The 72,089-nt window shown below is 40.8% G+C and overlaps 1 protein-coding gene across 1 annotated transcript; it reads right to left on the bottom strand.

Moving 5' to 3' along the window:
* Positions 1-17,937: 17,937 nt before the first annotated feature.
* On the bottom strand, positions 17,938-56,114 carry TGFB1 (transforming growth factor beta 1). Its single transcript, XM_053721640.1, has 7 exons — positions 55,346-56,114; positions 30,567-30,724; positions 28,758-28,872; positions 28,428-28,505; positions 22,700-22,844; positions 21,014-21,167; positions 17,938-19,800 (listed from the first exon to the last, which is right to left on the bottom strand). Exons 1-7 carry the CDS (start codon positions 55,698-55,700, stop codon positions 19,642-19,644), a joined length of 1,164 nt encoding a protein of 387 aa, XP_053577615.1. The 5' UTR covers positions 55,701-56,114; the 3' UTR covers positions 17,938-19,641.
* Between the last annotated feature and the right edge of the window lie 15,975 nt (positions 56,115-72,089).

Raw genomic sequence — 72,089 nt, 5'->3', positions numbered from 1 at the left:
GAGGTTCAGAAATATGCGCAACTACACATGAAATATTTTTGGGGGGGTTTAATGTCCCTTTAATTAAACACTATTTTTATTGTAAATGTTAACTGAGAGAGAAGGGGAGGGGCCAAGACATTGAGCACATGACCATTGAGCTCTTTTTTTCTGCATTACGTGACTGCCACACTTCTGTGACATCCAGTGATTGCCTTGTGAGCGTGATACCAGCATGCATTGCAGCGTGTTAGTATCTAGGCTCCATTTTCAGAATACGATCGCTGTGACTCGCTGTCGCAGGGTTTTTATACACAGTAACAGTCATATTTGACAAGTTCTGTACTGCTGCTGGATGCCTGCATTTTTTAAAAGCATACCTAGGTAGGCTCAGAAGCAATTCACTAGTGGGAACTAGCTGGCGATTGGTGGCTACATAAATATGCCTTTTCTGATTGGCTCACCAGTTGTGCTCAGCTAGCTCCCAGTAGTGCATTGCTGGTTTATATTCTGATGTATTTGATTTCTTTGCAGGGGTAAAACACTGTTATAGTCAATCAATTGGGCAATGACACAATTTGTTACATTATAGCATTTTCTTTTTACAATTTTACGTCCCTTTAAAGTAATATCTGAGAGTTCAAACACACTACAGCTTTCCTGTGTTTGCAATTGCATTAAAGGGATATATATATATATATTTTATTATTCATACAGAACATATCATTTAAAAAAAAAGTTTCCAATTGACTTCTATTATCATATTTGCTTTGTTCTAATGCTATTCTTTGTTGAAGAGATATGTTCGGGAAATAGTGCTGCCATATAGTGTTCCTACAAATGAATAACATTCTTGCAAAACTGCTGCACTGCCATATAGGGCTCCAGAAATGGGCCGTCTCCTAAGCTTTTATCCCTGATACCAAGAGAACAAAAGAAAATGTTATTAAAAAAATTAGAACGTTGTTTAAAATTGCATGCTCTAACTGAATCATGAAATCATTTTTTTTTTGTTTATATCCCTTTAAGTAGAATTATCCTTTCCCCCCCCTCCCACGGAAGCCTCGTTTGCTGACTCTCTATGGCAGGTGATAGAACTTGGATACGAATCTCTGGTATCCCCAGATTGCTACATACTTAGCCTACACCAATTTGTCACACTCCCTGCATCGGCCGGTGACAGATCATAGTTTTCAAAGGGCTCAGGGCAGCAGCTGCAAATCCTATAAATAAATGCGGATGTGATATGAATAGGGTGACCGGCCTGTGCATTAAACATTGTTTGCCGCTCCCCTATCAGTGCAAATGCACACTGAGGATTATTCTGTAGCTAGACCAGCGGGGAGACTGTCACAACAACCATAAAATGTATGCTGCATCAGTCGGTGTAGGGGGATGAATGCCATCCTGGCACTGTGCTGTGTATAGTGGCATGTTGTAGTAGTGTGTGTGAGGAGGAGGCTGGCACTGCTGCTATCTGTGCTATACCTGTGCTGTGTATATGTGTCATGGTGTAGTAGTGTGTGTGAGGGGGAGGCTGACACTGCTGCTGTCTGTGCTGTGTATAGTGTCATGGTGTAGTAGTGTGTGTGAGGGGGAGGCTGACACTGCTGCTGTCTGTGTTGTGTATAGTGTCATGGTGTAGTAGTTTGTGTGAGGGGGAGGCTGACACTGCTGCTGTCTGTGCTGTGTATAGTGTCATGGTGTAGTAGTGTGTATGAGGGTGAGGCTGGCACTGCTGCTGTCTGTGCTGTGTATAGTATTATGGTGTAGTAGTGTGTGTGAGGGGGAGACTGGCACTGCTGCTGTATGTGCTATGCATATGTGTCATGGTGTAGTAGTGTGTGTGAGGGGGAGGCTGGCACTGCTGCTGTAGTGTCATGGTGTAGTAGTGTGTATGAGGGTGAGGCTGGCACTGCTGCTGTCTGTGCTGTGTATAGTGTCATGGTGTAGTAGTTTGTGTGAGGGGGAGGCTGACACTGCTGCTGTCTGTGCTGTGTATAGTGTCATAGTGTAGTAGTGTGTATGAGGGTGAGGCTGGCACTGCTGCTGTCTGTGCTGTGTATAGTGTCATGGTGTAGTAGTTTGTGTGAGGGGGAGGCTGACACTGCTGCTGTCTGTGCTGTGTATAGTGTCATGGTGTAGTAGTGTGTATGAGGGTGAGGCTGGCACTGCTGCTGTCTGTGCTGTGTATAGTATTATGGTGTAGTAGTGTGTGTGAGGGGGAGACTGGCACTGCTGCTGTATGTGCTATGCATATGTGTCATGGTGTAGTAGTGTGTGTGAGGGGGAGGCTGGCACTGCTGCTGTAGTGTCATGGTGTAGTAGTGTGTATGAGGGTGAGGCTGGCACTGCTGCTGTCTGTGCTGTGTATAGTGTCATGGTGTAGTAGTTTGTGTGAGGGGGAGGCTGACACTGCTGCTGTCTGTGCTGTGTATAGTGTCATAGTGTAGTAGTGTGTATGAGGGTGAGGCTGGCACTGCTGCTGTCTGTGCTGTGTATAGTGTCATGGTGTAGTAGTTTGTGTGAGGGGGAGGCTGACACTGCTGCTGTCTGTGCTGTGTATAGTGTCATGGTGTAGTAGTGTGTATGAGGGTGAGGCTGGCACTGCTGCTGTCTGTGCTGTGTATAGTATTATGGTGTAGTAGTGTGTGTGAGGGGGAGACTGGCACTGCTGCTGTATGTGCTATGCATATGTGTCATGGTGTAGTAGTGTGTGTGAGGGGGAGGCTGGCACTGCTGCTGTAGTGTCATGGTGTAGTAGTGTGTATGAGGGTGAGGCTGGCACTGCTGCTGTCTGTGCTGTGTATAGTGTCATGGTGTAGTAGTTTGTGTGAGGGGGAGGCTGACACTGCTGCTGTCTGTGCTGTGTATAGTGTCATGGTGTAGTAGTGTGTGTGAGGGGGGAGGCTGGCACTGCTGCTGTCTGTGCTGTGTATAGTGTCATGGTGTAGTAGTGTGTGTGAGGGGGAGGCTGGCATTTCTGATGTCGGTGTTGTGTATATGTGTCATGGTGTTGTAGTGTGTGAGAGGGAGGCTGGCACTGCTGCTGTCTGTATATGTGTCATGGTGTAGTAGTGTGTGTGAGGGGGTGGCAGTCTCTGCTGCTGTCTGTGCTGTACCTGTGCTATGTATATGTCTCATGGTATAGTAGTGTGTGTGTGTGAGGGGGAGGCTGGCACTGCTGCTGTCTGTATATGTGACATGGTGTAGTAGTGTGTGTGTGAAGGGAGGCTGGCACCGCTGCTGTCTGTATATGTGTCATGGTGTAGTAGTGTGTGCGAGGGAGTGGCGGTCTCTGCTGCTGTCTGTGCTGTACCTGTGCTTTGTATGTGTGTCATGGTGAATTAGTGTGTGTGAGGGGGAGGCTGATACCGCTGCTTTCTGTATATGTGACATTGTGTAGTAGTGTGTGTGTGAAGGGAGGCTGGCACAGCTGCTGTCGGTATTTGTGACATGGTGTAGTAGTGTGTGTGAGGGGGAGGCAGGCACTGCTGCTGTCTGTATATGTGACATGGTGTAGTAGTGTGTGTGTGAACTGTGAAGGGAGGCTGGCACTGCTGCTGTCGGTATATGTGTCATGGTGTAGTAGTGTGTGTGAGGGGGAGGCTGGTACCGCTGCTTTCTGTATATGTAACATGGTATAGTAGTGTGTGTGAGGGGAGGCTGGCACTGCTGCTGTATGTATATGTGTCATGGTGTAGTAGTGTGTGTGAGGGGGAGGCTGGCACTGCTGCTGTATGTATATGTGTCATGGTGTAGTAGTGTGCGTGTGAAGGGAGGCTGGCCCCTCTGCTGTCGGTATATATGTCATGGTGTAGTAGTGTGTGTGATGGGAGACTGGCACCGATGCTGTATGTATATGTGTCATGGTGTAGTAGTTTGTGAGAGGAGAGGCTGGCACTGCTGCTGTCTGTGCTGTACCTGTGCTATGTATATGTGTCATGGTGTAGTAGTGTGTGTGAAGGGGAAGCCAGCTCTGCTGCTGTTGTCTGTGCTATACCTGTGCTGTGTATATGTGTCATGGTGTAGTAATGTGTGTGAAGGGGAAGCCAGCTCTGCTGCTGTTGTCTGTGCTATACCTGTGCTGTGTATATGTGTCATGGTGTAGTAGTGTGTGTGAGGGGGAGGCTGACACTGCTGCTGTCTGTGTTGTGTATAGTGTCATGGTGTAGTAGTGTGTGTGAGGGGGAGGCTGACACTGCTGCTGTCTGTGCTGTGTATAGTGTCATGGTGTAGTAGTGTGTGAGGGGGAGGCTGGCACTGCTGCTGTCTGTGCTATACCTGTACTGTGTATACTGTCATGGTGTAGTAGTGTGTGTGAGGGGGAGGCTGACACTGCTGCTGCTGTCTGTGCTGTGTATAGTGTCATGGTGTAGTAGTTTGTGTGAGGGGGTGGCTGGCACCGCTGCTGTCTATGCTATACCTGTGCTGTGTATACTGTCATGGTGTAGTAGTGTGTGTGAGGGGGAGGCTGACACTGCTGCTGCCTGTGCTGTGTATAGTGTCATGGTGTAGTAGTTTGTGTGAGGGGGTGGCTGGCACCGCTGCTGTCTGTGCTATACCTGTGTTGTGTATATGTGTCATGGTGTAGTAGTGTGTGTGAGGGGGAGGCTGGCACTGCTGCTGTCTAGGGTTGCCACCTCAGCCATGTTTTCCTGGAAACTTATGAGTTACACATGCTTCAGGGTGTGCAGGGAGGAACATGTATTGTGTTTCTGGACAGCAGCACTATTCATATTCCTCCCTGCAGCATGTGTAACTTATAAGTGTTCTGTATTTTAAGGGACAGGTGGCAACCCTACTGCTGTCTGTGCTGTGTATAGTGTCATATTGTAGTAGTGTGTGAGGGGGAGGCTGGCACTGCTGCTGTCTGTTCTGTATCTGTGCTGTGTATAGTGTTATGGTGTAGTAGTGTGTGAGGGGGAGGCTGGCACTGCTGCTGTCTGTGCTGTGTATATGTGTCATGGTGTAGTAGTGTGTGAGGGGGAGGCTGTCACTACTGCTTGCTGTCTGTGCTGTGTATAGTGTCATGGTGTAGTAGTGTGTGAGGGGGAGGCTGTCACTACTGCTTGCTGTCTGTGCTGTGTATAGTGTCATGGTGTAGTAGTGTGTGAGGGGGAGGCTGTCACTGCTGCTGTCCGTGCTATTCCTGTGCTGTGTATATGTGTCATGGTGTAGTAGTGTGTGAGGGGGAGGCTGGCACTGCTGCTGTCTGTGCTGTGTATAGTGTCATGGTGTAGTAGTGTGTGAGGGGGAGGCTGGCACTGCTGCTGTCTGTGCTGTGTATTGTGTCATGGTGTAGTAGTGTGTGAGGGGGAGGCTGTCACTGCTGCTGTCTGTGCTGTGTATAGTGTCATGGTGTAGTAGTGTGTGTGAGGGGGGGGCTGGCACTGCTGCTGTCTGTGCTATTCCTGTGCTGTGTAAATGTGACAAGGTGTAGTAGTGTGTGATGGAGACACTGGCACTGTTGCTGTGTGCATGTGCTATGGTGTAGTAGTGTGTGTGATGGGGAGGCTGGAACTGTTGCTGTCTGGACGGTACCTGTGCTGTGTATAGTGTCATGTTGTAGTAGTGTGTGAGGGGGAGGCTGGCACTGCTGCATTCTATAGTGTCATGGTGTAGTAGTGTGTGAGGGGGAGGCTGTCACTGCTGCTGTCTGTGCTGTACCTGTGCTGTGTATAGTGTCATGGTGTAGTAGTGTGTGTGAGGGGGAGGCTGGCACTGCTGCTGTCTGTGCTGTGTATAGTGTCATGGTGTAGTAGTGTGTGTGAGGGGGAGGCTTGCACTACTGCTGTCTATAGTGTCATGGTGTAGTAGTGTGTGAGGGGGAGGCTGTCACTGCTGCTGTCTGTGCTGTACCTGTGCTGTACCTGTGCTGTGTATAGTGTCATGGTGTAGTAGTGTGTGTGAGGGGGAGGCTGGCACTGCTGCTGTCTGTGCTGTGTATAGTGTCATGGTGTAGTAGTGTGTGTGAGGGGGAGGCTGGCACTACTGCTGTCTATATGTGTCATGGTGTAGTAGTGTGTGAGGGGGAGGCTGGCACTACTGCGGTCTGTGCTGTGTTTATGTGTCATGGTGTAGTAGTGTGTGTGTGGGGGAGACTGGCACTACTACTGCTGTCTGTGCTGTGTATAGTGTTATGGTGTAGTAGTGTGTGAGGGGGAGGCTGGCACTGCTGCTGTGTATAGTGTTATGGTGTAGTAGTGTGTGAGGGGGAGGCTGGCACTGCTGCTTTCTGTATATGTAACATGGTATAGTAGTGTGTGTGAGGGGAGGCTGGCACTGCTGCTGTATGTATATGTGTCATGGTGTAGTAGTGTGTGTGAGGGGGAGGCTGGCCCCTCTGCTGTCGGTATATATGTCATGGTGTAGTAGTGTGCGTGTGAAGGGAGGCTGGCCCCTCTGCTGTCGGTATATATGTCATGGTGTAGTAGTGTGTGTGATGGGAGACTGGCACCGATGCTGTCTGTGCTGTACCTGTGTTATGTATATGTGTCATGGTGTAGTAGTGTGTGTGAAGGGGAAGCCAGCTCTTCTGCTGTTGTCTGTGCTATACCTGTGCTGTGTATATGTGTCATGGTGTAGTAGTGTGTGTGAGGGGGAGGCTGACACTGCTGCTTTCTGTGTTGTGTATAGTGTCATGGTGTAGTAGTATGTGTGAGGGGGAGGCTGGCACTGCTGCTATCTGTGCTATACCTGTGCTATGTATACTGTCATGGTGTAGTAGTGTGTGTGAGGGGGAGGCTGACACTGCTGCTGTCTGTGCTGTGTATAGTGTCATGGTGTAGTAGTGTGTGTGAGGGGGAGGCTGACACTGCTGCTGTCTGTGCTGTACCTGTGCTATGTATATGTGTCATGGTGTAGTAGTGTGTGTGAAGGGGAAGCCAGTGCTGCTGCTGTTGTCTGTGCTGTGTATAGTGTCATGGTGTAGAAGTGTGTGTGAGGGGGAGGCTGACACTGCTGCTGTCTGTGCTGTGTATAGTGTCATGGTGTAGTAGTGTGTGTGAGGGGGAGGCTGACACTGCTGCTGTCTGTGTTGTGTATAGTGTCATGGTGTAGTAGTATTAGTGTGTGTGAGGGGGAGGCTGGCACTGCTGCTGTCTGTGCTATACCTGTGCTGTGTATACTGTCATGGTGTAGTAGTGTGTGTGAGGGGGAGGATGACACTGCTGCTGTCTGTGCTGTACCTGTGCTATGTATATGTGTCATGGTGTAGTAGTGTGTGTGAAGGGGAAGCCAGTGCTGCTGCTGTTGTCTGTGCTGTGTATAGTGTCATGGTGTAGAAGTGTGTGTGAGGGGAAGGCTGACACTGCTGCTGTCTGTGTTGTGTATAGTGTCATGGTGTAGTAGTGTGTGTGAGGGGGAGGCTGACACTGCTGCTGTCTGTGTTGTGTATAGTGTCATGGTGTAGTAGTAGTAGTGTGTGTGAGGGGGAGGCTGGCACTGCTGCTGTCTGTGCTATGTATACTGTCATGGTGTAGTAGTGTGTGTGAGGGGGAGGCTGACACTGCTGCTGTCTGTGCTGTACCTGTGCTATGTATATGTGTCATGGTGTAGTAGTGTGTGTGAAGGGGAAGCCAGTGCTGCTGCTGTTGTCTGTGCTGTGTATAGTGTCATGGTGTAGAAGTGTGTGTGAGGGGGAGGCTGACACTGCTGCTGTCTGTGTTGTGTATAGTGTCATGGTGTAGTAGTGTGTGTGAGGGGGAGGCTGACACTGCTGCTGTCTGTGTTGTGTATAGTGTCATGGTGTAGTAGTAGTAGTGTGTGTGAGGGGGAGGCTGGCACTGCTGCTGTCTGTGCTATACCTGTGCTGTGTATACTGTCATGGTGTAGTAGTGTGTGTGAGGGGGAGGCTGACACTGCTGCTGTCTGTGCTGTGTATAGTGTCATGGTGTAGTAGTGTGTGTGAGGGGGAGGCTGACACTGCTGCTGTCTGTGCTGTGTATAGTGTCATGGTGTAGTAGTATGTGTGAGGGGGAGGCTGGCACTGCTGCTGTCTGGACTGTGTATATGTGTCATGGTGTAGTAGTGTGTGAGGGGGAGTCTGGCACTGCTGCTGTCTGTGCTGTGTATATCTGTCATGGTGTAGTAGTGTGTGTGAGGGGGAGGCTGATACTGCTGCTGTCTGTGCTGTGTATAGTGTCATGGTGTAGTAGTGTGTGTAAGGGGGAGGCTGGCACTGCTTCTGTCTGGACTGTGTATATGTGTCATGGTGTAGTAGTGTATGTGTGAGGAGGAGGCTGGCACTGCTGCTATCTGTGCTATACCTGTGCTGTGTATAGTGTCATGGTGTAGTAGTATGTGAGGGGGAGTCCGACACTTCTGCTATGTGTACTGTGCCTGTGCTGTGTATATGTGTCATGGTGTAGTAGTGTGTGTGTGTGTGTGTGAGGGGGAGGCTGGCACTGCTGCTGTCTGTGCTGTGTATAGTGTCATGGTGTAGTAGTGTGTGAGGGGGAGGCTGTCACTGCTGCTGTCTGTGCTGTACCTGTGCTGTGTATATGTGTCACGGTATAGTAGTGTGTGTGAGGGGGAGGCTGTCACTGCTGCTGTCTGTGCTGTGTATAGTGTCATGGTGTAGTAGAGTGTGTGAGGGGGAGGCTGGCACTGCAGCTGTCTGTTCTGTATCTGTGCTGTGTATAGTGTCATGGTGTAGTAGTGTGTGAGGGGGAGGCTGTCACTGCTGCTGTCTGTGCTGTGTATATGTGTCATGGTATAGTAGTGTGTGAGGGGGAGGCTGGCTCTGCTGCTGTCTGTGCTGTGTATAGTGTCATGGTGTAGTAGTGTGTGTGAGGGGGAGGCTGTCACTGCTGCTGTCCGTACTATTCCTGTGCTGTGTATATGTGTCATGGTGTACTAGTGTGTGAGGGGGAGGCTGGCACTGCTGCTGTATGTGCTGTACCTGTGCTATGTATATGTGTCATGGTGTAGTAGTGTGTGTGAAGGGGAAGCCAGTGCTGCTGCTGTTGTCTGTGGTGTGTATAGTGTCATGGTGTAGAAGTGTGTGTGAGGGGGAGGCAGACACTGCTGCTGTCTGTGTTGTGTATAGTGTCATGGTGTAGTAGTGTGTGTGAGGGGGAGGCTGACACTGCTGCTGTCTGTGTTGTGTATAGTGTCATGGTGTAGTAGTAGTGTGTGTGAGGGGGAGGCTGGCACTGCTGCTGTCTGTGCTATACCTGTGCTGTGTATAGTGTCATGGTGTAGTAGTGTTTGTGAGGGGGAGGCTGACACTACTGCTGTCTGTGCTGTGTATAGTGTCATGGTGTAGTAGTATGTGTGAGGGGGAGGCTGACACTGCTGCTGTCTGGACTGTGTATATGTGTCATGGTGTAGTAGTGTGTGAGGGGGAGTCTGGCACTGCTGCTGTCTGTGCTGTGTATATGTGTCATGGTGTAGTAGTGTGTGTGAGGGGGAGGCTGATACTGCTGCTGTCTGTGCTGTGTATAGTGTCATGGTGTAGTAGTGTGTGTAAGGGGGAGGCTGACACTGCTGCTCTCTGTGCTGTGTATAGTGTCATGGTGTAGTAGTGTGTGTGAGGGGGAGGCTGTCACTGCTTCTGTCTGGACTGTGTATATGTGTCATGGTGTAGTAGTGTGTGTGTGAGGAGGAGGCTGGCACTGCTGCTATCTGTGCTATACCTGTGCTGTGTATAGTGTCATGGTGTAGTAGTATGTGAGGGGGAGTCCGACACTTCTGCTATGTGTACTGTGCCTGTGCTGTGTATATGTGTCATGGTGTAGTAGTGTGTGTGTGAGGGGGAGGCTGGCACTGCTGCTGTCTGTGCTGTGTACAGGTGACCCTCGTTTTACAACGGTTCAATTTACACGTTTCAGAATAACAACCTTTCTTTCATGTAATTAACAAGAGTCCATGAGCTAGTGACGTATGGGATATACATTCCTACCAGGAGGGGCAAAGTTTCCCAAACCTTAAAATGCCTATAAATACACCCCTCACCACACCCACAAATCAGTTTTACAAACTTTGCCTCCAAGGGAGGTGGTGAAGTAAGTTTGTGCTAGATTCTATGTTGATATGCGCTCCGCAGCAAGTTGGAGCCCGGTTTTCCTCTCAGCGTGCAGTGAATGTCAGAGGGATGTGAGGAGAGTATTGCCTATTGAATGCAGTGATCTCCTTCTACGGGGTCTATTTCATAGGTTCTCTGTTATCGGTCGTAGAGATTCATCTCTTACCTCCCTTTTCAGATCGACGATATACTCTCATATATACCATTACCTCTACTGATTCTCGTTTCAGTACTGGTTTGGCTTTCTACAAACATGTAGATGAGTGTCCTGGGGTAAGTAAGTCTTATTTTCTGTGACACTCTAAGCTATGGTTGGGCACTTTATTTATAAAGTTCTAAATATATGTATTCAAACATTTATTTGCCTTGACTCAGAATGTTCAACTTTCCTTATTTCCAGACAGTCAGTTTCATATTTGGGATTATGCTTTAAATTATCATATTTTGTCTTACCTCAAAAATTTGACTTTTTTCCCTGTGGGCTGTTAGGCTCGCGGGGGCTGAAAATGCTTCATTTTATTGCGTCATTTTTGGCGCGGATTTTTTTGGCGCAAAAATTCATTTCCGTTTCCGGCGTCATACGTGTCGCCGGAAGTTGCGTCATTTTTTGACGTTATTTTGCGCCAAAAATGTCGGCGTTCCGGATGTGGCGTCATTTTTGGCGCCAAAAGCATTTAGGCGCCAAATAATGTGGGCGTCTTATTTGGCGCCAAAAAATATGGGCGTCGCTTTTGTCTCCACATTATTTCAGTCTCATTTTCATTTGCTTCTGGTTGCTAGAAGCTTGATGTTTGGCATTTTTTTCCCATTCCTGAAACTGTCTTATAAGGAATTTGATTTATTTTGCTTTATATGTTGTTTTTTCTCTTACATATTGCAAGATGTCTCACGTTGCATCTGAGCCAGAAGATACTACAGGAAAACCACTGCCTGCTGGATCTACCAAAGCTAAGTGTATCTGCTGTAAACTTTTGGTAGCTATTTCTCCAGCTGTTGTTTGTAATAATTGTCATGACAAACTTGTTAAAGCAGATAATATTTCCTTTAGTGATGTACCATTGCCTGTTGCAGTTCCCTCAACATCTAAGGTGCAGAATGTTCCTGATAACATAAGAGATTTTGTTTCTGAATCCATAAAGAAGGCTTTGTCTGTTATTTCTCCTTCTAGTAAACGTAAAAAGTCTTTTAAATCTTCTCTCTCTACAGATGAATTTTTAAATGAACACCATCATTCTGATTCTTTGGACTCTTCTAGTTCAGAGGATTCTGTCTCAGAGATTGATGCTGATAAATCTTCATATTTATTTAAGATGGAATTTATTCGCTCTTTACTTAAAGAAGTACTAATTGCTTTAGAAATAGAGGATTCTAGTCCTCTTGATACTAATTCTATACGTTTGGATAAGGTTTTTAAAGCTCCTGCGGTTATTCCAGAAGTCTTTCCTGTTCCTAATGCTATTTCTGCAGTAATTGCTAAGGAATGGGATAAATTGGGTAATTCATTTACTCCTTCTAAACGTTTTAAGCAATTATATCCTGTTCCGCCTGACAGGTTAGAATTTTGGGACAAAATCCCTAAAGTTGATGGGGCTATTTCTACCCTTGCTAAACGTACTACCATTCCTACGTCAGATGGTACCTCGTTTAAGGATCCTTTAGATAGAAAAATTGAATCTTTTCTAAGAAAAGCTTATCTATGTTCAGGTAATCTTCTTAGACCTGCTATATCATTGGCTGATGTTGCTGCAGCTTCAACTTTTTGGTTGGAAACTCTAGCGCAACAAGTAACAAATCGTGATTCTCATGATATTATTATTCTTCTCCAGCATGCTAATAATTTAATCTGTGATGCCATTTTTGATATTATTAGAGTTGATGTTAGATTTATGTCTCTGGCTATCTTAGCCAGAAGAGCTTTATGGCTTAAGAATTGGAATGCTGATATGGCTTCTAAATCAACTCTACTTTCCATTTCTTTCCAGGGAAACAAATTATTTGGTTCTCAGTTGGATTCTATTATTTCAACTGTTACTGGTGGGAAAGGAACTTTTTTACCACAGGATAAAAAGTCTAAAGGTAAAAACAGGGCTAACAATCGTTTTCGTTCCTTTCGTTTCAACAAAGAACAAAAGCCTGATCCTTCGTCCTCAGGAGCAGTTTCAGTTTGGAAACCATCTCCAGTCTGGAATAAATCCAAGCCTGCTAGAAAGGCAAAGCCTGCTTCTAAGTTCACATGAAGGTACGGCCCTCATTCCAGTTCAGCTGGTAGGGGGCAGGTTACGTTTTTTCAAAGAAATTTGGATCAATTCTGTTCACAATCTTTGGATTCAGAACATTGTTTCAGAAGGGTACAGAATTGGTTTCAAGATGAGACCTCCTGCAAAGAGATTTTTTCTTTCCCATGTCCCAGTAAATCCAGTGAAAGCTCAAGCATTTCTGAATTGTGTTTCAGATCTAGAGTTGGCTGGAGTAATTATGTCAGTTCCAGTTCCGGAACAGGGGATGGGGTTTTATTCAAATCTCTTCATTGTACCAAAGAAGGAGAATTCCTTCAGACCAGTTCTGGATCTAAAATTATTGAATCGTTATGTAAGGATACCAACGTTCAAGATGGTAACTGTAAGGACTATATTGCCTTTTGTTCAGCAAGGGAATTATATGTCCACAATAGATTTACAGGATGCATATCTGCATATTCCGATTCATCCAGATCATTATCAGTTCCTGAGATTCTCTTTTCTAGACAAGCATTACCAATTTGTGGCTCTACCGTTTGGCCTTGCTACAGCTCCAAGAATTTTCACAAAGATTCTCGGTGCCCTTCTGTCTGTAATCAGAGAACAGGGTATTGTGGTATTTCCTTATTTGGACGATATCTTGGTACTTGCTCCGTCTTTACATTTAGCAGAGTCTCATACGAATCGACTTGTGTTGTTTCTTCAAGATCATGGTTGGAGGATCAATTTACCAAAAAGTTCTTTGATTCCTCAAACAAGGGTAACCTTTCTGGGTTTCCAGATAGATTCAGTGTCCATGACTCTGTCTTTAACAGACAAGAGACGTCTAAAATTGATTACAGCTTGTCGAAACCTTCAGTCACAATCATTCCCTTCGGTAGCCTTATGCATGGAAATTCTAGGTCTTATGACTGCTGCATCGGACGCGATCCCCTTTGCTCGTTTTCACATGCGACCTCTTCAGCTCTGTATGCTGAACCAATGGTGCAGGGATTACACGAAGATATCTCAATTAATATCTTTAAAACCGATTGTTCGACACTCTCTAACGTGGTGGACAAATCACCATCGTTTAATTCAGGGGGCTTCTTTTGTTCTTCCGACCTGGACTGTAATTTCAACAGATGCAAGTCTCACAGGTTGGGGAGCTGTGTGGGGATCTCTGACGGCACAAGGAGTTTGGGAATCTCAGGAGGTGAGATTACCGATCAATATTTTGGAACTCCGTGCAATTTTCAGAGCTCTTCAGTTTTGGCCTCTTCTGAAGAGAGAATCGTTCATTTGTTTTCAGACAGACAATGTCACAACTGTGGCATACATCAATCATCAAGGAGGGACTCACAGTCCTCTGGCTATGAAAGAAGTATCTCGAATTTTGGTTTGGGCGGAATCCAGCTCCTGTCTAATCTCTGCGGTTCATATCCCAGGTGTAGACAATTGGGAAGCGGATTATCTCAGTCGCCAAACGTTGCATCCGGGCGAATGGTCTCTTCACCCAGAGGTATTTCTTCAGATTGTTCAATTGTGGGGGCTCCCAGAGATAGATCTGATGGCCTCTCATCTAAACAAGAAACTTCCCAGGTATCTGTCCAGATCCCGGGATCCTCAGGCGGAGGCAGTGGATGCATTATCACTTCCTTGGAAGTATCATCCTGCCTATATCTTTCCGCCTCTAGTTCTTCTTCCAAGAGTAATCTCCAAGATTCTGAGGGAATGCTCGTTTGTTCTGCTAATAGCTCCGGCATGGCCTCACAGGTTTTGGTATGCGGATCTTGTCCGGATGGCATCTTGCCAGCCATGGACTCTTCCGTTAAGACCAGACCTTCTGTCACAAGGTCCTTTTTTCCATCCGGATCTGAAATCCTTAAATTTAAAGGTATGGAGATTGAACGCTTGATTCTTGGTCATAGAGGTTTCTCTGACTCCGTGATTAATACTATGTTACAGGCTCGTAAATCTGTATCTCGAGAGATATATTATAGAGTCTGGAAGACTTATATTTCATGGTGTCTTTCTCATCATTTTTCTTGGCATTCTTTTAGAATACCGAGAATTTTACAATTTCTTCAGGATGGTTTGGATAAGGGTTTGTCCGCAAGTTCTTTGAAAGGACAAATCTCTGCTCTTTCTGTTCTTTTTCACAGAAAGATTGCTATTCTTCCTGATATTCATTGTTTTGTACAAGCTTTGGTTCGTATAAAACCTGTCATTAAGTCAATTTCTCCTCCTTGGAGTTTGAATTTGGTTCTGGGAGCTCTTCAAGCTCCTCCGTTTGAACCTATGCATTCATTGGACATTAAATTACTTTCTTGGAAAGTTTTGTTCCTTTTGGCCATCTCTTCTGCTAGAAGAGTTTCTGAATTATCTGCTCTTTCGTGTGAGTCTCCTTTTCTGATTTTTCATCAGGATAAGGCGGTGTTGCGAACTTCTTTTGAATTTTTACCTAAAGTTGTGAATTCCAACAACATTAGTAGAGAAATTGTGGTTCCTTCATTATGTCCTAATCCTAAGAATTCTAAGGAGAAATCATTGCATTCTTTGGATGTTGTTAGAGCTTTGAAATATTATGTTGAAGCTACGAAATCTTTCCGTAAGACTTCTAGTCTATTTGTTATCTTTTCCGGTTCTAGGAAAGGCCAGAAAGCTTCTGCCATTTCTTTGGCATCTTGGTTGAAATCTTTAATTCATCTTGCCTATGTTGAGTCGGGTAAAATTCCGCCTCAAAGAATTACAGCTCATTCTACTAGGTCAGTATCTACTTCCTGGGCGTTTAGGAATGAAGCTTCGGTTGACCAGATCTGCAAAGCAGCAACTTGGTCTTCTTTGCATACTTTTACTAAATTCTACCATTTTGATGTATTTTCTTCTTCTGAAGCAGTTTTTGGTAGAAAAGTTCTTCAGGCAGCGGTTTCAGTTTGAATCTTCTGCTTATGTTTTTTGTTAAACTTTATTTTGGGTGTGGATTATTTTCAGCAGGAATTGGCTGTCTTTATTTTATCCCTCCCTCTCTAGTGACTCTTGTGTGGAAAGATCCACATCTTGGGTAGTCATTATCCCATACGTCACTAGCTCATGGACTCTTGTTAATTACATGAAAGAAAACATAATTTATGTAAGAACTTACCTGATAAATTCATTTCTTTCATATTAACAAGAGTCCATGAGGCCCACCCTTTTTTGTGGTGGTTATGATTTTTTTGTATAAAGCACAATTATTCCAATTCCTTATTTTATATGCTTCGCACTTTTTCTTATCACCCCACTTCTTGGCTATTCGTTAAACTGATTTGTGGGTGTGGTGAGGGGTGTATTTATAGGCATTTTAAGGTTTGGGAAACTTTGCCCCTCCTGGTAGGAATGTATATCCCATACGTCACTAGCTCATGGACTCTTGTTAATATGAAAGAAATGAATTTATCAGGTAAGTTCTTACATAAATTATGTTTTTTTCCAGTCACGTGACTGCTATTGAAAAGCATTGAGAAGCAGCACATTTATTAAAATAGCCAATAGGTGGAGCTGTCCGCTTGTGTTGCAGCAAAGCCAAGCAAGCTGAAATTAATCAGTTTAACCAGACCTGAGCTATCAAGCAGATTTCAAAGGAACAAGATCTTCCTGTCTATAAATCAGTCCAGATTGGAATGCATAGAAAGAACTGTTTGCAGAAAAATGCAAGTGAAGTCTGTGTTGTGTGATTATTTTGTTAGGTTTATAATGCTGTTTAGCAAATGTTTTTGTTCATTTAACTTAGTTTAATTATATAATCTGTGTTGTGTGATTATTTTATTAGGTTTATAATGCTGTTTAGCATTTAAAGTCTTCATTTCAAAGCTTTAAAAATAATGTATTAGGTGTTACTTATGACAATTTTGAGAGGGGCCTGGAACCTATCTCCCTCACTTCCCATTGACTTACATTATAAACTGGGTTTCAATTTATGACGGTTTCAATTTACAACCATTCCTTCTGGAACCTAACCCCGGCGTAAACTGAGGGTTACCTGTATAGTGTCATGGTGTAGTAGTGTGTGAGGGGGAGGCTGTCACTGCTGCTGTCTGTGCTGTGTATATGTGTCACGGTATAGTAGTGTGTGTGAGGGGGAGGCTGTCACTGCTGCTGTCAATGCTGTGTATAGTGTCATGGTGTAGTAGAGTGTGTGAGGGGGAGGCTAGCACTGCAGCTGTCTGTTCTGTATCTGTGCTGTGTATAGTGTCATGGTGTAGTAGTGTGTGAGGGGGAGGCTGTCACTGCTGCTGTCTGTGCTGTGTATATGTGTAATGGTGTAGTAGTGTGTGAGGGGGAGGCTGGCACTGCTGCTGTCTGTTCTGTATCTGTGCTGTGTATAGTGTTATGGTGTAGTAGTGTGTGAGGGGGAGGCTGGCTCTGCTGCTGTCTGTGCTGTGTATAGTGTCATGGTGTAGTAGTGTGTGTGAGGGGGAGGCTGGCACTGCTGCTGTCCGTACTATTCCTGTGCTGTGTATATGTGTCATGGTGTAGTAGTGTGTGTGAGGGGGAGGCTGTCACAGCTGCTGTCTGTGCTGTACCTGTGCTGTGTATATGTGTCATGGTGTAGTAGTGTGTAAGGGTGAGGCTGGCACTACTTCTGTCTGTGCTGTGTATATGTGTCATGGTGTAGTAGTGTGTGAGGGGGAGGCTGGCACTGCTGCTGTCTGTTCTGTGTATAGTGTTATGGTGTAGTAGTGTGTGAGGGGGAGGCTGGCACTGCTGCTGTGGTGCTGTGTATTGTGTCATGGTGTAGTAGTGTGTGAGGGGGAGGCTGTCACTGCTGCTGTGTATAGTGTCATGGTGTAGTAGTGTGTGTTAGGGGGAGGCTGGCACTGCTGCTGTCTGTGCTGTGTAAATGTGACAAAGTGTAGTAGTGTGTGAGGGAGACACTGGCACTGTTGCTGTGTGCATGTGCTATGGTGTAGTAGTGTGTGTGATGGGGAGGCTGGAACTGTTGCTGTCTGTGCGGTACCTGTTCTGTGTATAGTGTCATGTTGTAGTAGTGTGTGAGGGGGAGGCTGTCACTGCTGCTGTCTATAGTGTCATGGTGTAGTAGTGTGTCAGGGGGAGGCTGTCACTGCTGCTGTCTGTGCTGTACCTGTGCTGTGTATAGTGTCATGGTGTAGTGGTGTGTGTGAGGGGGAGGCTGGCACTGCTGCCATGTATATGTGTCATGGTGTAGTAGTGTGTGAGGGGGAGGCTGGCACTGCTGCTGTGTCTGTTCTGTACCTGTGCTGTGTATAGTGTTATGGTGTAGTAGTGTGTGAGGGGGAGGCTGGCACTGCTGCTGTGTCTGTTCTGTACCTGTGCTGTGTATAGTGTTATGGTGTAGAAGTGTGTGAGGGGGAGGCTGGCACTGCTGCTGTCTGTGCTGTGTATAGTGTTATGGTGTAGTAGTGTGTGAGGGGGAGGCTGGCACTGCTGATGTCTGTGCTATACCTGTGCTGTGCATATGTGTCATGGTGTAATAGTGTGTGTGATGGGAGGCTGACACTGCTGCTGTCTATATGTGTCATGGTGTAGTAGTGTGTTAGGGGGAGGCTGACACTGCTGCTGTCTGTGCTGTACATATGTGTCATGGTGTAGTAGTGTGTGTAAGGGAGACACTGGCACTGTTGCTGTGTTGTTAATTTGTTTTTTTGTATATTTGGCCTGATGTAGTAGTGTGGGGGACACAGAAACATGTTTTTTTATAGTACCAATTTTTATTTTGCAGATTGACATTTATTAAATTAATATATTTATATAAAAATCTCCATAAAAAAGAAACGACAAATGAAAAATGTAACAAATCCAGCAAAAGTATTATCATCCCCTTCTCTGTCAGTGTCCCACATGATAATGTATAAAAAAAACACAGGCGAGTAATGAGTTTAAGAATTATGGAGGCAGCCCTTCTGGTTGGGTCTTTAATGATTGAGATATGGGTTTTGTTTATTGGTGGTTGATGTGGTGGAAGAATCTAAGATATTTATCATTTACTAATGCTTATTAAATATCTTACATTTTTGAGAGTTATCTTTTTTTTTAATTGTATTTTAAAAGTAAAAAATAAAACATTTGCTACCAGAGATGTGTGATTGATCCTTGAATATATTGTAATGTGATTAACTCTTAGTTATAGGTACATAAAACCCACCACAAATTATAACAGAATGAACCTCTGAGTTTTTGTTTAAGTTCATGATTGCCTGTGTTATAGAAATAGGAAGCGTCTCTATGGTAGGCAAACGCTTTGACTCCATCCATGTGTTAAAGTTGTCAAAATAGAGAACTTTCTCTGTTTGACTTTAGAATGTTACATAGGATATTGTCTTGACAGCCCTTGACCCTTTCACAGGACATAAGTAGATGACCTTTATGTGTGTAAAGTCTATGAATGTGTCTATGACCTTTGCCATTTTTTTGACAACGTGGCATATGTCCAGATGTACATTAGTACAATGTCTGTCCTGAACTTTGACCTCCAAGGAATTTAGAGTTTGTGAAGGATTACCATTACCAACTGTCCAACAGAGTGATCATAGCTGTTTGTACAGTGAAGTTACCTTTATTGAATTATGAATCACCAGTTGGATGTTAGGATTAACTTTCAAGCACTAGAGAACCATTGTCAAATGGACCTCTTTGTTAGCCTCTTCAGGAAGCTTTTGTCCCATTTCTTAAAGCTTTTTTGAGTTGCGGGAAACCTCTCTCTGGTCAACAATTCTGGAAAAGCATTTTCTATATTATTTGACAGTCATTGGTGGTAAGACAGCTTTTTCAGATCTCAGAAATTTATAGAAACATTTTCCATTGTCTGAAGATCAAATGATAGTTGGACATCTCTTTTTTGATACCCAAACAAAGGAGAAGCATTCTCCTCATTTCTTAATGTTGTTGGGTTTGGGGGAACCTTTCCTTAGATAACCAACAAATGGAGATGCATAGTCCCCATTATTTTAATGCTATAGTATAGTCGTGTGACTGTCCTCTCCAAATGCTAGATAAACACTTTCTATTGTGTGAAGTCCACTGGCTGGTAGGACACCTCTGTTCTAATAACCAACACTGGAAAAGTATTGTTCTTGTTGATTAAAGATCATAGGGTGATAGGGATTCTCCTCTCTCTAATCACTGAACCCTGGAAAAGTATTGTTCATTCCCTGATTGCCTAATCCCAGAGTAGCGTTGTTTGAAGGCATTTGGTTGGTAGGATATATCTCCTCTGATCTCCAACGCAGGGAGAAACACCATCTCATTGTTTTGAAGACCATATGATAGTCGAGAGTCTCTCTCTTGATCACCAAACCATGGAAAAATGCTGTCCTCAAGGTTGGTGGACATTGAGGGGCTGGGGCCATCACGGTTCTGTACCATATCATTCTGTTGATCATTGATGATCCTATATCAGCTACACTGACAGGATTTGACCATCATATTGGATAACTGCTCCACCTTGGCAGTCCGACCAACATAGTAAATTATGGGAAGTGGTTCAAGGACATCAGGAACACAGCAGGGTGACACAGAGGCTTCAGGATTGTTCTGGTTATACAAAGCCATAGCCTGTGGAGCAGAAGAAAGTCTTAGCCAAACCTCAAGTAACAGTGTATAGATCTAACTAGCATCATTTCACAAAGTGTAATGTTCTTTACTAGTGTATAAGTACTCAGTATTACTATACTTTCATATATACACCAAAAAATATCAGCGCTAAAACAGCCAACAACTTTCCTATTTAATTAATGACCCCACATATAAGAAAATTATCACTTATAACTTAGAACCCAATAAATTAAGAGCAATGCAAAAGTTCACATAGAAAAAGACAACAATAAAAAATAATAATAAATAAGGTGAAATAAATAAATTACCCAAACGTCCATATGAATTAGCACAGATAAAAGCCGTTATTCAAGTCCTTTTTGAAGGTAATGTAGCACAATTACCCAAGTTGATGCAGCTCCTCTTTGGATGATCTTTCTTCTGATCACCCGGATAAGATACAACTAGAGCAGGGGAGTACAAAGAAGCGCAAAAAGAAAACAAGCTTGAGTAATTTATTGTGGCAAATAATATAAATAAACATAGAAACTTACACTCAGGTAAGCAGAAATGATCGTCTTAAAAACAAAGTCATCCGGTGTAAACCTGCAGCGGTCTGAATCCTGCTCTGCAACAAGCTGAAACGTCTATGATGGAGAAACAAGCCGGCAAAAACTTGGTTCGGCGTCTGACGTCAGTATGGAGCTGGAATCGGAGCGTCCCCCTCAGATGGATCCCTTCTCTGACCGCACAGTAACAGCTGATGATAGAAAATAGTCCCCTAAACAATATCCCTACGCGTTTCGTTTGGATCTCGGCCAAACTTTGTCAAGGGTAGCACAAAAGTTCAGAAGTTAAAACAGACCGCTGCAGGTTTACACCGGATGACTTTGTTTTTAAGACGATCATTTCTGCTTACCTGAGTGTAAGTTTCTATGTTTATTTATATTATTTGCCACAATAAATTACTCAAGCTTGTTTTCTTTTTGCGCTTCTTTGTACTCCCCTGCTCTAGTTATTACTATACTTTCCTTAGTGCGCAAAAGTTAGAAGAAAGTGCTCATGCATTAGAGGAGTAAACCTATTTAGATTCTTATTATTACTAGACCTTTGCTCCAACTATAGGTGCAGATATTATAGTACTTAGAGAGTAGATACTCATCATTCTTTATTGTGGTGTTATGTTATCTGTAGTGGAGGGGATAGGTGATGGAATACTTAAGAATCACCATACCGTGCTGTAATAATTTTCTGAGCTCCAAATATAGGGGCATGGTCCCATACAGTAGTTTGCATCGTATCCTTTGGGTTCATGAATCCATTTCCAGCCCAAGTCTCTACGGAAGTTGATGTGAAGGGGTCGTACACAGCATTTCTTCACCTCCGATCTGGAAAACATGGACACCTCGCATTATTGTTTTTTATTAGAATTTAAACTAGGTTAAATTAAATAATAATAAATGCATTATATATATATATATATATATATATATATATATATATATATATATATATATATATATATATATATAAACTTAACATTTAAAAAAACAAAAATTTTGTATTTGTTTTTAATAGTTATTCCTAAATAACATAGTAGATGAGGTTGAAAGAAGACAGAAGTCTATCGAGTTCAACCTTTACAAATCTTAATATACTTACAATAAAAGCTCCAGTTTAAATTAATCCCATTAAAAAAGTGACCAATTTAACACCAGTATTAAATATCTCTGAAATCTGTTTCTAGCCAGAAATGTATCTAAATAATTTTTAAATGTATCTAAGGTATTGGCTTTTACTACCTCCTTAGATAATGAGTTCAAAAATGTGAGTGCTCTTTCATTGAAAAAACGTTTATGATGCTGGATATTACATTTTCTTTTGCTCCAACTTTAAATTGTAACCTCTTGTCACAAACAACTTTCTTGGAATAAAAAGAGTTTCCGCCACCTCTGTATATGGGCCCTGAATATGTTTATATAAACTAATCATGTCACCTCTTAAGCGCCTTTTTTTCTAGAGAAAACAGTTTGGCTAACCTCTTCTCATAGCTTAAATTCTCCATTTCCCTTATTAGTTTTGTGGCACTTCTCTGAACTCCATACTCAAGGTGAGGTCTTACCATGGATTTATATAGTGACAGAATTATGCTTTCCTCCCTGGCATTAATGCCACTTTTAATACATGCTAGTAACTTATAAACCTTAGAAGCTTGTTATCTATAAGTACCCCAAAATCCCTTTCCTCCTCAGTTTTGCTAAGTCTAGCCCAATTTAAATAATAGGTTGCCTGCTTATATTTACTTCCAAAATGTAGAACCTTGCATTTTCAAGTATTAAATCTCATTTTCCATTTACCTGCCCATACTTCTAATTTTTCTAGATCCTCTTGTAAATCAAGTTCATTCTGCCCTGACCTAATGACCTTACTCAACTTTGTATCACCAGCAACAAGAGATGTTGCTATTTAATCCTTGCCCCAAGTCATTAATAAAAATATTAAAAAGAACAGGGCCCAGTACTGATCCCTTGGGGACTCCACTGATTACCTTTGTATAATGAAATATATTCATACGATATGATTAGAACATAGGAGAAAGGGTTAATAGTTGTTGAATTACAGGTGTATAGAGATCGGTTCCACCTAGTGCCCTTACCCTTTTAAATCTCATTGTCTAAACTCAAACAGGATCTCTGAGGAAGTGCATCTAGGGTGCAGGAAATGTCAAATTTCTACAACTTTAGGAATGTTTTTTTTATACTAAATCTGTTACGACACTTTTAAATAACCTTTTTTTTATGGTAAGTGCACTTTTCTTTTGTTGATAAATAAACAGGGTTTACTATCTGATATTTTAGTTTTCCCCTTTTGTACACAAGAATGTATAAGTTGTTTAATTCACAATTAAGAATATACTCACTTGAAGCAGAACTCTTTCTCCACCGACCTTTTCCTACGGGAGCTATGACTATTTTCTAGTCGGTCCACAGGGGTGGATGTGATAAGGAGGTAGGGCAAATTTGGAGGCTTTAAATTTGACAAGTCACCCCGTTTTCCGTCAAATCCTTTATAGATAAATAGAAGGTATTTATAGCCAAATAAAGCACCATTGTTTTTTTTTTTTACAATGTCGATAATTTGTTATATATATGAAAAAATATATGCAATAAAACGACACAAAAGTGAAAATTTTAACTTTCATAATTCAGACAGCACATAATTTTAAGTCTTTCCAACTGACTTCCATTATCAAATTATGCACAGTTATTTTATATTCACACTTTCTGAGGACCAAGCTACTACTGAGTATGTGCATGAGATCACAGTGTATACTTATAAGTCTGTGATTGGCAGCTGATGGCTATCACATGATACAGGTGGAGGAAGCAAATTGAAGTCAACTACAGTGCTAGAAAATAATAGTAAAAAATAAATAAACCTAAACTGCATACTGGCTAAGATGGTGGTGACCAGTGTGGCATGAGGGAGTGAGAGGTATCAGGTACTATACCAACATAACCCAGTTGGCATTCTGTAATTAACATGAAGGTTTTGCCACTAAATTGAAACATTGACACATATAATACTGATAGTGCTATATCAACACCAACCAGTTGGTGTCCTCATACCATTGAAATGGACCTTAAAGGGACAGTATACACCAATTGTCATATATCTGCATCTAATAGACACCACTGTAAAGAATTTGCACAAATACTGATATAAAAATCCAGTATAAAACCTTTTAAAAATTTACTTAGAAGCTCCCAGTTTAGCACTGTTGATGAGGTTAGGCTGTGACACCCAGTGAAAGGGGCTGAGAACAGATTCCCACCCCTGCTAAAGACCCATTACACAAACAGAAGCAATCTGAAGTCTGTAGACATCAGTATACATTTAAAAATTTGGGGCTTGGTTAGGAATCCGAAAATCAGCAGAATGTTATTTAAAAATAAGCAAAACTATACATTTTTACAAAAACACCCCAAATGGGATATCTACAAAACATTTATGCCAAGAAAAATCTACTGTACAATGTCTCTTTAAGATGGTCTTCCTTTACTGTTAGATTGAACCATCAGCTATCATGTATATCTGGCTATTCTTGATGAAAACATTGACCAATATATTCCGATGTTGCTATATCACCATCACCTAGTTGACCAACTAACCTGAAAGCTTAACCTCTGAACTTCCACAAATTTACTTCTGATGGTCCTATATTATGATCAACCAGTCAGTGGACTTATTGCTAAATCAAACTCCTGATACACTCCTCATGGTATGACAAAAAAGAACAAATACATGAAAGGGAGTTGTTAGGTGCACACCACCATCAAGATAAAAGATTTAAAATAATTATATTAAATAATATATATATAATTATAAAAAATAAATAAAATACTCTAAAAGACTCAAAAAAGACGACAGGGAGGAGATCAAGTTGGAGATAGAATAGAAAGGTAAATACAAAGTCTTACTATAGAGCTGGACGTTAAAGGGATAGTTTAGTCAACATTAAACTTTCATGATTCAGATAGAGCATGCAATTTTAAGCAACTTTCTAATTTTCTCCTATTATCATTTTTTCTTTGTTCTCTTGGTATCTCTATTTAAAAAGGCTGGAATTTAAGCTTAATAGCCAGCCCATTTTTGGTTCAGAACCTGGGTAGCACTTTCTGATTGGTGGCTACATTTAAAAACCAATCCGCAAGCATTACCCAGGCTCCTATGCTTACATTCCTGCTATTTCAAATAAAGATACCAAGAAAATGAAGAAAAATTGATTAAAGGAGTAAATTAGAAAGTTGCTTAAAATTGCTGCTCTATTTGTATCATGAGAGTTTAATTTTGACTTGACTATTCCTTTAATAAGGTTCCCCTGATTTTCTAGTTGATAGTAGGTGTCAGGTGGGGACACCTTTGGATGAACTAATTAAATGCCCAAACAAAAAGGAAAAACAAATAAATCCCAAAACCCTGAAAAAAACTCATGTTGTCATATCAACATATTAACCCTCTAACATTCTCATACCAGTCTAACAATATAGATCAGGGGTCATCAATTGTGGACCTCCAGAGGTTTTGGAAATACATTTCCCATGATGCTCAGCCAGCAGCTGGCTGAGCATCATGGAAAATGTAGTTCCATAACCTATTGAGAGCCACAATTGATGACCCCTGATATAGATTCTAAAGAAGTACTTTCTTCTAAATAGAAACCTTGACCTATATATGGAAGTCTAAATTAAATAAAACTAAAGTCCATCTTAAAGGTGACATAATACCCATATGCCATTTTCTTCTTAAATGGAAAGAATCCACAGCTGCTTTTGGGAATTAAGAACCTGGCCACCAGGAGGAGGCAAAGACACCCCAGCCAAAGGCTTAAATACTCCTCCCACTTCCCTCATCCCCCAGTCATTTTTTGCCTTTCGCCCCAGAAGGTTGGCAGAGAAGTGTCAGAAGTTTGTTTTTCGTCCCTTATGGAGGGTAGTACTCTTCGACATGGGACGGGAGTTTTAAGTAATCCTATCAGTCTCTCAGTGAGGGTCTGGATGAAAGTTAAAGTCCGGAGATGCAGGAAGAGTCTTTCTGCGAAACCATCCCGACTCATTTTAACAGCTCCACAAGCAATCTGCGTTGTTGAACTTCGCTTCACTGCCTGCTTTCTTCTCTCAAGTCCATTGCGGAGGCGATGCTACTAACCTGTCACACTTGAAGAGCCGTTTTCCTGTTTCCACTGCATAGATTCTGGTAAGATTGGTTCATTTTACTTATTCATGAATGTACTGTCATACAAATGTTTCTGGTGAGGTGCCTACCTTGTGGGATTTACTAGACTGTAGGGTCTCAGTGGGACTCCTTTTGTATCTTGGAATCAAGGGTTAATATCTCCCGAGGGGTATTATTGAACAGGGTTTTTTTAAAATCATGTTTTTTATGTGATTCAATCTGCTTATGTGTAGTGTTAACTGGGCTCGTGGCTTGGAACATAAAGGCATTTGGAAGTGACCTGACCGTACGGTTCACTTTGTGACTGGGCATGATTACGTTCTGGTCTTCCATTTTCCCATTCCTGACTATGTGGCGACAGAGAAATTCTAGTCCGCAGGGGTCTGGTTCATAGGAGGTGGTGAGTGCCCCAGCCATTCTGTGTGTCAGGTACCGTTTAGTTCTTGTTTTTCTTATAGTCCATATTTGCATATTCTCTATCCAGTTATGGAGGATTCTGATGCTGAGACTGTTCAAATTTTAGATTCAGATTATTCGTCCTGTGAAGAATCTAGTTTGGCCTCGTTGACACATGTCAATCAGTTATGTTCGGTATGCCGTATTAGAGCGCCTTGTTCCCTGGGCTCGGGGAATCAAGGGACCGCTGAACCAACCCCCTCTGGGGGCCCTGTCCTCCGAGAGGCGAGTTCCCTACCGCTCCCTCCTACTACACATGCGGATAACCCAGATTATGTTTATCCCTCCTTGCAGGGTGGTTTGTCCCCCCCGGAGGTTGCAGCACATTTTCGCTTCCACATATTTTTGGTGATTATTCGTCTGCAGAGTCCAGATGTTTATTTGCGATTGTGCTTGTGCCCTATTGTCCCGGGTCTGCTGGCCTTGACAAACATAGGACTAACATGTCCACAGCTCCCCACCCGTATTTTTTATGTGGGGCATCATTATTTATTCTTCTGGCACCTTTCACCCTGATATTTCTTCTACTGTTTTGTGTTCCTCGGCAGAATGACTGGGGGATGAGGGAAGTGGGATGATTATTTAAGCCTTTGGCTGGGGTGTCTTTGCCTCCTCCTGGTGGCCAGGTTCTTAATTCCCAAAAGTAATGAATGCAGCTGTGGACTCTTTCCATCAGAAGAAAAGAAAAATATCAGGTAAGCATAATTTAAGTTATCACTTGAAAGTAAAAGCTGACAAGAACATATCACATGAACATCTAATCTCTATGTAAAATAGGAAGATATTTTACATCAAAATTCCTTTAGCTCAGTTACAATTATCCTTCAGTTACTGTCAGCTGCATGTTGGAAACAAAAAACCCAGCCAATCAGCTTCATCAGTGGTGAAATCACACTTTACTTTGATCTCATGAGAATTCACTTAAATAAAAAATGTGAACAGATATCCTGTCAAAACTTGCCAAAATGGGTTTCCAATGATTAAAGGGACTTTTAACACCTCTAGCTTTTGTGTAGAAACATATGCCTAATTTACACTCCTTAAAGAGGCCATATAAACTAATTCTGTAACCTCACTAGGGAGGGTAGGACAAAGAACGATTTTTGATGTAAGAGGTGTTTAATGTCCTTTTTAAACCCTAGAAACATATTTTTTCATGTCCATTTAAAGTGCCATATTATAAAAGGGTTAACTTATGTAAAACAGTGTGTGAAAAAAAGTGTAAAAAAGCTTATGTATTTTAATAAAACTTCCAAAAGTCTGCAAAATTACTTACACTTTAGTGTTGCCAAGTGTAGCCTGATCTACCCCCCCTATTAGTGTCCCAGTCCAAACCTTGTGCTATCATATAACAAAGTGTGCATGTGAGGATAATTACTTATGCAAGTAAGGGGTTTTAGAAGACGCTTGCTTGTTTCCATGGGGATAATGTCACATTCTTTTTGAAAGCTTCAGCATTATACTGTGCACTGCTTTAGACAAGTGCCATATGACTCTGCTCCCTACTGTGCACAAGTGCATTCTGCTGAAGCTATGGCCTGGATAACACCTTCCATATGGAAATACCCAGGAGGGAGCTTGCTTCAAACAAAACTATGCCTGAATTAAATTGGTTAATGGGGTTAAAACAGAAACCAATTTTGCAGGTAAGCTTTGGCTGCTTTTATATATTTAGAAACTGTTAGGTCATACTCTTGTGTGTCCCTTTAAGGCTGTTGATTTAGATACTTTGTGAAAAAGTTATTTATAACGGATTGGAATTCCGTTGCTGAAAAGTAACAATGCAAATGTTCTGACTCAATGGTGTATTTAGTTTTTGTGCTGCCCTAGGCAACAGGAAATCTGCTGCTAACTGAATCCCCCCACCCCCAATATTTGCCTCATATATTTTTCACAACCAAGGATGGCCAAGTAAGAAAGGATGTCATGCACTTTCATAAGACAACCGGGATTAATTGATTAGGGCAATGGTTTTAAAACCTGTTCTCAGGCCTCCTTAACAGGCCACATTTTGAGGATATCTAAACTGGAGTGCAGGTGAAATAATCAACTGATTAGTAAACATGGTTATTTTACCTGCTCCTCATCCAATGTAATCCTGAAAACCTGGCTTGTTGGGAAGGTCTGAGGACAGGTTTCAAAACCACTGACTTAGTGGTAGGAAAGCTCCATACTGTAAAACTACCCTCTAAAAATCTGATGCCTCCCACAAATACTACTGCACTAGACACACGTCTGGTTGGGCTATGGCAAAATATGCCCCATATCTGATCAGGTAAAAACATGTAAAATCATATTTTTAATGAACTGGAATAGACCCCTTTGATAGATATTATAAGGGCCCCCATGTTCATCAAGTACCACTTTGATTGTGTGTTACAATGAGCACCTGATCAATATTTTTGAGAGCTTCCTTACTGAGAATTTTATTGAGGTAATGTTCTTATAACCATTACCTTCTAAATTAAGTTTTAATTCCGTTTCCGCTTCTTCACAGTTGCAGGCCACTTTTAGTCTAAATATTTCTTCTTCCTCTGAAAAAGAGCAAGACAAGCATAGGTTAATCTCCTTACACAGTCTTCTAGTTGGGTTGCTAAAGTACCAGAGACATATCGTAGTCCTTGTCCACAATTCCTAGGGTCAATGTGTCCATGTATAGTCGTGTTTAATCCAGTGAACTTTTGAAATGTGTTGCCCCAACCCTCAGTTATACACATTTGCAACCCAACTGCCTTGCTGTAGGGATATATTTATGTCCACCAGAGTGTCCCATAGTCATATCTCACCTTTATCGGTCAGCCACATTTTTACAACTTCTGTGACATCAAATGAAATCCACTCGTCTGATGTTCCAGATGATACAAACTTGCTGTTGATGTACCTGGAATAATTCCCTTTAACCTGTAGTGGAAGAGAAGGGGGGGGGGGGGGGGTTACAGTTCAGTAAATGTATGCCTAACCTTTACTCTGTAACGCATCATAGTAGTCTATAGGAAAATAAGTCTATAAAGCATCATAGTAATTCTTAACCTTATGTTATTTATTTATATTGTGTTTTATTATTACACAGGATCCATAGAGTGGAAAGGTGAGGTGGGAAAATGAATTTAGAAGATAACCAATGAAAGAAAATTAAGATAAGGTGAGAAGAAAGAAGATAAAAATAGATGGTGAATATATATAGTTGACATAGATACTAACAGGCCGGAAAAAGACATTGATAGAAAGAAAGATGGTGGACAGAAAGAAAGATGGAGAAGGAGGTCACAGTAAAAGGATAAGTAACGGAGATAGAATATAAAAGTGAACAGAAACAGTGTCAAATGGGTGACATTGAGAAATACATAATGTATTGAAATGATTGAAGAATAGACTGAGAAGACACAAAGGGGGAAAGAGAATGTGGGGATAAAGAGAGAATTCATAAATGAAGAAACAGTTGGGGTATGGAGATATAGTTGGGTAGATGGAGATACCTTGGGAGAGGGAGAGAGAGTTGTGAGGTGAAGAGAAAAAGTTGGTTGATGGATAGAGAGAATTGAAGAAAGGAAAGTTGTGGAGATAAAGGGAACAGTGGGGAAATACAGAGATAGGATTGAGAGATAAAGAGTTGGGAGGAAATAAAATGAGAAATTAAGCAGAAATAGACATAACAATCTGGTGGTGAGAAATGTATAGAGAGAGAAATTAGAGAAGACTGCAAGAAGGAGATCAAGTTGAAGATAGAATATGATCTGGAGGATGGAGAGAAAGTTGGGGAGAGAGAGAGAAAGGTGGCAGAGACTTGGGGAGAGAAAGTTTGGAGAGAGAGAGCAAGCTGGATATTGGAGAAAGAGTTGGAAAGATTGAGCTGGGGGGGAGGAGTTCTGAGAGACAGTAAAAGATTTGGGCCAGATAAAAAAAGTTACAAAGAGAAAGACACGTTGGTTTGAAACACAAAGGGATACAAGGAAAGATAGAGAGAAAGAGAGCCAAAAAGACAGATGGACATAAAGAAAGAGAACATGGGATGGAAAGAGAGAGGGACAATGTGAAGGAGGGATGGAAAGACAGATGGACAGAAAGAAAACTGGAGAGCTGCTGCTTACAAAAATATTGAAAGTCTACAAAGGAATTGAAGGGATATGAAACCCAACATTTTTCTTTTGTGATTCAGAGCATACAACTTTAAAAATGTTTCCAATTTGCTTCGTTCCAATGGTATTTTTTTATGAAGAGATACCTAGGTAGGTGTCTGGATCACTCTGTGGCAGGAAATAGTGCTGCCATCTAGTGCTCTTGTAAATGGATAATATTCTTGCAAAACTGCTGCCACACTCCTCACTCCTGAGCTTAACTTCCCTGCTTTTCTACAAAAGATACAGGGAGTGAAGAAAATTTGATAATAGAAGTAAATTAGAAAGTTGTTTAAAATTGCATGCTCTATCTGGATGATGAAAGAAAGTAAATTTGGTTTCATGTCCCTTTAATTCAAACTATTTCTACAGCTGATTGTTTAATGGAAGGCAGAGAGGTACTTGATATTCTTATAGAGAATCACACCATATCTACTTGATGCATTGTCTGCTTAGATCCCACTTCTGACACCATCTTACCCTGTATAACTCCACGCGTTCTTCCCAAGGAATCTTGTCCTCAGTTGAGGGAGCTTTTTTGAACATGTATAACTCTGCATGGTGTAGTCGGGACATGTTGCCTAAGCTTTGTCTCAAACGAGTGGCATCAAATTTAAATAGAAATTTCTTTTCATCATCTAATAGAAAACAGGGATTAATTAACAAATAGATTTTATTGCAAAACAGGAGGCTTCATATATTTGCATCAGATGTTTACTGATTCCCAACAGTAGCAAATAAAACTATACAGAAAAAAATAAATAACATTATATCAAAACTGTACCAATCAGCACTCAGCAGCAATATAAACTGTTCTGATGAAACCCAGAACTTCCTTAATTTCCTTTTTACAATTGTTGGAATAGTTTGTTTTCCCTTTGTTTTCATAAATAACTGTTTTAAGAGATATAACAATTACATTTGTAGCTTTGTATTTGTCTACAACATTTTTTTCTTCTATATATCATTTAGTTTTCTCACAATGTTCACTTTTTAGAAAATTCTCCAGTGAAATCCGATCTCTCAGATATTTGGAAAGTTCTGGGATTTTGCCATGATCTATTTGTGGAACAAGTTTAATGACCCCTTTCTTAATAAATCTTCCACGAAAAAATGTGCATGCCCTACTTTTCATTCTATACATCTTTCTATTCTCTTTAGATTTCTATGGTATATAAATACTGAAACATCCTATCAAAACATTCTGCTTGTCTCTAAATAAAAAAAATAGTCTAATGAAAATATATTTAGATTGTCAGATCTCTTATTTATCTGAACAAAACACTAAAAACATCACCTAACGTTTTCAAACTTTACAGCCCATTTTTAGCTGTTTGAGATTTCCTAACCTCTTTTCTTTCCTATGGCATGGAGAGTACACAAAACATTCTAATTACTAGTGGGATATTCACTCCTGGCCAGCAGGAGGCGGCAAAGAGCAGCCCAACAGAGCTGTTAAGTATCACTTCCCTTACCCATAACCCCCAGTCATTCTCTTTGCCTTGATCACGGGAAGATGGCGAAGATTGTGTTTGAACATTTTAATCCTTTTAATGGGTACTATTCCCTGTAAGTAAGGATTGGGGCTATGCTGTGTCCATATCAATCTCTTTAGTAAGTGGCTATTAGCAGTAAGAAGACGGTGAGGTGGTCTTTGTTTAAACTTCCAACATTATTGCTACCCCTATTATAGAAACCCAGAGTCGGTTACTCTGCTCTTTCTTTTCTATAGGTCCCTGGTACAAATGGTGAAGCTGTCACACCTCAGAAAACAGCTCCTGCCTGACAAAGCAGGATCCACAGGTAAGTGCTTTCCCTTATAGGTTTGAAGGTACTGGCACTATAGGGGTTAAATACTTGTGGATAGTATTTTAATCTGTTTTAGGGGCACTGCTTTTATGTGAAAAGAGGCATTTTTTTTATTGGGGCTCAGAGATGGAGAGTGTATGAAGTGTTTGACAGGTGTTTGTTTTACTTGTTGCAATCGCTTTTTCAGCTCAGCTTATTGACCCAATCACTTTTTTTGCTGCTGTTTGTTTTCGCGCTGTTTTTGTTTAGTGCAATTTAAAAAAAAAAAAAGGGGTGGGGTTTATTGCGATCACGTGACCGCTCCTCGGCACTTCCAGTTTTCGGCTTCGAGTGTGGAGGTTGCAGTTTCCTCTATCTACTGGGGCAAGTGGATTTGGGCTGTTCCGGTAACAAGGAGGTGTATTTTGCTACCAGGTGTGTCCGGTTTCTGTGCTAGTGGGACAGCAACTTCCAGGTTTTAGGTGCTTATTTATGTTTTATTGCTTCATATAAATTTACTTAATTTGGCATTTACATTTTTTTATTAATTGTTAGGAACTGATTATGGACACTAATACTGAAGTTGATTAATTTGAAAAATGCTTATTGTGTTTGGAGGCTAAAATTATTCCTCCTGTACAGTTTTGCTCTTCATGTCTAAATAAAACTTCAAAGATAAGATGTCTCTCCCTCAGCCTCCTGTCTCTCAGGATAGTGTTATCCTAGCTACACCTCAGCTTTCCCCTCAAGCTTCCCAAGCTTCACATGCAGTGCCCTGCAGTTCCTCTCAACAACCTCCTGGGGGTGTTTTTCTATCTGGGGATTTCGCTGCGCAGATTACTTCTACTGTTTCTGCAGCTTTATCAGCTTTTCCAAAAGTTTCTGGTAAGTATAAGAGGAAATCTAAACATATTGATGTTAGTAAGGCTGACTCCGCTAAGGCTGCGTTAGTCAGTTTGTCTTAATTATCTGATGAGGATGATTCTTCAGTGGCTTCTGAGGGGGAATTGTCAGATTCTGATACTGTAGTGACCAATTCTGCAGATTCAGAGGAGACTAATTTCAGATTTAAGTTAGAACACCTTCGAGTTCTTTTGAAGGAGGTTCTTGCTACTTTGGAAGAATCCGACGCATCTGTTACGGAGAATCCAAAGAGGTCTAGTAAGCTTAATAGGGTATATGATGTACCCTCATCTGTGGATGTATTTCCAGTTCCAGACCGTATTGGCAGATATTATAATTCAGGAATGGGATTAACTAGGTGTGACATGAGTCACCAAGATCTGAGGGCCTGTTATGGAACATTCTTTGGGAAGGAGGTACATGGGCTTAAGGATACCCAGAGACTGCATGGATATTTGGAATTTTATATGCTGGACGCCCCATGTACTTTCATAACTCTGTCTTACGTCCATGTCACCCTGTATCCATAAATACAGGATGGGTACAGGGTGTGAGTGCCCCTTGTGGGAGCAATTGTGACTCTATAAACCAAGTGGGCATAAAGGACTTAATAGTTAGTAAGAGCTGTTTTTATAATTTGTAATAAGATGTATTTTATTTACGTTTCAGATCTGATTGTGTCTCAGGAGTCTGTCTGGGTAAACTAATTGTGTTCCTGTGTGATTATGTTAACTAGACTGCCCAAGTAAACTTTCTTCCCCAGTTAATTAACTTGATATGTTAATCTGTTTTACCTGTGAAGAGACAATTGTTAGAGGTTTGATGTATTGTAATGTTCATATGTTTGCTTTATGTTAACTAGACTGCCCAAAATCAGATTGTCTGAGTAAACTTTCCTCCCCAGTTAATTAACCTGATATATCACACTAGGGATTCCTTTTTCCCCGTCCCCTCTTTTTAAAAAGATGTTTCCTGTTGCTAATTCTATTCGTGATTCGTGGTGCATGGTGCCCAAGGTAGAGGGAGCTATATCTTCTCTGGCTAAGAGAACTACTATTCCTATTGAAGATAGTTGTTCTTTCAAGGATCCCATGGATAAGAAGCTTGAGGCTTTTTTGAAGAAGATGTACATTCATTAGGGATTACAGTGGCAACCTGTTGCTAGTATTGCTACAGTTGCGGAGGCAGCATCTTATTGGTGCAATGATTTATCTAATCTTATCCTAGAAGAGACTACTATAGAGGAGATCCAAGACAGGATCAAGGCTCTCAAGCTAGCCAATACCTTAATTTGTGATGCCAACATACTATTTTAGCTCGCAGAGCTCTCTGGTTAAAATCTTGGTCTGCAGAGGTTACATCCAAGCTTGTATCTCTGCCTTATATGGGTAAAACCTTGTTTGGACCAGGTCTGGCAGAAATTATTTCTGACATTACAAGTTGAAAGGGTTCGTTCCTTCCTCAGGATAAAAAGAATAGACCTAAGGGTCGCCAGAATTCTAATTTTCCCTTTTGTAACTTTAAGGGACAGAAGTCTTCCTCTTCGGATCCAAGTCTTCTTGGAGGTCCAGTCAGCCTTGAAATAGGGGGAAGCAAGCTAAGAAGCCTTCCGTTGATTCTAAATCAACATGAAGTAGCCGCCCCTGATCCTGTAGTGGATAAAGTGGGTGACAGGCTTTCTATTTTTCAGCAGGCTTGGATACGCAATGTTCCAGATCCTTGGGCCATAGATATAGTATCCCAGGGTTACAGAATAGGATTCAAATCTTGTCCTTCCAGGGGCAGGTTCCACCTGTCAAGGTTATCTGTGAACCAGATAAAGGGAGAGGCCTTCTTAAACTGCGTAAAGGACCTTTCATCCCTGGGAGTGATTGTTCCAGTTCCTCTAGAGGAACAGGGTATAGGATTCTATTCAAATCTATTTGTAGTTCCCAAGAAGGAGGGCACTTTTTGTCCCATTCTGGACCTAAAGTGTCTCAATCAATTCCTCAAGGTTCCGTCCTTCAAGAGGGAGACCATCCGTTCTATTCTTCCTTCGGTCCAAAAGGGTCAGTTCATGACGACCATAGATCTGAAGGATGCGTATCTTCATGTTCCTATTCACAGGGAGCATTGCCAGTATAAAAGGTTTGCCTTTCAGGACAAACATTTTAAGTGTGTTGCCCTTCTTGTTGGCCTTGCTACAGCTCCCAGAATTTTTACAAAAGTTCTGGGGGCTTTTCTGGCAGTGGTGAGGTCCCAGGGTATTTCTGTGGTGCCTTATCTAGACGACATACTAGTTCAAGCACCATCTTTTCATCTAGCAAGTTCTCATACCGAGATGTTGTCTATTCTACGTTCCCACGGGTGGAAAGTGAATCCCTTGTTAGATACAAGGGTGTGTTTCTTGGGAACAATCATAGATTCCCTGTCCATGAAGATTTTTCTGACGGACGTCAGAAAATCCAAACTTAATGTTTCTTGCCTGTCTCTCCAGTCTGCTATTCGTCCATCTGTGACTCAATTCATGGAGGTGATTGGTCTGATGGTTGCCTCCATGGACATCATTCCTTTTGCTCGGTTCCATCTAAGACCTCTGCAGCTATGCATGCTCAGTTAATGGAACGGGGATCACTCAGATCTCTCGCAGAAGATAAATTTGGATTCCCCAACAAGAGTCTCTCTCTCCTGGTGGGTTTCACAGGACTATCTGTCTTGGGGACATGCTTCCTGAGGCCTTCCTGGGTGATTGTGACTACGGACGCCAGCCTGTTAGGCTGGGGAGCACTTTGGGTTTCTTAAAGACTCAGGGTCTGTGGACTACAGAGGAGTCGCCTCTTCCAATAAACATCTTGGAGTTGAGAGCAATTTTCTATGCTTTAATAGCTTGGCCTCAGCTAGCTTTGGTTCAATTTATCAGATTTCAGTCGGACAACATCACCTCGGTGGCCTACATCAATCGCCAGCGAGGAACTTGGAGTTCCTTGGCAATGAAGGAGGTGTCTCACATTCTCCAGTGGGCGAAGTCTCACGATTGCCATCTCTCTGCCATCCACATACCAGAGGTGGACACCTGGAGGCAGACTTTTTATCCCGGAGAGTGGGCTCTCCACCCAGAGGTTTTCACAATGATAACTCTCAGGTAGGGGGTTCCGGAGTTGGATCTGATGGCGTCTCGTCAAAACGGCAAGCTTCCAAAGTACGGTTCAAGGTCAAGAGATCCTCAAGCCGTTCTGGTAGATTCTTTAGCGGTTCCATGGAGCTTCAATCTAGCATACCTGTTTCCTCCGTTTGCGTTGCTTACACAAGTAATTGCTCGCATCAAACAGGAGAGAGCTTCTGTGATTCTAGTAGCTCCTGCATGGCCTCGTAGGATCTGGTTTGCGGATCTGGTGACGATGTCATGTCTTCCGCTGTGGAGGTTACCTTTCAGGAAGGACCTTCTACTTCAGGGTCCCTTCTGGTTTATCTGAAGCTGACTGCTTGGAGATAGAACGTCTAAGTTTGGCTAGACGTGGCTTCTCTGAGAAAGTCATAGATACTATGCTTCAGGCTCGTAAACCGGTTACTCACAGAATTTACCATAGGGTATGTTGTAAATACCTTTATTGGTGTGATTCAAAAGGTTTTTCTTGGAACAAAGTAAGGGTTCCTCGAATTTTGGCTTTTCTTCAGGAGGGCCTGGAGATGGGTTTGTCAATCAGTACTTTGAAGGGTCAGATTTCTGCTCTGTCTATTCTTCTGCATAAACGTCTGGCAGTTCTGCCAGATATTCAGTCTTTTGTTCAGGCCTTGGTCAGAATCAGGCCTGTGTTTAAATCTGTTGCTCCTCCTTGGAGTTTTAACCTTGTTCTTTGAGTTTTGTAGCAGGATCCGTTTGAGCCGATGCATCCTGTTAATATTAAAGGGACAGTCTAGTCCAAAAAAAACTTTCATGATTCAGATAGGGCATGTCATTTTAAACAATTTTCCAATTTACTTTTATCACCAATTTTTCTTTGTTCTTTTGGTATTCTTAGTTGAAAGCTTAACTTAGGAGGTTCATATGCTAATTTCTTAGACCTTGAAGGCCACCTCTTAAGAATGCATGTTAACAGGTTTTTTACCACTAGAGGATGTTAGTTCATGTTTTTCATATAGATAACACTGTGCTTGTGCACGTGAAGTTACCTGGGAGCCATCACTGATTGGCTAAACTGCAAGTCTGTCAAAAGAACAAATAAAGGGGCAGTCTGCAGAGGCTTAGATACAAGATAATCACAGAGGTAAAAAATATATAAATATAACTGTGTTGGTTATGCAAAACTAGGGAATGGGTAAACAAGGGATTATCTATCTTTTAAAACAATAACAATTTTGGTGTAGACTGTCCCTTTAAATTACTATCTTAGAAGGTTTTGTTTCTTCTTTCTATTTTTTCTGCTTGCAGAGTTTCCGAACTTTCGGCTCTGCAGTGTGATTCCCCTTACCTTATTTTTTATGCTGATAAGGCAGCCCTTCATACTAAGCTGGGGTTTCTCCCTAAGGTAGTGTTGAATCGCAATATTAATCAGGAAATTGTTGTTACTTCTTTTTGTCCTGACCCTTCTTTCCAGAAGGAACGTCTTTTGCATAAGTTGGATGTTGTGCATGCTTTTAAAGGGACAGTCAACACCAGAATTGTTGTTGTTTAAAAAGAAAGATAATCCCTTTATTACCAATTCCCCAGTTTTGCATAACTAACACAGTTATATTATTATACTTTTTACCTCTGTGATTACCTTGTATCTAAGCCTCTGCAAACTGCCCCCTTATTTCAGTTCTTTTGACAGACTTGCATTTTAGCCAATCAGTGCTCACTCCAGGGTAACTTCACATGTATGAGCTCAATGTTATCTATATGAAACACATGAACTAATGCCCTCTAGTGGTCAAAATGCATTCCACATTTGAAATTAGCATATGAACCTCCTAGAATTAGCTTTTAACTAAAAATATGAAGAGAACAAAGGAAAATTGGTGATAAAAGTAAATTGGAAAGTTGTTTAAAATTACATGCCCTATTTAAATAATGAAAGTTTTTTTTGGACTTGACTGTCCCTTTAAATTTTACCTTCAAGCAACTAAAGATTTTCATCAGACTTCTGCCCTGTTTGTTGTTTTCTCTGGTAAGTGTAGGGGTCAGAAGGCCACTTCTACCACTCTTTCTCTCTGGTTGAGAACTGTTATCCGTTTAGCTTATGAGACAGCTGGACAGCAGCCTCCTGAGAAAATTAAGGCTCATTCCACTAGAGCTGTTTCATCTTCATGGGCTTTCAAAAATGAAACTTCTGTGGATTAAATCTGTAAGGCGGCCACTTGTCCTCTCTGCATACTTTTTCCAAATTCTACAAATTTGATACTTTTGCCTCAGCTGAGGCTTCCTTTGGGAGAAAAGTTCTTCAAGCGGTGGTGTCTTCAGTTTAGGTCCACCTGTCTTGTTCTCCCTCCCTATTCATTCTGTGTCCTCTAGCTTGGGGTATTGTTTCCCACTAGTAATTAGAATGTTTTGTGGACTCTCCATGCCATAGGAAAGAAAACAAAATGTATGCTTACCTGATAAATTTCTTTCTTTCCGGGCATGGAGAGTCCACGACCCTCCCTTATTCAAATTAAGACGGCAGTTTTTTTGTCTAGTACTCCGGCACCTCTATGCGTTATCTTCTTTTTCCGTTTCCCTTCAGCCCAATGACTGAGGGTTATGGGTATGGGAAGTGATACTTAAAGGGACAGTCAACCATAGAATTGTTATTGTTTTAAAAGATAGATAATCCCTTTATTACTCATTCCCCAGTTTTGCATAACCAACACAGTTATATTAATGTACTTTTTACCTTGTCTTAAATTTAGCATTGTTTTGTGCTAGATATTAAATAACTTTCTGTGCCTGAACACAGTGTTATCTATATGGCCCACGTGTACTTTCTGTCTCTTTGTGTAGAAAAGAGATTTAAAAAGCATGTGATAAGAGGCAGCCCTCAAAGGCTTAGAAATTAGCATATGAGCCTACCTAGGTTTAGTTTAAACTAAGAATACCAAGAGAAAAAAGCAAATTTGATGATAAAAGTAAATTGGAAAGTCAATTAAAAGTCCTATATGAATAATGAAAGTTATATCCCATTAGTAATTAGAATGTTTCTTGGACTCTCCATGCCCGGAAAGAAAGAAATTTATCAGGTAAGCATATTTTTTTTTTTTTTATTACGACGTAAATCCGAAACATGTCATCGGTCTGGGTCTGACTTTCCCCAATTTTATTCTTATGTGCCTTTTTAATATGGTGTGAGCAACGAATAAAAGATAAAGGGATAATGAACCCAAATTTTTTCTTTCAGGATTCAGATAGAGCATGCAATTTTAAGCAACTTTCTTATTTACTCCTATTATCAATTTTCCTTTGTTCTCTTGGTATCTTTATTTGAAAAACCAGGAATGTAAGCTTAGGAGCCGGCCCATCTTTGGTTCAGGTGCTGAACCAAAGATGGGCTGGCTTGTAAGCTTAGATTCCTGCTTTTTCAAACAAAGATACCAAGAGAACGAAGAAAAATTGATAATAAGAGTAAATTAGAAAGTGGCTTAAAATTGCTGCTCTATATGAATCATGAAAGAAAAAAAATATTATTTTCACCGCTCGCCTTTAATAGCGATGCTATTACAGGTTTGCAAAAAAACGACTTGTGCGGGCGATATGGTTGCGTTGAGCTCCATCCTTTACCCAAATACAAGCGGTGTTTTGACGTACTCGTGCACAATTTCCCCATAGACATCAATTGGGAGATCCTGCTAAAAAAAAGCCTAACACCTGCGATCGCGGAATGAAAAGCTCCGTAACGCAGCCCCATTGAAAAAACATGTATGTTTAAACCTAACATAAACCCTGAGTCTAAACACCCCTAATCTGCCGCCCCTAACATCACCGCCACCTACATTACACTTATTAACCCCTAATCTGCCACCCCCAATGTTGCTGCCACCTACATACATTTATTAACCCCTAATCTGCCGCCCCAACGTCGCCACCACCTGCTTACACTTATTAACCCCTAATCTGCTGTCCCCACTATACTAAAGTTATTAACCCCTAAACCTCTGGCCTCCCACATCAATAACACTAAATAAATATATTAACCCCTAACGTAACCCTGCCCTAAGTCTAACCCTAACGTAACCCTAACCCTAACACCCCCTAATTTTAACATAAAATAATTCTAAATAAAACTTACTATTAAAAACTAAATTATTCCTATTTAAAAATAAATACTTACCTGTAAAATAAACCCTAAGCTAGCTACAATATAACTAATAGCTATATTGTAGCTAGCTTAGGTTTCATTTTTATTTCACAGGTAAGTTTGTATTTATTTTAACTAGGTAGACTAGTTAGTAAATAGTTATTAACTATTTACTAACTACCTAGTTAAAATAAATACAAATTTACCTGTAAAATAAATCCTAACCTGAGTTACACTAACACCTAACATTACAATAAAATTAAATAAATTAAATTAATAAAATACAATTATCTAAATTACAAAAAAAAAATAAACACTAAATTACACAAAATTAAAAAAAGAAATTATCAAAAATAAAAATGAATTACTCCTAATCTAATAGCCCTATCAAAATAAAAAAGCCCCCCAAAATAAAAAAAAAACCTAGCCTACACTTAACTGCCAATGGCCCTTAAAAGGGCCTTTTGCGGGGCAAAAACTAGGTAGCTAGTAAATAGTTCACTATTTATTAACTAGTCTACCTAGTTAAGATAAATAAAAACTTAGCTGTAAAATAAAAATAAAATCTAAGATAGCTACAATGTAACTATTAGTAATATTGTAGCTAGCTTAGGGTTTATTTTACAGGTAAGTATTTAGTTTTAAATAGGAATTATTTAGGTAATAGTGGTACGTTTTATTTAGATTCATTTTAATTATATTTAAGTTAGAGGGTGTTAGGGTTACGTTAGGGCTAGGTTTAGGGGTTAATAGTTTTATTATAGCGGCAGTGTGGGCGGACGGCAGATTAGGGGTTAATAATATTTAAATAGTGGTTGTGATGCGGGGGGGGCGGTTTAGGGGTTAATAGGTTTATTATAGTGGTGACAATGTCAGAAAGCGGCGGAATAGGGGTTAATACATTTTTTTTAGTGGCTGTGATTTTGGGAGCGGCAGATTAGGGGTTAATGATTTTATTATAGTGTTTGCAATGCGGGAGGGCCTCAGTTTAGGGGTTAATAGGTAGTTTATGGGTGTTAGTGTACTTTTTAACAGTTTAGTTATGAGTTTTATGCTACAGCTTTGTAACATAAACCTCATAACTACTGACTTTAGATGGTGGTACAGATCTTGTCATTTTAGGCTGTACCGCTCACTTTTTGGCCTCACAGCAAAACTCGTAATACCGGCGCTATGGGAGTCCCATTGAAAAAGGACTTTTCTTAAAGTGCGGTACTGTACTTACTTGCGTGATGGCCAAAAAAGTGTGCGGTAAACCTATTCTGACAAGACTTGTAATAGCGGCGGTAGGGAAAAAGCATCGATATGGGCCATAACGATGCTTTTTGAGTCATAACGCAAAACTCGTAATCTAGCTGTGAGTCATTACCAGATGGAACAAGCACCTTAGTCTCTCTGAGCAAGTGCTGTGTTTAAAATGCTGGTGCACGGTGCATACTTAAATACACTTTTGTAACAGCTATAGCTTTTATTAGAAGCATTTTTGCTAATGCATGTATATTACAAAATTATTTCTGTTTAATACCGAAATGCACCCATGTGGTTTCCAATTTTGTCTGGAATATCCCTTTAAGTGCTATAAATTCCTGTGCTCCTAATCCTTTGTTGGATTACATATGTTTCCCCAATGTCACAGGTGTCTCCAAACCTCACAAGTCTCTTCTTCTTGTTCACAGACCTTTTTCTAAACCCAAACTTCACAGATCTCATATTTAAACATATATATTTATATTTTTTTTTACTTTTATTGAGCATTGGCAAGCCTCAACAATTTCTTGTTCGTTGTCTCAAGAAAAAAAAAGATTATAATTAAATGTATTAGAGAAAAAAAAATACTGTTCATAGCAGATTGTGATACCTTTAAGTGGATCTCCATTTTCCGGCTACATTACGAGTGGTGCTCTAATAGTTACACTCGAGCAGGAAGGCGTTTATTTGTGGCTGTTTGCGCAATTTGTTTTTTTTTTTTTGCTCGTATTACAAGTGGAAAGTAAAAGCGATCGCTTGAGCACAATTGAAGTTTAAAAGGACAGTCTAGTCAAAAATAAAATTTCATGATTCAGATAGAGGAGCAATTTTAAGCAACTTTCTAATTTACTTCTAATATCAATTTTTCTTTGTTTTCTTGGTATCTTTATATAAAAAAGCTGAAAAGTAAGCGTAGGAGCCGGCCCATTTTTGACCTGGGTAGCACTTGCTGATTGGATGGCTACATTTAGACACCAATCAGAAAGTACTACCCTGGTGCTGAGCCAAAAATGGGCCGGCTTCTAAGCTTACATTCCAGCTTTTTAAAATAAAGATACCAAGAGAACGAAGATAAATGTATAATAGGAGTAAATTAGGAAGTTGCTTAAAATTGCCTAATCTATGTGAATCATGAAAGTTTTATTTTGACTGTACTATCCCTTTAAGTGCGTCGGATTAGCGCAACCTAAGAGCTCTGGTTAACTGTTTTGCGAAAACAAAAGGGTCACAAAACACATCAAAAATACATTACAATGTACAGTTACACTCATAATAACACCATCTGATAAACATTATTTAAAAAAATATTGCACAAAAAGTTATAAAGGCTGAAAGATAGGAGATCTCAGGTGTTAGGAAAAAAAAGGCTGCAAAGGGCTTCAACATATAGACACATAAATATAGATGTCTAAAGATGGGTATGTATGTATATATATATATGTGTGTGTGTGTGTGTGTACATATGTAATTACAAACATATATACACATATAAACATATGTATACATATAGACATATATACACATATAAACATATATACACATATAAACACATATAGACACATAAATATAGATGTCTAAAGATGGGTATGTATGTATATATATATTTCTTTCATGTAATTAACAAGAGTCCATGAGCTAGTGACGTATGGGATATACATTCCTACCAGGAGGGGCAAAGTTTCCCAAACCTTAAAATGCCTATAAATACACCCCTCACCACACCCACAAATCAGTTTTACAAACTTTGCCTCCAAGGGAGGTGGTGAAGTAAGTTTGTGCTAGATTCTACGTTGATATGCGCTCCGCAGCAAGTTGGAGCCCGGTTTTCCTCTCAGCGTGCAGTGAATGTCAGAGGGATGTGAGGAGAGTATTGCCTATTGAATGCAGTGATCTCCTTCTACGGGGTCTATTTCATAAGGTTCTCTGTTATCGGTCGTAGAGATTCATCTCTTACCTCCCTTTTCAGATCGACGATATACTCTTATATTTACCATTTCCTCTACTGATTCTCGTTTCAGTACTGGTTTGGCTTTCTACAAACATGTAGATGAGTGTCCTGGGGTAAGTAAGTCTTATTTTCTGTGACACTCTAAGCTATGGTTGGGCACTTTATTTATAAAGTTCTAAATATATGTATTCAAACATTTATTTGCCTTGACTCAGAATGTTCAACTTTCCTTATTTCCAGACAGTCAGTTTCATATTTGGGATTATGCTTTAATTATCATATTTTTTGCTTACCTCAAAAATTTGACTTTTTTCCCTGTGGGCTGTTAGGCTCGCGGGGGCTGAAAATGCTTCATTTTATTGCGTCATTCTTGGCGCGGACTTTTTTTGGCGCAAAAATTCTTTTCCGTTTCCGGCGTCATACGTGTCGCCGGAAGTTGCGTCATTTTTTGACGTTATTTTGCGCCAAAAATGTCGGCGTTCCGGATGTGGCGTCATTTTTGGCGCCGAAAGCATTTAGGCGCCAAATAATGTGGGCGTCTTATTTGGCGCCAAAAAATATGGGCGTCGCTTTTGTCTCCACATTATTTCAGTCTCATTTTTCATTTGCTTATGGTTGCTAGAAGCTTGATGTTTGGCATTTTTTTCCCATTCCTGAAACTGTCTTATAAGGAATTTGATCTATTTTGCTTTATATGTTGTTTTTTCTCTTACATATTGCAAGATGTCTCACGTTGCATCTGAGCCAGAAGATACTACAGGAAAACCTCTGCCTGCTGGATCTACCAAAGCTAAGTGTATCTGCTGTAAACTTTTGGTAGCTATTCCTCCAGCTGTTGTTTGTATTAAATGTCATGACAAACTTGTTAATGCAGATAATATTTCCTTTAGTGATGTACCATTGCCTGTTGCAGTTCCCTCAACATCTAAGGTGCAGAATGTTCCTGATAACATAAGAGATTTTGTTTCTGAATCCATAAAGAAGGCTTTGTCTGTTATTTCTCCTTCTAGTAAACGTAAAAAATCTTTTAAATCTTCTCTCTCTACAGATGAATTTTTAAATGTACACCATCATTCTGATTTTTTGGACTCTTCTGGTTCAGAGGATTCTGTCTCAGAGATTGATGCTGATAAATCTTCATATTTATTTAAGATGGAATTTATTCGCTCTTTGCTTAAAGAAGTACTAATTGCTTTAGAAATAGAGGATTCTAGTCCTCTTGATACTAATTCTATACGTTTGGATAAGGTTTTTAAAGCTCCTGCGGTTATTCCAGAAGTCTTTCCTGTTCCTAATGCTATTTCTGCAGTAATTGCTAAGGAATGGGATAGATTGGGTAATTCATTTACTCCTTCTAAACGTTTTAAGCAATTATATCCTGTTCCGCCTGACAGGTTAGAATTTTGGGACAAAATCCCTAAAGTTGATGGGGCTATTTCTACCCTTGCTAAACGTACTACCATTCCTACATCAGATGGTACCTCGTTTAAGGACCCTTTAGATAGAAAAATTGAATCTTTTCTAAGAAAAGCTTATCTATGTTCAGGTAATCTTCTTAGACCTGCTATATCATTGGCTGATGTTGCTGCAGCTTCAACTTTTTGGTTGGAAACTCTAGCGCAACAAGTATCAAATCGTGATTCTCATGATATTATTATTCTTCTCCAGCATGCTAATAATTTCATCTGTGATGCCATTTTTGATATTATTAGAGTTGATGTTAGATTTATGTCTCTGGCTATCTTAGCCAGAAGAGCTTTATGGCTTAAGACTTGGAATGCTGATATGGCTTCTAAATCAACTCTACTTTCCATTTCTTTCCAGGGAAACAAATTATTTGGTTCTCAGTTGGATTCTATTATTTCAACTGTTACTGGTGGGAAAGGAACTTTTTTACCACAGGATAAAAAGTCTAAAGGTAAAAACAGGGCTAATAATCGTTTTCGTTCCTTTCGTTTCAACAAAGAACAAAAGCCTGATCCTTCGTCCTCAGGAGCAGTTTCAGTTTGGAAACCATCTCCAGTCTGGAATAAATCCAAGCCTGCTAGAAAGGCAAAGCCTGCTTCTAAGTTCACATGAAGGTACGGCCCTCATTCCAGTTCAGCTGGTAGGGGGCAGGTTACGTTTTTTCAAAGAAATTTGGATCAATTCTGTTCACAATCTTTGGATTCAGAACATTGTTTCAGAAGGGTACAGAATTGGTTTCAAGATGAGACCTCCTGCAAAGAGATTTTTTCTTTCCCATGTCCCAGTAAATCCAGTGAAAGCTCAAGCATTTCTGAATTGTGTTTCAGATCTAGAGTTGGCTGGAGTAATTATGCCAGTTCCAGTTCCGGAACAGGGGATGGGGTTTTATTCAAATCTCTTCATTATACCAAAGAAGGAGAATTCCTTCAGACCAGTTCTGGATCTAAAATTATTGAATCGTTATGTAAGGATACCAACGTTCAAGATGGTAACTGTAAGGACTATATTGCCTTTTGTTCAGCAAGGGAATTATATGTCCACAATAGATTTACAGGATGCATATCTGCATATTCCGATTCATCCAGATCATTATCAGTTCCTGAGATTCTCTTTTCTAGACAAGCATTACCAATTTGTGGCTCTACCGTTTGGCCTTGCTACAGCTCCAAGAATTTTCACAAAGATTCTCGGTGCCCTTCTGTCTGTAATCAGAGAACAGGGTATTGTGGTATTTCCTTATTTGGACGATATCTTGGTACTTGCTCCGTCTTTACATTTAGCAGAGTCTCATACGAATCGACTTGTTTCTTCAAGATCATGGTTGGAGGATCAATTTACCAAAGAGTTCTTTGATTCCTCAAACAAGGGTAACCTTTCTGGGTTTCCAGATAGATTCAGTGTCCATGACTTTGTCTTTAACAGACAAGAGACGTCTAAAATTGATTACAGCCTGTCGAAACCTTCAGTCTCAATCATTCCCTTCGGTAGCCTTATGCATGGAAATTCTAGGTCTTATGACTGCTGCATCGGACGCGATCCCCTTTGCTCGTTTTCACATGCGACCTCTTCAGCTCTGTATGCTGAACCAATGGTGCAGGGATTACACGAAGATATATCAATTAATATCTTTAAAACCGATTGTTCGGCACTCTCTAACGTGGTGGACAGATCACCATCGTTTAATTCAGGGGGCTTCTTTTGTTCTTCCGACCTGGACTGTAATTTCAACAGATGCAAGTCTCACAGGTTGGGGAGCTGTGTGGGGATCTCTGACGGCACAAGGAGTTTGGGAATCTCAGGAGGTGAGATTACCGATCAATATCTTGGAACTCCGTGCAGTTTTCAGAGCTCTTCAGTTTTGGCCTCTTCTGAAGAGAGAATCGTTCATTTGTTTTCAGACAGACAATGTCACAACTGTGGCATACATCAATCATCAAGGAGGGACTCACAGTCCTCTGGCTATGAAAGAAGTATCTCGAATTTTGGTTTGGGCGGAATCCAGCTCCTGTCTAATCTCTGCGGTTCATATCCCAGGTGTAGACAATTGGGAAGCGGATTATCTCAGTCGCCAAACGTTGCATCCGGGCGAATGGTGTCTTCACCCAGAGGTATTTCTTCAGATTGTTCAAATGTGGGGGCTCCCAGAGATAGATCTGATGGCCTCTCATCTAAACAAGAAACTTCCCAGGTATCTGTCCAGATCCCGGGATCCTCAGGCGGAGGCAGTGGATGCATTATCACTTCCTTGGAAGTATCATCCTGCCTATATCTTTCCGCCTCTAGTTCTTCTTCCAAGAGTAATCTCCAAGATTCTGAGGGAATGCTCGTTTGTTCTGCTAATAGCTCCGGCATGGCCTCACAGGTTTTGGTATGCGGATCTTGTCCGGATGGCATCTTGCCAACCATGGACTCTTCCGTTAAGACCAGACCTTCTGTCTCAAGGTCCTTTTTTCCATCCGGATCTGAAATCCTTAAATTTAAAGGTATGGAGATTGAACGCTTGATTCTTGGTCATAGAGGTTTCTCTGACTCCGTGATTAATACTATGTTACAGGCTCGTAAATCTGTATCTCGAGAGATATATTATAGAGTCTGGAAGACTTATATTTCTTGGTGTCTTTCTCATCATTTTTCTTGGCATTCTTTTAGAATACCGAGAATTTTACAGTTTCTTCAGGATGGTTTAGATAAGGGTTTGTCCGCGAGTTCTTTGAAAGGACAAATCTCCGCTCTTTCTGTTCTTTTTCACAGAAAGATTGCTATTCTTCCTGATATTCATTGTTTTGTACAAGCTTTGGTTCGTATAAAACCTGTCATTAAGTCAATTTCTCCTCCATGGAGTTTGAATTTGGTTTTGGGAGCTCTTCAAGCTCCTCCGTTTGAACCTATGCATTCATTGGACATTAAATTTCTTTCTTGGAAAGTTTTGTTCCTTTTGGCCATCTCTTCTGCTAGAAGAGTTTCTGAATTATCTGCTCTTTCGTGTGAGTCTCCTTTTCTGATTTTTCATCAGGATAAGGCGGTGTTGCGAACTTCTTTTGAATTTTTACCTAAAGTTGTGAATTCCAACAACATTAGTAGAGAAATTGTGGTTCCTTCATTATGTCCTAATCCTAAGAATTCTAAGGAGAAATCATTGCATTCTTTGGATGTTGTTAGAGCTTTGAAATATTATGTTGAAGCTACGAAATCTTTTCGTAAGACTTCTAGTCTATTTGTTATCTTTTCCGGTTCTAGGAAAGGCCAGAAAGCTTCTGCCATTTCTTTGGCATCTTGGTTGAAATCTTTAATTCATCTTGCCTATGTTGAGTCGGGTAAAATTCCGCCTCAAAGAATTACAGCTCATTCTACTAGGTCAGTTTCTACTTCCTGGGCGTTTAGGAATGAAGCTTCAGTTGACCAGATCTGCAAAGCAGCAACTTGGTCCTCTTTGCATACTTTTACTAAATTCTACCATTTTGATGTATTTTCTTCTTCTGAAGCAGTTTTTGGTAGAAAAGTTCTTCAGGCAGCGGTTTCAGTTTGAATCTTCTGCTTATGTTTTTTATTAAACTTTATTTTGGGTGTGGATTATTTTCAGCAGGAATTGGCTGTCTTTATTTTATCCCTCCCTCTCTAGTGACTCTTGTGTGGAAAGATCCACATCTTGGGTAGTCATTATCCCATACGTCACTAGCTCATGGACTCTTGTTAATTACATGAAAGAAAACATAATTTATGTAAGAACTTACCTGATAAATTCATTTCTTTCATATTAACAAGAGTCCATGAGGCCCACCCTTTTTTGTGGTGGTTATGATTTTTTTGTATAAAGCACAATTATTCCAATTCCTTATTTTATATGCTTCGCACTTTTTTTCTTATCACCCCACTTCTTGGCTATTCGTTAAACTGATTTGTGGGTGTGGTGAGGGGTGTATTTATAGGCATTTTAAGGTTTGGGAAACTTTGCCCCTCCTGGTAGGAATGTATATCCCATACGTCACTAGCTCATGGACTCTTGTTAATATGAAAGAAATGAATTTATCAGGTAAGTTCTTACATAAATTATGTTATATGTGTGTGTGTGTGTGTGTACATATGTAATTACAAACATATATACACATATAGACATATATACACATATAGACATATATACACATATAGACATATATACACATATAAACATATATACACATATAAACACATATAGACACATAAATATAGATGTCTAAAGATGGGTATGTATGTATGTATATATATATATATATATATATATATATATATATGTGTGTGTGTGTGTGTACATATGTAATTACAAACATATATACACATATAGACATATATACACATATAGACATATATACACATATAAACATATATACACATATAAACATATATACACATATAGACATATATACACATATAAACATATATACACATATATACACATATAGACATATATACACATATAAACATATATACACATATAAACACATATAGACACATAAATATAGATGTCTAAAGATGGGTATGTATATATATATATATATGTGTGTGTGTGTGTGTACATATGTAATTACAAACATATATACACATATAAACATATGTATACATATAGACATATATACACATATAGACATATATACACATATAAACATATATACACATATAGACATATATACACATATAGACATATATACACATATAAACATATATACACATATATACACATATAGACATATATACACATATATACACATATAAACATATATACACATATATACACATATAGACATATATACACATATAAACATATATACACATATAAACACATATAGACACATAAATATAGATGTCTAAAGATGGGTATGTATGTATATATATATATATATATATATGTGTGTGTGTGTGTGTACATATGTAATTACAAACATATATACACATATAAACATATGTATACATATAGACATATATAAGTGAAGTTGAGCCCTTTGCAGTTAAGTAGATGAAAACATGTAAAATCATATTTATGCAATATTCATATTTAATAAAGTGTTTAACTGTGTATACTGTAAATATTTCACATTCCAATGTTCTTCACGTAGCATAATATGTATTTATAAATATATATTCCTATATAAATAGCTGTATATATCTATACCTTGATATAATTATATATATATATATAATCATTTATTAGTATAGCGCCGCAAAATTCCATAGCGCTGGATATATATATATATATATATATATATATATATATATATATATATATATAGGTATAGAAATATATTGTACCAAAAAAACATCAGATATATGTAGAAATATGTATTTATGAATAAATAGAACAAAGTCTGCTGTGTGAAGAACATTTGAATGTGAAATGTTCGGTTAGCGCCCTTGGAGAGTATGGGATCGTAAATAGGGTGTTACGTATTTTTTCCATTTTTTTGTTTTTGCTCCATTGACTTCTATGGGGAAATAGGTTATTGCACGCAATATTCTAAGTTCGTGTTTTTACACACACTGAGTTAGCGCACGAGCGAACGAAAACAGTTTACCTTTAACTTGTGATACGAGTGCCAGCCGATGCGTGCAAAAAGCTTACTTCGAGCGCAGTCTAGAGCATAAAATAGCGCTCCACTTGTAATCTGGCCCTTTATCAGGTTTTTGAGTCTCTGTTTCAGGTGTAAATGTGTTTCTCAATGGTACAGAGCTTTACCAATTTGCTATAAGCGTGAGCTAATATTATATAGAACCTTGGCACAGCTGTGGTTAAATGCACACAAGCTTTCAGTGTTGTGTTACACGTGTGTGCCAGACGGTAGCTCCATGTGTTTATGGTGAGGGCGATTATGAGATTCTATGTTACAATACAGCCTTATTCAGAGGCCCCAAGGGTACGTCAGGCGAGGAGGGGCACAGACAGACAGTCAAATAAATGGTATCCTGCCCCCCCTTCCCTCTATGCATACAAGTCTAACATCAAAGCTAATGGACTGCAGACACTGAGAGCCATAAAACTCTTTCTATTAATCGGTCACTTTCAACAGAAAGATTGCAAGCTCTGTGGTTTGGGTGTAATGTTGAAGGAGAGAAAGTGTTGTGGGATTAAGAGAGAGAGTTTTTGGGGATGGAGACAGTGTTTATGGATTGGGGGGGCTGAGAAGTTTGTTGGGGGTTTTGAGGGATCGTATACAAAGAGAATTTGAGGAACACAGAGGGCCAGATTATAAGTGGAGCGCAAAATATCACTTTCGCTAAAGCAATATTTGCACTCCACTTTGCGCTGGTATTACAGGTGAGGTGCAATGCGAACGCGACCTTGCGTTCCCATTTCACGGAAGCATTGTGCTCACGAGAGCGCACTTCCATAGGCTCCAATAGGAGCCTCGGTCTGATGCCGCTAGAGACAACATAGAACCAGTGCAGTGAAGGGGGAAAGTCGCACAGCGATGGCAGCAAATATAAATATATATGTATATGCTGATATACATATATATTTATGTGTTAATATGTGTATATACACATATTAACACGTAAATATTTATGTATATATACATAATTATATACATTTACTGGGAACACACAGTTCCCATAGACCGCAATGTAAAGGCGCATTTAAGTGCCATTTTTTTCTAACACCCCACTCCCACCAACTTTACCCCCCAAAATACTGACTAGTGCAGTCATTTTATAAAGAAATAAAAATGGTACAATTTTTATTGTTTAATAAACTACACTAGACTGTATTTTGAGGACATTTGGGGCACATTTATCAAAATGAACCAGAGATCTGGTTAACTATTGCGCGACCGCAAACGGGCAAATTTGCCATTTGCGGGCGCGCTATAATTTTGCGATACACTTGTAATCTAGCACAGAGTTGGGTGTATGGCTACTATAACTTAGGGAACATAGAAGAAAAGATGGAAATAGTAAGACACCAGTGAGGAAGGAAGTTATGTGGAAAAGAGAGAAATCAAGGAACGGGGAGAGAGTGCATTAAGGGGACATTCCAATTTTGGCTCTAATGTCCTTTTAAGAGCTATGGAAAGAGAGAGAGAGCGCATATTTTGAGGGTGGAGAAAGGGAGCCAGGGATGGAGCGAATTGTAGGAACAAATCAGTGCAGTACAGAGTTGTCAGGAGTGATTTGAATGCTTTGAGTTGTTGAGACTTTGTTTCCAATGATTAATTTTACCTTCTGGAGTGTATTAAATTGTTTACAAATAACCCCTTTACCTTTATATCAGCATTTGAAATATGTGATTTTGGCTGTGGTATCCCCATCTATACTAAAAGTGTCTATACTAAAGTATAGGCTATAATTAAGCTGTGTAAACATAGCCAGCAGAAGCAAGCTCAACCCATTTTAATGTGTTGATGTTTCAAAGAAGAAGCCAAAATATTTCATATACAAAAACAAACCAAAAGAAGCAAATTAGCATGCATTTTCTCTGCAGCAGGTGTAACAAGTCTTTTGAAACACATTAAGGGAAAAACTATTTTTTAGTACACTGTCCCTTTAAATTCAGGAGAGAGTTGGGAATACAGAGAGACATTTGGAAGAACGATAGTGAACACCTGAAGAGTGGAGGTAGTGTAAGTAGACCTAGCAGAGACAGTTGAAAGCGATGATATAAAAAGGTCTTTGGGACGGAGGGGTTATTTAGGGATGGATTGAGATTTGGAGGATAAGGTAGGAGTTACGGTATTGATTTAGAGATAGAATGGGGAAGAAAATAAAAATCAGCATGGAGAGAGTTTGGGGTGTTGTGCAGTGAATAGGGGGATTGAGTGAGAGGCACTTAGATGGAAAGAAAATTTGGTGATGAAGAGAGAATTCAGAGATAAAGAGACAGTTGAGTTATGGAGATATAGTTGGATAGATGGAGATAGAGATAGCTTGGGATATAGAGAGAGAGTTGTGACATGAAAAGAAAAACCTGGTTGATGGAGAGAGAGTTGTAGAAGTGAAAGTTGGGGGAGAAAAGGGGATGCTGGATAAATTCAGAGAAAGGGTTGAGAGATAAAGAGAGATTTGGGGGCCTGGGGGATAGAAACAAAAAAGAAGATGGAGAGAGAGAGAACAAGAACAATCGGGTGGTTAGAGAGCAATTTATAGAAAGAGAAACTAAACAAGTCTGGAGGATGGAGATCAAGTTGGAGATATTGGGCCTGATATTGAAAACCTCGCCGCTCAGGCGAGATGATTTAAGAAGTCTTGTCGGTACGGCAAGGACCTTAAAAAAATGTAGAAACACAAATTTTATCTTGAGAAATGTTTATGTTGCTATGTAGTGTTCTTTATGTGAAATAGAGACTTCTACATTACATCTAAACAAATCCCAAGTATTTTACGTGATTCCTCTCTATGTCGGCAATGTTTTGAATATCAGGCACAGAGAGTGAGCTGGGGGATAGAGAGATGGATGTGGCGAGAGAACGTTAGTTGATAGAGAGAGCAAGTTGGTTTTTTTAGAAAGAGTTGTGAAAGATGAGAAAGAAAAATGACAAAGGAGGAGGAGAGCAAGCTGGGGTTTGTGAAAAAGTTATAGAGGTAGAAATGAGAGGAGATCGAGTTTTGGGACAGAGGAAGAGCGGGGGAAAAAGAGCTGAGGGCCAAGAGAGAGAGAGGTTGGAGATGGAGAGAGAACTGGGGGTTTGAGAAAGAGTTGGGGAGAGAGAAGGGGGGAAGCGAAAGATATTAAAGACAGAAAAATAGTTGGGGAAAAGAGAGTTGTAGAGAGAAAGTTGGGTGTAGAGAGTAATGTAAATGAGAAACAGGATTTTAAAGGACAGAAATGGTTGAATTAGTGTCAAGGGTACTGTGGTGTACACCTAAAGTAGATATAGTTAGACTGCCAGATGTTTACACATGTGCTCCACGTGATTAGGTGGTTGAGTCACAGATCAGGTAAATGGGGAAGCACCTAGATTTTAAGAAAAAGGGAAATTCCCAATATTGTCTCAGGTAAAAGTAAAACTTTGTATAACACAAATCCTGGTGCTGAGAGGGTTATTCTAATTTGCACGTGCAGCAGACTTTCAGGGAGCAACGCCTTCTATAAACACACAGGATAATGAACAGTTTTATACAAGGGGGCTATGGCATAAGTATAATGCCGTATCGAGAGGTAATAATGACTAAGACAGAAGGACAAGAGGGAACAGAGAGGGAATGAGGAGGGGGGCAGTGACACAGAGGCGGACAAGAAGATGATAGAGGATGATGAGGGTTTAGTGACAAGACGATAGGGTACAGTGACAAAGAAAAGGACAAGAAGAAACTGTGACAGAAAGGAGAAGAGGGGACAGTGGCTCAGCTGGGAGGAGGAGAGGGGACAGTGACACAGAGGAGGACAAGAAGATGATACACAGAGGATGATGAGGGTTTAGTGATAAGGCAATAGGGTACGATGACATAGAGAAGGACAAGAAGAAACTGTGACAGAAAGAAGGAGAAGAGGGGACAGTGGCTCAAATGGGAGGAGAGGGGACAGTGAAAGACAGGAGGAGGAGAGGGGAAGTGACAAAGAGAGGACAGTTAGGGGTTAGTAATAGAAGGATGGGGGGCAGTGACAGAGTAGGACAAGAGACAATGACAGAGAGGCGGAAAAGATGGGAAAGTGGCAGAAATAGGAAGAGGAGAGGGGACAGTTAGTTGAAGACAAAAAGTAGAGTAACTGGCTGTAACTAATTTAACTTTTCATTGACTGCTTCTGCCAACTCCCTAGCTTACCTAGATGAATGAACAGATTTGATTGTGTGAGCTGTCTCTTAACTATTGATCCCCATCACATCTCTTGTCTCCCACCTCTCTCCATCTATAGCACTTGTTGCCCTGCATTTTGTCAGGTATGGAAGTTCCCTGCATAGGTGTCAGCTCTTACCTGGCGCTCCCTCTTACTCATTCCATTTCTGGCACCACAATACCCCTCCATCCTGCACCTTGTCAGACAGGGAGGTTTCCCAATAGGGGTGTCAGTCTACCTGACGGTCCTAATTACTCATCTAATTCTTAGCACCAGATTTACTTTACCTCTTAAAAGAAAAACAAATCTGGATGTGAGAATACAGTTTTATTTATATAAACACACATTACTGGTACATACTTGTTAAGTCTTGTTGATCTCTCCCTATAACTCCTCCATAGGAAATAGACTCCCTTTTTTTTTAAAGGGATATAAAACCCAAAATGTTTCTTTCATGATTCAGGTAGAGCATTCAGTTTTAAACAACTTTCTAATTTACTTCTACTATCAAATTTTCTTCATTCTCTTTGTATCTCTAGTTGAAAAGACGTATACTTAGGATCCGCCCCATTTCTGAAGCACTGTATGTCAGCAGCTTTGCAAGAATGTTATCCATTTACAAGCACACACACACATGTATTCCCTTACATATAGTGCTCCAGATGCTACCTAGGTATCTCGTAAACAAAGAATATCATGGGAATTAAGCAAATATGATAATAGAAGTAAATTGGAAACTTTTTTTAAAATGGTATAGTCTGATTCACAAAAGACAATGTTTGGGTTTCATATCCCTTTAAACAAAATGTTATAAAAAAAAGTAATGCATTATATTTAGGTAGCCGTACGACAATAATTCCAGAAAAGTATATTTTTTCAATGACAACAAACTATAAACATTTTCACTATAGAGATAGCTACGATAAGTCACCCTTACCTTTTTCAGAGGGTTCAGAAGAGTATTTCATCTCGAGCTTGTGAACCTGCTTGGCGTAGTACTCCTCTTCTGCATTCTCCCATCCAGCTTCTTCCTCCTCACGTGCTGCCTTAGCTTGGATCATTTCTATGGTGCTGTTATAGATAGACAGTATTTCCAATGGAACTGTCAAGTCCTCACTTTCCACTTCTGGAGGTTTGCTAAGCTTTAACTTGCTGAGAATCTGACCTCTGATGGCTTCTATCCTTCTCTTCTTCACATGCTCCATGTCCACAGTCTTACAAGTAGACAAAGACATGGCAGCCATGAGTAGATCGCCTACCAAAAGCATCACCCATATCCATTGAACCTCCATCCTCAGTAGGTCTTGAACTATGCTCAAAGCTTCTTCGTTTCCACCCACGTCTCTTTGACCTGCTAGCTTTTTCCTGTTTTCTGGCCTCACCAAATCAGGAACTGTTAAGCTATCTGCATCTCATCCTTTTTGGATGCCCTTCTTCAACATTGATGCTTAACTTCTTCACTCTTAACCATAAATTTACCTGTAAAAAGTAGTATTTTGTTTATCCTAAGAAAGAGCAGAACAGGACTGTAATGACAAACTAAGAAAAAAGAACTATTCAAATATTAAATGACAACTTCTACAAAAAAAAGGTCCACTTCTTGGGCTTTGAGGTACACAATTAAGAGATGTAGCTGTGGCTGTAGGCAGCTTGTAAGTTATCAATTCTCTACTCCCGTTGTGTGTTTCTGCTAGCTACAACATGCTATTCACTCACCCCCCTTCCTGCTCTATCCCTCCCTCTTTTAATGCTGTTTCTGTAACTTTAAACTCCACCCAGGATATGAGATTGAGGAACTATTTTGTGCTTGTATGAAATGGAGGGGGGAGCAAATGTTTTAAACATAATTAGGTAGAAAGTAAAGTGAAACTACTCAGATTATTGTAGTAGGCAGAACGAAAGGGCACATGTAATAAAGGTAAAAGTGCTATATAAAAGCAGTAGAGGGTAGTCAGAGCAAGAGATCTTTACTATATATATGAATATTTCAGATTAGTTACAGAAATTGAGGAGTTATAGGGAGGGTGATATGAAGCAAAAGGAGTTATAGGGAAGAGTTATAGAGAGGGTTATATGGAGCAATAGGAGGAGTTATGAACAGGGTTATATGGAGCAATAGGAGGAGTTATAGAGAGGGTTATATGGAGCAATAGGGGTTATAGGGAGGGGTTATATGGAGCAATAGGAAGAGTTATAGGGAGGGTTATATGGTGCAGTAGGAGGAGTTATAGGGAGAGTTATATGGAGCAATAGGAGGAGTTATAGGATGGGTTATATGGATCAATAGGAGGAGTTATAAGGAGAGTTATATGGAGCAATAGGAGGAGTTATAGGGAGGGTTATATGGAGCAATAGAAGGAGTTATAGGAAGGTATGGAGCAATAGGAGGAGTTATAGGGAGGGTTATATGGTACAGTAGGAGGAGTTATAAGGAGGGTTATATGGAGCAATAGGAGGAGTTATAGGATGGGTTATATGGATCAATAGGAGGAGTTATAGGGAGAGTTATATGGAGCAATAGGAGGAGTTATAGGTAGGGTTATATGGAGCAATAGGAGGAGTTATAGGGAGAGTTATATGGAGCAATAAGAGGAGTTATAGGGAGGGTTATATGGAGCAATAGGAGGAGTTATAGGAAGGTATTATGGAGCAATAGGAGGAGTTATAAGGAGGGTTATATTGAGCAATAGGAGGAGTTATAAGAAGGGTTATATGGAGCAATAGGAGGAGTTATAAGGAGGGTTATATGGAGAAGTATGAGGAGGAGTTATAGGGAGGGTTATATGTAGCAATAGGAGGAGTTATAGGGAGGGTTATATGGAGCAATATGAGGAGTTATAGGGATGGTTATATGGAGCAATAGGAGGAGTTATAGGGAGGGTTATATGGAGCAACAGGAGGCGTTATAGGGAGGGTTATATGGAGCAACAGGAGGCGTTATAGCGAGGGTTATATGGAGCAATAGGAGGAGTTATAAGGAGGGTTATATGGAGCAATAGGAGGATTTATAAGCTGGGTTATATGGAGCAATAGGAGGAGTTATAGGGAGGGTTATATGGTGCAATAGGAGGAGATATAGGGAGGGTTATTTGGAGCAATAGGAGGAATTATAGGAAGGGTTATATGCAGCAATAGGAGGAGTTATACAGAGGGTTATATGGAGCAATAGGAGGAGTTATACGGAGGGTTATATGGACCAATAGGAGGAGTTATACGGAGGGTTATATGGAGAAATAGGAGGAGTTATAGGGAGCGTTATATGGAGCAATAGGAGGAGTTATAGGGAGAGGCTATATGGAGCAATAGGAGGAGTTATACAGAGGGTTATATGGAGCAATAGGAGGAGTTATAGGGAGCGTTATATGGAGCAATAGGAGGAGTTATAGGGAGCGTTATATGGAGCAATAGGAGGAGTTATAGGGAGCGTTATATGGAGCAATAGGAGGAGTTATACGGAGGGTTATATGGAGCAATAGGAGGAGTTATACGGAGGGTTATATGGAGAAATAGGAGGAGTTATAGGGAGCGTTATATGGAGCAATAGGAGGAGTTATAGGGAGAGGTTATATTGAGCAATAGGAGGAGTTATATAGAGGGTTATATGGAGCAATAGGAGGAGTTATAGGGAGGGTTATATGTAGCAATAGGAGGAGTTATAAGGTGGGTTATATGGAGCAATAGGAGGAGTTATAGGAAGGGTTATATGGAGCAACAGGAGGAGTTATAGGGAGGGTTATATGGAGCAATAGGAAGAGTTATAGGGAGGGTTATATGGAGCAATAGGAGGAGTTATAAGAAGGGTTATATGGAGCAATAGGAGGAGTTATAAGGGAGGGTTATATGGAGCAATAGGAGGAGTTATAGGGAGGGTTATATGGAGCAATAGGAGGAGTTATAGGAAGGGTTATATGGAGCAATAGGAGGAGTTATAAGAAGGGTTATATGGAGCAATAGGAGGAGTTATAGGGAGGGTTATATGGAGCAATAGGAGGAGTTATAGGGAGGGTTATATGGAGCAATAGGAGGAGTTATAGGAAGGGTTATATGGAAGGGTTATATGGAGCAATAGGAGGAGTTATAAGGTGGGTTATATGGAGCAATAGGAGGAGTTTTATATGGAGCAATAGGATGAGTTTTATATGGAAGCAATGGTTTAATAATTAAATGTTCTGACACAGAGCTTCTTCATTTTTATGTTAATTTTAATTGAAACTAATACTGCAGTACTGGTTTTGTACTTCCTGCTAATCATCACTGGGCTTTATTCTAAAAAGACACACCACACTTATTTCAAGCGGGTTCACTTTAACACTTTGAGTGTTAGGTAAATGGACAGGAAAACCCAAAATTTGATTTCATGATTCGGATAGAACATACACTTTTAAACAACTTTGCAATTTACTTCTATTATCAAATGTGCTTCATTCTTTTATTATCCTTTGCTGAAGGAACAGCATTGCACTACTGGCAGCTAGCTGAACACATCTAGTTAGCCAATCACAAGAGACAAATGTGTGCAGGCACCAATCAGCAGCTAGCTCTCACTAGTGTAGGATATGTGCATATTCTTTTTCAACAAGGGATACCAAGAGAATGAAGCACATTTGAAAATAGAAGTCAATTAAAAAATGTCTTGAAATGACATGCCCTATCATTATCATGCAACTTTCCTGTCCCTTTAAATGTATAAGGCCTCCTATACCTCCATGAAGTGAGCGGAAGTCAAGGGGGTAAAATCCCTTCTGTTTATGTGTGTTACTGTCAACCAGGGAGCTACAATTTGTGACTGGCAGCCAAGGGGTAAAATGGTTGCTCAGTTATGAAAAATATACATGGTGGGATCAAGATTGGGGGAGGCATTGTGTGACCCAACCTATCATTGTGTTGATGCATCTGCAGATTGTCCAGTATTTTTGTGGCTGGCAGCCTAAAGTGTGAAATATTTCAAGCATCATTTTCCTGCAGCATTTTATGCATCAACTGATAAGCCTCGTATATCAGCCTGGGCAGCTTGAATTTGTCAATAATGGCTTGATTTTTTTCAAGTGGATTTTGCTGCAAGTTGGCAATCTTGCTTGATTTTTAATAAGGGCCACTGACTAATAAGGACAACTGCCTTTGCTTTATTGGTGGAGAGGGACATGCCTCTACAAGTGTGACTGGGATTTATTCATGACAGGAATATATTTTTATATATATATATATATATGTGTGTGTGTGTGTGTTATGTCAGAAATATTTTGCAAACATATTTACATGTCCCGGAGTTCCTTTTTTGTTCTAAACAATGTTGTTTGTCATATCTCTGCGTTTATTTATACCACTATATGTATATATTGTAAATGTATTATTATTCTGTGCAGGAATAATTTCAAATATAACATGTTATCAGAGTATCATATGTATTTTATTTGCAATCTATGGATATTTCAAAGGGATAGGAAATTAAAAATATAAGTTGCACTAGTGGGAGCTAGCTGCTAATTGTTGCCTGCACACATTTGTCTCTTGTGATTGGCTAAATAGATGTGTTCAGCTAGCTGCCAGTAGTGCAATGCTGTTCCTTCAGCAAAGGATAACAAGAGAATGAAGCAGATTTGATAATAGAAGTGAATGGGAAAGTTGTTTAAAATTGTATGTTCTATTTAAATCATGAAAGAATATTTTGGGGTTTCCTGTCCCTTTAAGAGCTGGGCCAGGTTTCTCTCTGCACCTGTCTAACCCCTCCTGATTGCAATCTATTTTTAAACACCACCCCTACACAGGTGTTATAAAATAGGCTGGCATATAAGATGACATTTCTTACTGAAAAATAAATTTGAGAGAAGGAATAAATACACTGAAATAGCATGCCAGTAAAGAGGTGATTTTAATTTCTGCTGTATCTGATTCCTGACAGTTTAAAGTTAGGTGGGCTATCCCTTCTATTGAATTAAACATGAATTCGAATTTTAAAATCCTTGTCTAAAATATTACACTGTGTTTCCTAATGTCAGCATCAATGTTTATCTTTAATACTAATTTCACATATACATACTTTCAAAGTATAATACACAATGCAACAAATGGCACTTACAAGTTCTGATGAGTGATCAATGACACAAGTATCAAGCAATTTGATTAATTAGTGATAGTATATAATGTGTATTTGAATCAGATTGGCTGATGTCATAAATCATGTGATTATGCATATTCCAATCAAAAGTGGTGGAACAATTCACTAGTGTTTGGGTTATTTAGGAGTTTGCGTCATAATTGATGCGAAAAGTGTTGCGTCAAATATGGCGCGAAGTGCAGAGTGGGACTTGTATTACATGGTTTAAACATGGTGCACATAGATTTTTCCAAAAAATTAAAAGGAAGGTAGCTATATTATGGTGTGTATTTATTTCATTTTTATCTCTATATCTATTAGTGCGACAAGTTTGGGGCAAAACTTTGCACTAAATATGTAGAAATAATATTGTCCCCTTGATTTGTAATGAGAGACAAAGTTGTAACATAATCCATCAGTAGTAATGTATTTTTCATTTTTATATATATCTACTAGTGCACCAAATGTGGAGCAACAATATTGTTTGATTTGGAAAGGGTATACAATTTTGATAAAGTTTCTAATTTACTTTTATTATGTAGTATACTTAATTCTCTTTCAGCATCGAACATAAGCTTTCTGTGTTTTCAGACTCCCATTGACTTCTATAGCATCCGCAACCTGAAGGAATTGAAAACCAGGTACGCTGAGTCGAAAAAGATGCGAGCGTAACTGTAGAAATTTTGATAACTTTGTGAGAGATTCAAATAGTGTCGAATAGGAGAGCGAATGAACACGAATCCACTCAAATTCCATGGGTTTTTAACTTGCATCGATGTGCGTCGGATTGTGATCGCGGGATCGTATTCCAGCGTATTTTCAGTTGACGCTTTGATAAATAGGCCTCATGGTCTCCAGAACTGCACACATTATTCCAGATGAGCCCGAGGCCTATTTAGCGATCTGTAAAGTGGCATAAGAACCTTGCTATTTCTGCTACTAATACCTCTCCCAATGCAACCAAATATTCGACTGGCCTTACCAGCTGCACTGCTGCATTGTGTACAACATTTTAAATGATTTGAAATAATAATTCCCAAGTCCTGTTCTACTTTAGTTACAGTCAGTAATGTTGTAAAGACTATAATCGGCGTTTGGGTTTTTCGATCCTATATGCATAATTTTGCTCTTGGTAATATTAAATTCTAGATCCCATTTATTTGCTAAGTCCTCCAATTTTTTTATATCACTGCTCATTTGATTAACCCCTCCTGGAACATCTACTCTGTTACAATTTTTTGTAAGCCTTTTACCAATATCACTGATAAACATATTAAACAAAACAGGCTCAAGTGCAGACCCTTGGGGAACACCACTAGTAACTGACCCCTCATTTGAATGTACTCCTTTAATTGTCTTCTATCCTTTAAGGAACACTAAAGTAAAAATTAAAATGTCATGATTCAGATAGAGCATACTATTTTAAAGGGCCAGTAAACCCACAAAATAATGTTATATAATTCTGCACTATCAGCTTAGCGCAAACTTTGGACCTTAAAAGTGAAAAAATGCTACGAAATTTACTTTCACAGTACGCCGCTCCTGGCTCTACTGAGCGGGTCTGTTTGTTTTCCCTAAAACAGCGCACGCTGCCTATTCACAGCCGGCCCGATCGCTCCATTAAACTCAATGTAACTCGCTCCTGCTACCAGACCAGAGCGGGAGCGAGTTACATTGAGTTTAATGGCACGATCGGGCTGGCTGTGAATAGACAGCGTGCCCGATGCGCTTAGAGGCAACAAACAGACCCGCTCAGTAGAGCCAGGAGCGGCGTACTGTGAAAGTAAATTTCGTAGCATTTTTTCACTTTAATCTTTTAAGGTACAAACTTTGCGCTAAGCTGATGTTATATAATTCTGCACTATGTGCAGAACTATAAAACATTATTTTGTGGGTTTACTGGCCCTTTAAACAATTTTCCAATTCAAGAATTCACAGTTTATGCATTTTGTGATTGGCTGATGGCTGTCACATGATGCAATGGGAAGAAAAATAACACTAACTGTAGTATACACAAATATTTTGAAAGAAAGAACAACATACAAACATCTAAGATATGATGCTGAAACAAGCTGTTAAGCGTTCAAGAGATCAAGGCTATCATGTTTGAAAAAAATCTGCAAATATCTACTGGAAATAATTTTTTAATTAAATACTGGTGTTAGATTATCCCTATCCAAGGCAGTGTTATTCCCTCACAAAATAATTATCTATCTATCCATCTGACTGTAATACATGAGTTAGAGGGTTTTCAAATGGATTGGAATAGCCTTAAAACCTGAGAAAATTCTGAAGAATTGATGTAGACCACAATTTCAGCAGCTATCTGGTTTACGGCCTGCGTTGGGTGTATCTGATCTTCTGGGTTTATTACATTGCGATTACATGTCAGGTCATGTGTTTCCACTAGATTTTATTACATAGCTGTAAATGGACCCCGCAGGCTGGTATATTCCTAAACTCATTCTCACGCCTAGCAACAGTCAAGAATATTAACCCCTGCAAACTCAAGTCTAATGCATATGGTTTAGGTTCGGAGAGTCAGAACCCATACTGTCCAAGGCATTTGATGGATAGATAGATAATAGATCGATATATATCAAAAGATATAAATGATAGATAAATAGAAGTGATAGACATATAGATAGATTGATAGATATAGATAAATAGATAGGATATATATATATATATATAGGAAATATAGATAATAGATCAATGCATAACAAAACAGATAGAAAATAGATATTGATAGATAGATAGGTAGAGATTATAGATAGATAGATAGATAGATAGATAGATAGGTAGATAGATAGACAGACAGATAGATAGGAGAGATAGATAGATAGATAGATAGATAGATAGATGGACAGATAGATAGGAGAGTTAGATAGATGGACAGATAGATAGGAGAGATAGATAGACAGACAGATAGATATACAGACAGACATATAGATAGATATAGAACAAAGTTTGTACTCCCTTCCGTATAGTGGCTGCAAAGCACCCCTTTTAGCTATAGTAGGGTTGAGACACGGAACATTCACTCGTATCTTGCTGGCACTTTACAACATAAATGTAAATGTAGGACTCACTTTTCCGCTGGTCGCTGGTGCCCGGTCCTGGGGGAGATGGGACCTGTCTGCTACTTACAGCTATCCGGCTCCTCCGCTCTCTCCCCTCCTCAGGCTGCCATCCGTCTGCGGTAGTGTCCGTATGCATGCGTCTGAGCTAAGCCGGGCAGTGTAGGTAAGGAAATATTTACCGGAGCTCCTAGCTGGTTTGTGATAAATTCAAAAGAGAAGGAGAACGGGTTGGTGGTCACTACTGCTGATAAAGCCGAAACGCGTCAGCAGTATGTGACCACCAACCCGTGCTGCAGCCACTGTGACTGGAAACAGTGTTGTTGTATAAGATTTTATTTCAATAAATTTGAAATTTTGATGAAAACTTGATAAAGACCGGAACTCCTTCCTTCTCCTTCTCTTTTGAATATAGATAGATAGATAATAGATCAATAAATATCAAGATAGATAGATCTTAGATATTGATAGATAGATAGATAGATAGATAGATAGATAGATAGATAGATAGAAGCGATAGATGGACAGATAGATAGGAGAGATAGATGGACAGATAGATAGAAGAGATAGATATACAGACATATAGATAGATGGACAGATAGATAGGAGAGATAGATAGAAGATATATATAATAGATGAATAAGTATCAAAAGATATAGATAGATGGATAGATAAGAGAGAGAGAGATAGATAACAGATATTGATTCATAGATATAGATTAGATATTGATATATGTTGATAGATATAGATAGATATATAGATAGATAGATAGATAGATAGAGATTAAATATTGATAGATAGATAGATAGATAGATAGATAGATAGATAGATAGATAGATAGAAGAGATAGATAGATGGACAGATAGATAGAAGAGATAGATAGATATACAGACATATAGATAGATGGACAGATAGATAGGAGAGATAGATAGAAGATATAGATAATAGATCAATAAGTATCAAAAGATATAGATAGATGGATAGATAAGAGAGAGAGAGAGAGAGAGAGATAACAGATATTGATTCATAGATATAGATTAGATATTGATATATGTTGATAGATAGATAGATAAATGATAAATAATATATTGATTCATAGATATAGATTAGATATTGATATATGTTGATAGTTATAGATAGATAGATAGATAGATAGATAGATAGATAGATAGATAGATAGGAGATATACATGATAAATAATATATTGATAAATATTGAGATAGATAGATATAGACTTATATTATTGTTGCCCAGGGGATATCATGACTACAAGGTTATCTGACTTTTGATAGCTTGCTGGGGTGTTAACCACTCTCTCCATGGAGGTCTGGGGGTGGGGGGGGGGGGGCAACATCCCCCTCCCGCAGAAGCCTTTCCAGGAAATAGCCTCAGTGTGGTTCTGAAGTTGTCAGTGAGATGGTGAGGGGGGTTTACCCATCCCACACATATAAACAGACTGCCAGAGCCGGGGGTAGAGACTTATATTTTTATCTTCTCCTGTCAAAGCCAATCTTAGCTGTAACAAGATTCTGACAGAGGGGGATTATCTGCTGCAACTAAGGATGGGACGAATTTGCTGAAAGTGTAATACGTTTGGTAGAACAAATAGTCCAGTGCATATTTGTTTTTGGACAATCGAATGTTGATAAGAATAAAAGTCCATTAAAATTTGATAATCAAATGTTATTTCCGGTTTTCAAATGTTCATAATTAGATCGAATAACCACATTCGAAATTTTGACTGTAACATTTGATTTAACAAATACTATTCAGAAGTTCAATAGTTCATGCGGTAGGGAATTTAGTAAAGTGATACTTAATAGATACAAATATATCATTATTGCATAATTCGAATATTCACTTTAAAGAAAGCATTAGAAATACCGTAATAAATGATAGAATGTACAAACATTTTAAACAAACGAATGCGTTAAAATTAATTTTATTTTTTGAATGTTGCAAAACATTCGCCCATCCCTAGCTGCAACTATTACACATACAAAAACTTAAAAAAAGTGAATTTTTTTTAACAATAATAGGGCCGAAAAGAATATAAACATGAGTACTTGTTTATTAATATATATATATATATAAACAACAGAATTTTTTATTTCTGATATATAGTGTTGTTTGATAAGAATGAAATTATAACAAATAAAAAAGTATTACAATTACAGACAGTGAAACTAAGTTATATGGCAGTGCCCAAGAGCGGAATGCCAGCAAATTTGTTATTGTGTCATTATCCCTTATAACCTTGATATTAAAGAGACACTGAACCCAATTTTTTTTCCTTTCATGATTCAGATAGAGCATGAAACTTTCTAATTTACTCCTATTATCAATTTTTCTTCGTTCTCTTGTTATCTTTATTTTAAAAGCAGGAATGTAAATCTTAGCAGCCAGCCCATTTTAGGTTCAGCACCATGGATAGTGCTTGCTTATTGGAGGCTTACATTTACCCACCAATAAGCAAGCATAACCCAGGTTCTCAACCAAAAATGGGCCGGCTCCTATGCATGACACTCCTGCTTTTTAAATAAAGATAGCAGGAGAACGAAGAAAAATTGATAATAGGAGTAAATTAGAAAGTTGCTTAAAATTGCTGCTCTATCTGAATCATGAAAGTAACAATTTGGGTTTAGTGTCCCTTTAAAGGGAAGAGAACACTAGAAAACCAATTATAGAAATTAGGATTAGAAAATAACCATAATGTCCAATACAAATAGGCAATCATCGCATAAATGCCAGGGTAGCTTGTAAGTTCATAGATAAAGTTACAACAACCAGTTGGTCATTATATCTCCATCTATGAGTTGACAGCTTACATTGGTGTTGGATTTTGAGTTTTTAAACACCATGAAAATAAAGGAATCTAGTATGAAAAAAACTACATGTTCTCATTCAGTCATTGTTATTCAGTCAAAGAAGGTTAACTCTTTTGGTACCACTGAGCCGTCCACCTCTGAGGACTCGCCGTCCCATGAGGTGCATACCCTACATTCATCTGCTTCTACACGCGCAACTTCCCGTAGCACGCGTAATCCTCCATCTGGAGGGGGCCTTTTACCACCAGATTTTACCGCGCAGTTACAAACGGCAGTGTCTGAGGCCCTCAGTGCTTTACCTCGCCCTGTTAAACGCATGCAAAATTTTAAACATAGTTCTCCTGTCCCGGGGTCATCATGTAATTTATTGGATTTAACTGCTCTGTCTCAGTTATCCGAAGATGAGTTGCACTCTGAGTCTTGTCTACATTAGAGGTTCCAGAGGCCAAGCTGTCTAATGAACCTTTGATTCCTAAATTAGACAGAGTTTACGAGGACAGGGTAGTGCCTTTAACTTTTCATGTGTCTGTAAAGATGGCGAGCATTATTAAGAATGAATGGGACAGAATTGGATCTTCCTTTTCCCCTTCGTCTTCCTTTAAAAAATTATTCCCGGTCCTGGACTCTCAATTGTAGTTGTGGGGTTCCGTTCCTAAGGTGGATGGCGCTATCTCCCTGCTTGCCAAATGCACTTGTTACGGTTACCCTTAGTCTCGCTGAGAGATGGACCGCTTAGTAGCCTGGATCCCTATTGCTAAAGAGGGGAGAAGCTGCTTTCCATAGTATTCTATATGAGTCTCGCAAATATAGAATAATCTCCCTTAGCTGCAGTACAGCTAGGATACCCTTCTGCCCACAAAAACGAGTCAACGCTGCGATTGAGGGTCAAACAAGAACTCAGGACTGGGATGCCCAGCCTGCTTTTTATTAAGGTTACATGCACACAGGGCACTCCCAGGGGGAGAGGGGGGGAAGCACAAAATCCCCCATCACACATTTAGATAGAGAGCACTGTCCTTTGACAGGCCACAATAGGATTACAGTACTTAAGATAACAAGTTTACAAGTTCATCTTATCAATTAGCAGTCTGGCTCCAGAGGTGATTAGACAATAGTTTCTAAAAGCTGAAAAAAAAGAGTTAACTCTTTATGAAATGAAACTTGTTACAGTTTTCTTGGAGCCCTTCTTAGGCGCTGGCTTGCTGGTTCAGGCATTGCTGCTGGGAAATAAGCTCTTCACAACAGAATAACTAATGCTTCTGTAACATTGCTCCCTTTCTGTGGAACACTCTGGCAGACACGGTCTGACCCCTTTTCGGGGCAGACTAAGGCTGTCCAGACCGCTGGTTATGCGGGGCTGAGGTCGGTTTGTCTGGACAACCCGTCGGCGTTGCCATTCTGTTTCCCAGGTCTGTAAGTAATGGTGAAATTGAAGGTTTGCAACGATAAGCTCCAACGTAATAGCCTGCCGTTATCTCCAGAGACCCGGTTCAGCCACACCAACGGGTTATGGTCGGTGACCAGAGTGAACTCCTGACCATATAAATAGGGAGTCAATTTCTTTAATGCCCACACCAAAGCCAAACACTCCTTTTCGACCGCTGCATAGCTGACTTCGCGGGGCAGGAGCTTCCGGCTGATGTAGGCAACTGGATGCTCCCCTCCATCTTCGCCTACTTGGCTGAGGACAGCTCCCAGCCCGAACATGGAAGCATCTGTATGGACGATAAAACGTTTGTTAAGGGCTGGGGCCGCCAAGACAGGAGCGTTAATTAGAGCATTTTTGAGAGCCTGGAAAGCCGTTTCACAGTGGGGAGACCACAGGACCTGTCGAGGTAAGTTCTTCTTGGTCAAGTCAGTCAGGGGTTTGGCAAGTGTGCTGTAGTCTGGTACGAACCGTCTATAGTACCCTGCCGTGCCCAGGAAGGCTAGGACCTGAGTCTTAGTGATGGGGGTGGGCCAATTGGCGACAGCTTCTATTTTGGCCGGCTCTGGTCGCTGCTTTCCACACCCCACCCGGTGACCCAGGTACTGTACCTCGGCCATCCCAAAGTGGCATTTTTCTGGCTTCAGAGTCAGGCCAGCAGCCCGGATCTGATCCAGAACCATTCCCACATGAGCTAAGTGGTCCTCCCAGGACTCACTGTGGATCGCTATGTCGTCCAGGTAGGCGCAAGCAAAACTCTGGAAGCCATCCAGGAGCCTATCCACCAAGCGCTGGAATGTAGCTGGGGCATTCTTCATCCCAAACGGCATTACCCTAAACTGATATAAGCCGAATGGGGTGACGAATGCCGACTTGGGGATAGCCTCCGGGGCCAGGGGAATCTGCCAGTAACCTTTGCAGAGGTCAATAGTGGTCAGGTAATTTCCCCTGGCTATACGATCGAGTAGCTCGTCTACCCTGGGCATAGGGTAAGCGTCCGTCACGGTATTTTCATTGAGCCTCCGATAGTCTACGCAGAACCGGGTGGTCCCATCTTTCTTGGGCACCAAGACAACTGGGGAGGCCCAGGGACTATCGGAGGGCTCAATTACCCTGAGCTGGAGCATCTCATCGATCTCCTTCTTCATTCCTGTCCTAACTGCTTCGGGGATTCGGTACGGAGCCTGGCGCAAGGGAGCTTGTCCCGGAGTATCTACCTGGTGGGTGGTTAAAGTAGTGTACCCTGGCTTCGGGGAGAAGGTGAGGTGTTTGGACTGGAGGAGTTGGTTGAGCTGCTCCCTTTCAGTGGGGCTAAGTCGGTCCCCTATCTGAACCTGCGCCACTATACCTGTGGGGAGGCTCTTTTCTAATAGGTCTGGAATGGGTAAACTGTCGGGGTCTTCCTGAGGGGAACAACATACGGCCGTCACGTTCTCTGGTCGCTCAAAATATTCCTTGAGCATGTTTACATGGAATGTCTTTCTAAGATTGTTGTCGTGGCAGCTAGCTATCACATAAGTGGTGTCTCCCCTTTTCTCTACGATCTGGTAGGGACCCTGCCAGGACGCCTGCAATTTGTCTGTCTTCACCGGCTTAAGTACTAACACCTTTTGTCCTATGGTGAAGATTCTCTTTCGGGCCCCCCGATCGTACCATACTTTCTGTCTTCTCTGGGCCAACTGGAGATTAGCCCGCACGGATTTGGCTAATTGCTCCATTCGGTCCCTGAGTTCCAGCACGTATGGCACAATTGGGACACCGTCAGCCTCCATCTCTCCCTCCCAGTGCTCCCGGATCAGGTTTAGGGGTCCCCGTACCTTTCTTCCGTAGAGCAACTCGAAGGGAGAGAACCCTGTCGTTTCCTGGGGCACCTCCCGATAAGCAAATAGGAGGTGCGGCAGGAAGCGTTCCCAGTCTCGGTATTCCTGAGTGAACGTCTTGAGCATTTGCTTGAGGGTCCCATTGAACCTCTCACACAGCCCGTTCGTCTGGGGGTGGTATGGGGAGCTTAGGAGGGACTTAATTTTGCAAACCTGCCAGAGTTGTTGGGTCAATTCAGCCGTAAATTGGGTGCCTCGGTCGGATAGGATTTCTTTTGGAAATCCTACCCGGGAGAACACCTGTACTAGTGCATTCGCTACCGTATCCGCTTGTATGTTGGATAGGGCGACAGCCTCTGGGTACCTGGTAGCGTAGTCCACTACGGTAAGAATGTATCGCTTACCGGAGGGACTAGGGGTAGCCAGTGGTCCCACTAGGTCAATAGCAACCCGGCTGAAGGGTTCCTCTACAATGGGCATATTTACTAGCTGGGCTTTAGGGTGATCGCCTCGCCTTCCTACTCGTTGACACACATCGCAGGTGTTACAGTAAGTTCTAACGTCAGCGTGCACCCCTGGCCAAAAGAACGTGTGAGTAATGCGGTGTAGGGTACGGGTAACGGCTAGGTGGCCTGCTAAGGGGATGTCGTGGCCTATTTTGAGGATTTCTTGACGGTATTTGTGGGGCACTACCAGCTGTCGCCTACGCTGTCCCCTTTTCTCTGTCCAGCGGTATAGTTTCCCTTTTTCCCATAAGAATGTTTCGTTATCTGCCCCGCCCCCTCCGGTCTCTGCTCGTTCCCGGTACTTTTGTAAGGTCGGGTCAGTCTTAGACTCTGCCTCGAAGGCATCTGGGGTGTCCCAGGGTATGGGGCCTAACCTGTCAGGCAAGGTCGGGGTAGGTCTTACCTGTGTCTCCCGCACTGGTGAGAGCTCTCGCTCCGTCCGGGCTTGGGCCCGTGTAGTCACTGGGTCCGCCTCGTTGTTGCATACTGGAGCATAGGCAGAAGTCATGGGGCCCAAATCGTTGCCCAGTAGTACTTCGGCAGGTAAATTATCCATTAGGCCCACGTTCACAGCCCCCTTTCCCGCTCCCCAATCAAGATGCACTTTAGCTGTTGGAATTTTGTACACATCCCCCCCCGCCACTCTAACGGCCACAGTCTGTCCGGATCGCTTGTGCTCTGGCACCAAATGACTCTGTACCAGCGTGATAGTAGCCCCTGTGTCTCGCAATCCCTCGGTAGATCGCCCCTCGAGCCATACCCTCTGCCGATGGTGCTGGCGGTTATCTGAGGCAGCATATACAGGGTCTGCCTCGTGAAGCGGCCCCACATATCCCTCCATAGGGGCCTCTTGGTTAACACAGAGGGCCCGGGCCGGACGATAGGACCCAGAGGGGTAATTGTAATTCCTGGGTGTCTGGTGCGTATTAAGGGGGCAGCTAGCCATGAAATGCCCTGGTTGCTTGCATCGGTGGCAAGTCGGTCTGGGACGCTCAGAGCTGTTATTGGGTGGTCCTGAGTGTCGGACGGGCCCTGTGGGCACCGGGGCTCGGAATTCAGCACGAGGGGGTGCACGGTAAACCTCTCTGGGTTCGACCCGTGCTGGAGCTCGGTAGTTCATGGGTTCGTGAAGACGGGAGTCATAATGTTCATCGGCCAATTTGGCTGCTTCTTCTAAGGTAGAAGGCCGCCTGTCTCGCAGCCATTCCTTCCCTTGCTGTTCCATGCCATTATAAAAATGTTCTAAGAGAAACAATTGTAAAATTTCCTCCCCAGTCACCGCTTTACTTCCGCTCAGCCAGTGATTTGCCGCTCTCCGCATTCGGTGCGCCCATTCCATATGGGTATCGTTAGGCTTCTTTTCCGTGCCCCGAAACTGTCGGCGATACGTGTCCGGAGTTACAGCGTACCGTCGCAACAGTGTCTCCTTAACTAGCTCATACTGTGTCACTTCCTCAGCACCCAGAGTACGAAAGGCTTCCAGGGCTCGCCCGGATAGTTTCCCAGACAATATCGTGGGCCACTCTCTGTTGGGAATCTGGTGCAGGGCACATTGCCTTTCGAAGTCCGCCAAATATTCATCAATCCCTGTCTTGCTCTCTAGGAAGGGTCGAAATGCCGCATAGGGTATCTTGGGCCTCCCAGCATTTTCGACAGGGATGATTACCTGCGGGGCTTCAGCATTGCGGTGTGCGTTCGCTAGGTTGAGTTCGTGGGCTCGAGTCTCTCGTATATCCTCGTCCGCCTCCGCCATCAACTGCTGTACCAATTCCATGGAGGGGTTCGGCCCGTATAATGAGAGCCTTTCCCGAACAATCCTGGTTTTTTCGTCACTAATCGTGGTCGGTGTTTCCGCCATTGTGAAGCTCTGATCCAGTTCGGTCAATTCTGCGATCAGCTCTCTCCTCGGCCGGTTGCTGGCGTACCC

Source organism: Bombina bombina, chromosome 7, assembly GCF_027579735.1.
Source record: "Bombina bombina isolate aBomBom1 chromosome 7, aBomBom1.pri, whole genome shotgun sequence".
In the NCBI taxonomy this organism is placed as follows: domain Eukaryota; kingdom Metazoa; phylum Chordata; class Amphibia; order Anura; family Bombinatoridae; genus Bombina; species Bombina bombina.
Note: the sequence above shows the minus strand (reverse complement) of the source record. Positions and strands in the feature narration are given on the sequence as shown.

Excerpts from the sequence above, each read along its gene's own strand:
- TGFB1 (XM_053721640.1), bottom strand. The coding sequence starts at position 55,700 with ATGGAGGTTCAATGGATATGGGTGATGCTTTTGGTAGGCGATCTACTC. Across the intron at positions 22,845-28,427 it reads ATTAAAACTTAATTTAGAAG|GATTTGACGGAAAACGGGGT; the intron begins GTAATGGTTATA and ends TTATCTATAAAG. Across the intron at positions 19,801-21,013 it reads CAGAAAATTATTACAGCACG|GCTATGGCTTTGTATAACCA; the intron begins GTATGGTGATTC and ends TCTGCTCCACAG.